General features: G+C 39.0%; 2 protein-coding genes across 2 annotated transcripts; one reads left to right on the top strand and one right to left on the bottom strand.

The window, feature by feature from the left end:
• Positions 1-17,045: 17,045 nt before the first annotated feature.
• LOC107829999 (uncharacterized) lies at positions 17,046-18,110 on the bottom strand. Its single transcript, XM_016657471.2, has one exon. It carries the CDS (start codon positions 18,004-18,006, stop codon positions 17,392-17,394), a length of 615 nt encoding a protein of 204 aa, XP_016512957.1. The 5' UTR covers positions 18,007-18,110; the 3' UTR covers positions 17,046-17,391.
• A 6,445-nt stretch (positions 18,111-24,555) lies between these two features.
• On the top strand, positions 24,556-30,823 carry LOC142174569 (uncharacterized). Its single transcript, XM_075240389.1, has 4 exons — positions 24,556-24,734; positions 30,113-30,243; positions 30,331-30,462; positions 30,553-30,823. Exons 1-4 carry the CDS (start codon positions 24,556-24,558, stop codon positions 30,798-30,800), a joined length of 690 nt encoding a protein of 229 aa, XP_075096490.1. The 3' UTR covers positions 30,801-30,823.
• Positions 30,824-72,089: the final 41,266 nt, after the last annotated feature.

The following is a 72,089-nucleotide window of genomic DNA, read 5'->3' as shown; positions in this document are numbered from 1 at the left end:
AGGGGAGATTACTCTACCAGTGAGCGTGGCTGGAACCATTCAAGATACCAAGTTCCATGTGATCGAGGGCAACATGAGATACAATGCCCTACTAGGAAGGCCTAGGATTCACAACATGAGGGTAGTTCCTTCGACTCTCCACCAAATGATGAAATTTCCAGCATATGACGGTGTGAAAGCAATGTACGGGAAGCAGCATACTGCAAAGGAAATGTTTGTAGTTGACGAGGTAATATCGGTATCAATGTTATCAGCCTCGGCGAGCATCAAAAGTAAACAGGAAACCAAATAGCAATCATAGCCACCAGCCTTGACCGAATCGGGAAAGCAAGAGATAGAAGAAGAAGAGGAGGAGGATTTTCAGACCCCTCGAACCTTTATTGTTACCGATGACTCCGACGTTACCAAATCAACTATCGAGGAGCTGCAACAGGTTATATTGATCAAGTATCTGCCCGAGCGAAAGGTATACTTGGGTTCTAACCCCCGAACTCAGGAAAATGCTTATTCAATCTTTTATTGATAACATGGATTGCTTTGCTTGGTCCCATTTAGACATGAAAGGGATCCCACAGGAGATAACAACGCATCGGCTAAGTCTTGACCCCAGGTTCAAACCGGTGAAACAAAAGAGAAGGCCCTAGTCCGAGGTAAAGAAACATTCATAAAGGATGAGGTAAATAAACTTCTCAAAATAGGGTCCATTCGGGAAGTAAAAACCCCGAATGGTTAGCCAATGTAGTCGTAGTCCCTAAAAAGGGAACAAACTTAGAATGTGTTTAGATAACAAGGATTTGAACAAGGCATGCCCTAAAGACTCTTTTCCACTGCCTAACATCGATCGCATGATCGATGCCACGGCTGGACACGAGATCCTTACCTTTCTCGATGCCTATTTCGAGTACAATCAAATTCACATGAACCTGGAAGGCTAGGAGAAGACCTCATTTGCCACCAAATATGGAACATATTGTTACAATGTAATGCCCTTCGGGCTAAAAACTGCAGGAGCTACTTATCAACGCCTAGTAAATAAGATGTTCGAAGAACAAATAGGTAAGTCAATGAAAGTTTATATTGATGACATGCTAGTTAAGTCCCTGCACGCAGAGGACCATTTGGCTCACTTGCAGGAAACATTTGAGATTTTGATGAAATATAACATGAAACTCAACCCCGAGAAATGTGCTTTCGGGGTCAGCTCGGGCAAGTTCCTAGGCTTCATGGCATCAAACCGGGGGATTAAGATCAACCCCGATAAAATCAAGGCCATCGAAGACATCACCGTCATAGACAACGTAAAAGCCGTGCAGAGGCTAGCAGGGTGAATAGCTTCTTTAGGACGATTTATCTTGAGGTAATCGAATCGAAGACACGGGTTTTTCTCTTTGCTCAAGAAGAAGAATGACTTCACCTGGACCCCGAAGTGTCAACAAGCATTAGAGAATTTAAAGCGATACCTATCGAGCCCACCATTGTTTCACACCCCGAAGGCAGATGAAAAACTTTACTTATACTTGGCGGTGTCAAAAATCGCGGTGAGTGGTGTCCTAGTTCGAGAAGACCAAGGTACGCAATTTTCCATTTACTATGCAAGTCAAACTTTAGGGGACGCAGAAACTGGATATCCAGAGTTAGAGAAATTAGCACTTGCACTAATAAGCGCTTCTAGAAAGTTAAAACCATACTTTCAATGTCACCCCATATGTGTGTTAACCATTTATCCACTCTCAATGTCACCTCATACTTTCAATCGAACTTTCCGGACGATTGGCCAAATGGGTCGTCAAACTCAGTGGGTACGATATTGAATATCAACTCCGAACGACCATCAAGTCTCAAATATTAGTGGACTTCATGGCCGATTTCACGCCAACCCTCATACCCGAGATTGAAAGGGAACTCTTGTTAAAATTGGGCACATCATCGGGGGTGTGGACCCTTTTCACGGACGGTGCTTCTAATGTGAAAGGGTCAGGGCTAGGCATCGTTTTGAAGCCACCCACAGGTAGCAATATTAGACAGTCTATCAAAACTTCTAGATTGACTAAAAATGAGACCGAGTACGAGGCCATGATTGTAGGTCTCGAGCTAGCTAAAAGCTTAGGAGAAGAAGTCATTAAAGCCAAGTGTGACTCTTCATTGGTGGTGAAACAAGTAAACAAAAGCTTCGAAGTTCGAGAGGATAAAATGCAGAGGTATTTGGACAAGCTACAGGTAACTTTGCACCGTTTCAAGGAGTGGACTCTAGATCATGTACCTCGAGAACAAAACAGTGAGACTAATGCACTTGCAAATTTATGACCATCAGTCGAGGAAGACGATATTGTCCCAGGGACTATCGTCAAATTATCGAAATCTGTGGTCGAGGAGGGGCATGCCGAGATAAACTCTACAAGCTTAACCTGGGATTGGAGGAATAAAAATTTTGAATATTTAAAGAACGCAAAGCTCCCATCGGACCCTAAAGAGTTGAGGGTCCTACGAACAAAGCTACCCGATTCACGTTGGATGAAGATGGAACATTATATAGAAGGACGTTCGATGGACCATTGGCGATATATTTAGGGTCGGGAGACACTGATTATGTTTTACGAGAGCTCCATGAAGGAGCTTGTGGGAGCCACTCCGGCGCCGAATCTTTGATTCACAAAGTCATTAGAGTAGGGTACTACTGGAATAGCATGGAAAAATACACTAAGGAGTTTGTTCGAAAATGTGATAAATGTCAAAGATTTGCACCGATGATCCATCAGCCCTGAGAACAACTTCATTCAGTCCTATTCCCATGGCCATTCATGAAATAGGGGATGGATATCGTCGACCCTCTGCCAACGGCCCCAAGTAAAGCTAAATTCATTTTGTTTATGACTGACTACTTTTGTAAATGGGTGGAAGCATATGCCTTCGAGAAGGTCAGAGAAAAAGAAGTTATAGACTTCATCTAGGACCACATCGTGTGTCGATTCGGTATACCTGCTGAAATCATATGCGACAATGGAAAGAAATTCATCGGCAACAAAGTAATAAAGTTCCTCGAGGAATACAAAATAAAAAGGATCTTATCGACGCCATATCACCCAAGTGGAAATGGACAGGCCAAATCGACGAATAAGACTATCATTTAAAACTTAAAGAAAAGGTTGGGCGACGCTAAGGGAAAATGGAGAGAAGTTCTGCCCAAAGTTCTTTGGGCGTATCGAATGACATTAAAGTCTAGCACGGGGGCAACACCATTCTCCTTAGTATATGGATCTGAGACCTTAATTCAAGTCGGGGAACCTAGCGCCGGATTTTGACATGTAACGGAGGAATCGAATCACGAGGCCATGAATACTAGCCTCGAACTATTGGATGAAAACGAGAATCTGCACTTGTTCGTATGGCTGCACAAGCAAAGAATTGAGAGATATTACAATAGAAGAGCCAACCTTCGCCATTTCAGAATCGAGGACTTAGTTCTAAGGAAAGTCACCCACCTTCAACACTTGAGATCCAAACGAAGGAAAATTAGGACTGAATTGGGAAGGATCATATCAAATCATCAGTGTCAAAGGAAAGGGATCTTACAAATTTGGCACGATGGAGGGCGAACAATTGCCAAACAATTGGAATGTATCACTACTCAAATGATACTATTGCTAAGGTATGACTTTCTCCCTTTTCCATTTGTATTTGATACTAACCTATTGCAGGTGTTCGATCGAGGCATCGAGAAAACTCTTCGAGAAAAATACTTCAGGTCAATGGGTCTCGATAGGGAAACCTTGTAATGGGCCAAATGCTCGAATGAACCGTGTTCATATAGATTAGTCGAGCCCCAATGGAAAAACATGTACGCATATATGAATTATTCAAAGAAGCATTCTTTCTATATCAAACACTTTGTGTCTCAAAGAAATTTGCTACTGTAAGAGCTCCATACTTAGATTTTGTGAGAAATGGCTCAAGGGCCAAGCGTAAATACACCTCGAACACTCGGGGACTATCATCGACATCCAACACATTCGAGTTACCTAAACTCGAATTCATAAGACCTCAAAGAGGCACCTATCGACATAAAGGCCAAGGCCATCATACTCGAGGACTGACATTTCGAACAGGTTCAAAATGTTATCGGAAATAAGTCCAAGAGGCATACCCGAAGGCTACGGCCATATTAAAGGCTACGACCAAAATAATATTGGTTCAGAGACGTCCAAATCCTGCAATAAACAATAGGCCTTCAAATATTTTTGAAAAAAACCGGTTAAAAGGCTATCGCCGGCAAAACAATTAAAAAGGGGCTTCGATAAAATTAGCCCTCAAAAAACCTTAAGAGGTATCAAATTATCTTAACACAAACATGCTAAGGCATAAAGCAAAGGGGTCTTAATCGGCATCGAACCCTAAAAAAACCCAATGGGTAAAAAATACATGCAAAGGCATAAAATTTTTTTTACTAAATCTTTTAAGCCGAAAAGGGGGAAATAGTAGCCATCTTTTAAAGGCCATATCAACCCAACCTAAAAGAACCTAAGGGCCAAAACATTTAGAGTTTGATACCTTGTTGTCACTCAACTCGGACCTAAGGGTCCCATTATTCCGAGCTCGAATAAAGTCGACTTAAATATAGCTCGAGGATTCATCGTAAAATCTTAAGAGGTATTCTATTATAAATTCAAAACTTGCCCATTATTTACCAAAAAACATAAGGGTTTGTTTTACTCTGAGTTCGAGCTAATGCTCACTCGATTATTGAAGTTGTAACAACAAAAAATTTCGCAAGGCAAAAACAAAGCAGACTTTACCATGAATCAGAGTTAGAGCGGAAAGAAAGGGTACTTTTTATACATAGAATGTATTTATAATGCCACAAGTGGCCTTGCACAAAAAAACAAAATCCTAACTATGCTCGGGGCTGGTTTCTCCCTCATGAGTAGCTTCCTCTTCGGGCCCCTCGTCATTGTCAGACCCGCCTTGGCTGCCTTCATCATCATCATAATCGTTGTCGGAGGAGACGAGAAATCTGGCATCAGCTTCGAGTGCCTTTGCTTGAGCAATCTCTTCAGTGAGGTCGTAACCTCGAGCGTGGAATTCCTCGAGGGTCTCCCTCTAGGATTGACACTTGGCCAAATCATTACTCTGTCTCTCTCGATCGGAGGCTTCCCTTAGCTGCGTTTGAGCAGCCTCAACATCTCTTAAGTATACAACAATGGTTTTGTCAGCCGTGACCTTCGTCTTCCCGACCTCTTGCCTTGCCTCAACAAGCTTGACCTCGAGCTCATCAATCCTTTTGGCCTAGGCTGAGCTTTTATCTTTAGCTCCCCAAAGTTGGGCCTCAACCGATACCAGTTTGGCCAAAGCAGCCTCTTTCTCCGCAGCAAGGCGGTCCATGCTCTCTTTCCACCGATCTCAATCGGCCTTGATCTGATCGACCTCGCCTCGAAACAACTCAATGCTCTCTTGTTTTTGCTGCAGCTGAGACACTGAAGTATTAGCCTCCACAGTTGGGTCGAGTAAACCATACTCTTTCAAAATGACAGTTACCTGCTTGTCTAGCTCAGCCTCATCTTTACGAGCCTTGGCCAAGTCTGCCCGAAGGTCCCTGAGCTCCTCCTCCTTTTGACTGCAAAGGAGCTTCAAAGCATTCCTTTCATCCGAGGTCTTCTGGAGCTCGGCCTCGTATTGGCTTGGGTCGGCCCTAAACTTGGTAAAAGCTTACACAGAAAGAAGGATACAAGTTAGGATAAAGGGAGATGAAGAAAAAGAAAATTGCAACAATAGGAATTAATGCTTACTCGAGAGAAAGGCGTTGAGCCTCTTTGAAGAAGGTAGACGCGTCATTGAGACCGATATCATCGACCCCGGTAAAGAAATCCTGGAAGGGATCCTCTTCGCTGGGGACTCCACCCAAGTCAGGCATCTGCAGAGCCTGAGCCTCCCTTATGGCTTCTTCAGAATAAGCCGGTAGGGAGGAAGAGTGACCTATTGTCATGGCCCCGAGCGAATCACTCGGCGCGTTCTGTTCAGTACTGGGGATCTCGAAACCCGCCCCCTCCGGTGTACTTATTGATGGCCGAGGAACAATCTCAACCTCGGGCGATTCAGGGGTTTGGCCCGCATCTTCCCTTAAAGCCTCTTCATCAAGAGACCGATTTTCAGCTCGGAGGGCTTGGCAACTTCAACCGGCTTCCTGGCTCGAACCACCAGTGCCGAGTCTTCGCCTTCGTCTTCTTCTTCTTCATCATTCAGCTGGTAGACTAAGTCTATATCCATAGGAATGAGATTCCTCCTGTGTCTTCGAGCTGGAGCCTTTTTATCTTGGGGGTCTTTGGGCTTTGAGACCCTTGTCCTCTTATTATCTTTTCCCAATTTCGGAATCGGGGACTCGGTTTCTTCCTCGGGCAGGGCTGGCCTCATTTTAGAGACATCTCTAATGCCTACATGAAGAAGAATTAGGTATGAGTAAAGAAACGTCTTCGAAAAAGAGGAAAGTATTGAAAGCTTACAAGATGAACTTACCATGATGTTTGGCTTCCCATCTGCCCCTCGCCAAGTCATGCCAACGACGCTCGTTATACGAGGAGGTCGCGGTTAGTTTTTGAACCCAATCTTCGAGGTCAGTGAACGCCTGGAGCATCCAAGCGACAGCTGCAAGAAAGATGAAGGCATCACGCAATGCAAAATGGAATACGAATGGCTACTGGGAAAAAACTTCACTTACGCTCGGGGTTCCACTTCTCTTGGAACGTCATTTTCTCCTCTGGGATGATGTTGCATATCCTCACTCGCACGAACCGGCTCTTCCAACTCCGATCTTTATCCTCGTCGTTGCTAGCAAAAAGGCCTTGGTCGCCCGGTGTTGGAGCTTGATCAACCCTCAGAAAAGCTGAGGCCGATACAATTAGATAAAATGGTTGAGGATGAACTCTAGCCCCTCGGCCTTGCTAGAGAATTAACGGATCATGATCACTATGTGCCAGAAAGAAGGGTAGATCTGGACGAGGGTGACCTGGTACTTCTTGCAGAAGTCGATGACGACTGGATCGATGGGACCCAGTGTGAAGGGATAAGTGTAGACGCTTAGGAACCCCTCCATATGAGTGGTGATACTCTCCTCGGGGGAGGGGATCTGTACCATGACCTCGTTCCCCAGACATAATCTCTCTTCATCGCCTCAAGGTATTTCTCCATTATCGAGCAAATATATCTCGATACGTGCTCGCATCAACCAGGGATCGCAGGGGAATTCTCGACCTTGAAGTCGTTCTTTGTGACACAGGGGCCGGGGACAATCTCATGAAGGGTCGGCGCTTTATCACCAGCTGACCGGGAAGAAGAGGAGGAGGCTTTCTCCTTTTGAGGAACGGTTTTGGAAGTTTTTGCCATTAATTCAGGTTAGAAGAAGCGGAAAGAGGTGGAGTTTGATATCTTTTGGCGCTAAAAGGGTGGGAACAACAGGTAGTGAAAGAGAGAGAGATGAAGAGAATGAGAGATCAGGGAGGTTTGAAGGTGGAAGCAAAACTTTTGATTCGAATAAGGAGCCCTGTATTTATAGGCATACGGTGACGGTTCGGCGACGCTAGTGGTCGACCGCCATTGGCAAACATTTAATGTTTTGGGAAAACGAACTAATGAGACGTTTTGGTCACCTTGAGCGCTTACGTCACGAGGATGATATCACCATCAGGGTATTCGAAAATCGAGGTTCAAATCGTTCCTTATCATTTCATTCTAAGAAACGCAAGGACTATCTGTATACGGTCGAAATCAGGTATGCCCGATTTCGTAGGCTCGGGGAGTTGCTTCGAGAATAAGCTCAAAACGGACCTGGCTTGAGCCCGATGGCGGAGTATAGAACTTGAGGATCGAAGTGCTCGATGAAGACCAAGGCCGAGTATGACCAATCTCGAGATAATACCGTTATGGTTTAGTAATAGAAAGAGCGAGATTCCCGCAACAACCCGAAGATCACGACGTAAATTCCGGAATAGAATTGTCCTTGGCGATTAGACAACTTTCCAATAAGATTTCTTACTATAATTAGAAGTGTACCTTATTTAGGACTCCCCTATTATATAAAGGGGAGCCCATTCATTTGTAACATATGATTCATTGACAAGAGAATATACATTAATCACTTTCTTGCTTACTATTCATCAGATTTGCCTTATAATTTACTGTTCTTATTAACCCACCTCGAGACTGTCATAGCTCGAGGTCGAGACTTGGCTTGCATATAGGTTTGACTTATTTTATTCTTCAATTTATATATTTAATTCTATATTTATCAATTGATATTGGACTAAATGACATATCTTTAAAACCACAATATAAGTTTAATTGTTACTTGGAATTTTGGGTAAACAATAAATCCAATGATCATTAATTAGTTGGCTTCACTAATTAAAGCCATAAACATAACGAGATGGCGCGTGAAACATGTTAAACGTTTGAAAAGTTAGTTCATAAGTTGACAAGTGTTACCAACTTTGATCGTTTTCATACTTTCACCAAATCTTTTACCTAAAGTTTTGGCTTTTTATAATTAATCACAGTGCATTACATGTATGATCAGAAGAAATTGATTTACTTTGCTTTACATTTAGCTATTATATATATTAATTATCCTTATTTCTATTTGATTATCATGTATGATCAAAAAGTTACTATTATATACCTTTACAAATAACATATCTTGCGCATGCCCGCAATAACTTAGTCAAGGCTAACTAAAGATCTTGTCTGCAAGAAGTCACAATCTATCTAAATCGCACTCTCTTTATCTTCGATTTAAGTTGCGTTAAGACAGAAGCTCACAATAATTCTCGAGTAGATTAACCGTGATAAACCAAAAGCAACACTAAACAAAAACAAAATGAATATATTTATTGTTAATTAATGTAGATTCTTGATATTATCCGTGTAATTTAACTTGTTATAACAAATTTGTCTACTTTATTTTTCAAGCAACTAGTATTCCTCTTACTTATTATATGCAGTTTCCTTTATTATCTAATACCCCAAGTGTATTAATGAAAAATAGACTCGCCGCGTGGGTCTATGAAATGGCAACACGTGTCAGCAAAGTTTGGAGAAAAGTGAAGAATGACATATAAAGATGATATGTAAAATACCCTGGGACCGAACATACTCGTACCGTGCCTGTTAGCCTTGGAACTGATCATCGTAAAATAGCCCGGATCAGGTGCGGGAGAATATCTCATAATTACAAATGAGGAAGGAATCAATTAATCCCGGATTATATGGGATTTACCATCATTACACTATCAGTTACAAATCAATTATTAATAAATGCAATAAATGATTGTAACGGTCAAAACAAGGCAATCAACATGCACGGAATTGACTCAACAGGCACGAGATTGACTCAACAGGTACAGGATTGACTCAACAGGCACGGGATTGACTCATCAGTTGCGGAATTAACTCATCAGTTATGGAATTAACTTATCAATTACGGAATTAACTCATCAGTTATGGAATTCCAACATTTACACAGCTGTTGCAAGTCTTCCAAAAGTAATGGATGGATTGAGTAAATGCTCATAATGGACCCATAATTCAAGGAGAATAGTTACTTAGATTTAGCCCTATAAATAGACATACTTTTACCACCATCAGGGAAATCTAATTTTCTTCTCTACAATTCTATACATTGTAATTTATAGCATATTGTTCTCAAGTTAGCCATAGTTCCGGCCTTTCAAGCTCTGTTCGGTTCATTATCCTATCAATGATCATTCAATAAGAATTCTTTCTTCTCTGCTTTATTTTTATTATATTATCTGTCATTGAATTTATTTCTCACTTCTCTATTACGTTGTATTAACAAAATTTTATATCTTTCGAATTGAATCGGTTACTTGTGGCCCTTCATATAAAATTATTGCTTTGACCTTGAAAACTATTTTTTGGGTTAAACACCAAGCACCCAGGTTATTTAGAAACATGAGAGTGCATATCATCAATAACAAGTACATAATTTTTATCATAAAGATAAATTCTTTAAGTGTATTTGTATGTTAAAAGTGATTTTAGTTTGTGAGGTTTCTACGAGATGTATACTATAATATTTAACAAACAGCAAAACTTTGTGGCTGTTAACTTCGGTGAGCTTAAAATTAAGACTTCATATCAAAAGATTACAAATATAATGGTCCTCCGATTAAATCAATTAATCTGTAATTTATTTGTTTAAATTTAATTTGTAATTAAACACCACAAAATATTTTGTAAAATTATTTTACTAACTAATTCTTCGGAAATGCTTATCAAAAATGTTAACGTCACCACTTTCTCTAATTTACCGAGTTACGTTACTTGTGCCACGATGTGGTTTTATTTCATAATTAGGTCATTTAACTCAGCCGAATTGACTACATAGTACCAAAGCACCTCAAATAATTTTCTCAAAATTTGAAGAAAGAAACAATTGCCACATTACTGAAATCCGTATTATTTTGTAGTATGTGTCTGCGAAAGGAGGTTTCCAAGTCGATTGCCAACCCAAAAAAGAGAGGGGATTGCTTTACGAAACACTATAACTAACTTTATTAAAAGGTAAAAAGAAAGACAATGATTAAATAAACATCGAAGAGAAGACAGATTTGCTTTTGAATTTAGTGGAATCACATCGGTCAATTTTGCACCATTAGTGCGTGATTATTTTGTCAATCAAGGCAATTCTAAATGAAAAATACATGATTCATGGAGCAAAGATTTTTACTAAGGCTCGAAATATTAAAAAAAAATAGACACAAAAAGAATATATATATATATATATTAATTATTTTTACCTGGCTATATAATATAATTTTTGAATGATTGTGTGCCAATTTGATACTCCTTCGTCCAAGATAGCTCGGCCACAATAATAGTAGGGTTTATAACCATAAACACATACTACGTGGGTATGGACATGTGATACTTTGTAAATAATACTATGAAATTATTCAGAAATTCACGAAAGTTATTAAAACTCCACGTAGATACTAGGTTTAATTATCAGCGGATGCTAATATTATATGGATACACTTGAGCTCAAAGGAAGAAGTCTATATAATTATATAGCTTGCTACAACCTACAGTATTTCTATTTTCTACCTTGCTAATTTAGTTCATTCCTTTAGTAATTTGTACTCAAGTGACTAACTGGGCAAAAAATATATGTACAAAAGAAAAACTTTAAAAATTTATGGTCTTCTGTGATAATTTTGTACCTATATATAGTCATATTAGTCAAAGGGAAAATGTGCAGGAAATTGATCACAGCATTGGTGTACAAGATATGGCAAGCTAGAAATGATGCAATATGGAATGGTAAAGTACCAAGTCCATTGATGGTGTGCAAACAAATTCAACAAGAAAGCAGAAATAGACTAAGCGTGCATTGTTTAACCCAAAAAATAGTTTTCAAGGTCAAAACAATAATTTTATATGACGGGCCATAAGTAACTGACTCAATCCGAAATGTCGCCATTTAATAGACCCGCATGACGAGTCTAATTTTACTAATACAGATAGTCCCCCACTTTTCGGTTACTCACTATGATGTGACCGGGAAGTGGAAGATTTTATCCTTTTCATCCTTGCCTCTGCCTCATTAAAAACCTTTCCAGAAAAACCCAATAGGGACAAAAATCGGACGAAGGAAAAAAGAGTACAGGACTTAGAGATTCAGATGATAACTCCATAGCTTATGTTCCTTTCGTCAATAATCGGTTGGTTTACCCCTGTCTTATTTCGGGGTTTGAAGACAAATCTTTGCCTTATATTTGCAAAGTTTGATATATATAAATTTCGGCTTTATTTTCTGCCTATTTTAATGTTTGGGTTTTTGTTTCACCCTTTAACTTTGCATTGAAAAATGTTTCAATGCTCCGTGACTTTTTTGAATAAGCACGAATTATAAAAGAGGGCCCTTTTATGAACGACACTTAATGAAGAAGACGTCTCAACTTCATAATGGTGTAAACATACGAAAGAAAAAATAGGAACACACATGTTTCTTTGAACAACTTTGAGGAAAGTTTTGTATCATTCTTTCTTTCGACTTATATAATAGTTTACGTGTATTTAAGTATCATCTATAACTCTTTCGTAACTGTTTTCTTTACAACAGATTCATAAAAAATTCAAGGGTATATCTTGCAATCCATGATTAAATATTGCCTTTAACCTAAACATTCGTAAGATTTTGAAATTTACATCCACGAGTGTATTCTTCATAGGTTTTTGAATCAGACTTGCGTTTTTGGCTCGTGACTTTGCTCTTTATTTTCGATTTGTTGGATAGACCTTAGGCTTGACTTCAATTCTGATTTTTCTAGTCTTCTTTGCCTTCCATATATATGGTCCCCCAAGTGTTAGAACTTTGAAGTATGAAATCTCGAGCATTTGATTATTCCTTCCATGTGGTCCATTTCCTGAAAAGGAAAAACATACGGGACTCGGAGGTATATTTTTTAGATGATGACTGCTTAACCCTTTTATTTCATCAGAAGGGTTGTAACCTAAACCGGAAATAATACAGTGTTCCTCGTGTCTTTCTGGTCTAATATCATCATTTGGTATTTTAGGAGAATTTATCCGAGTACTAATTTTTCTTGGCACTTTAGAAAATTATTTGAGTGCTCATACTTAGTCTTTTAGACTTAAAATATATATTTGGATGCATCGTTACATGTGCAATGTCTTAATGTTGCACCTTTGGGTGTCTAAATTTTATATAAAAGAGAGTTTTTAAATAAAAGAGGGCCTTTTTATATACTTTAAACGCTATGAATAGGACGTCTCCTTTTTATTCGTGCGTAAAATAGGGTAGATTGATCCAAGTAGACTTTTAGTCCGAGGGAGTATTAATCCCGGTAGGATTTACAAGAGTATTGACTTCATTAAAATTTACGGGAGTATTGATCCCGGTAAGATATTAAGTTTGAGGGAGTATTGATCCCAAATAAATATATATCTTAGTAGATTTGTCCTGGAGAGGCATTTAATCTAATTGGATTTTGAACCCAAATTGGAGTATACGAACATACTTCCAAGTAGAGAGTGACACATGTCCGAAATAATATTTAAGATTTTCATTTATATATACGGGATAATCGATCCGAGTCATAATATAATTAGCCATTACGAAAGACTTATATATTTAACTTGAATGGTCATTGTTGGACCGAATATAAGTCACGTGTTTGTTCAAAGTGAACTTTATTCTGGTGGCATATTTGCATACCTTTATCTTGACTTAAATGTAAAACTCTCATTTTTTATCGTGTGATTCTTGACTTTGACATGGAGTTCTCGATCCTTTTTATATAGTATATGTATTTTTGAAGAGCTCATTCAACACTGTTTGAAGTATTTATGTTTGATATGAGCAAGACAACTAATTGAGTTGAGATGGTAATTAATGTCGAAATACTCTTAGGAATTCTATCTCCCAAGGCAATCAATTGCTTGTATCACTTCTTATAATGTCAGGTCAAATTGACTAATCTTCAAGTATAAGTAATCTCCCTAGTGTTTGAGTTTTGAGGAATGAGAACTCAAACATTGGAATCATAATTTGGCAGTCTGCAGTTTAATAGTCCGAGTAGGATAGTTAGTTTCGATATTGATGGACTTTCAAATGGTCCAGTTCCAACATAGGGACGGTACCGGAGCTCTTTTTATCAAATATTAGTTACTCTGGAGGGGAACTACGGAGGTTCCAAAATGTTGCTGAAACCGGAGTAATTTTCACTGCTTTCTTTATAAATTTCTCGCATCATATATTTTGTTTGTTTGGCCCATGTGGTATTTTAGCTTTTGGAGCCTTGAATAGTCTCAAATATAATTCTCCTTCAACAAGGCAGTAGAGGATAAGACGTACTCAGAGTTATCGAGAGCATGCTTGTCTTTGAATAAAGTCTCATTCTACCGGTAATAAATAAATATTATGCTAATTCCAAATTAAATTAGTCACGCTTACCTCATTTTCATTCTAATTGATGATAGATCAGGGATTGCCTAAATAAGGTATGGCTCGATCCCGAGACTGTTTGATCCAGAAATGATATTTCTCAATAAGAGCCCGGGGTTGCTTTCGGAGTTAGTGATATCAGCAGTAGATCCGAGACTAGCAAATCCGACTCTATTTTCTTGGGCTGCATAGTTTTCTTGGATTTGATCAATCGTTAAATCAATATTTTTGCTCTGAGTCCCCCAACTAATTCAAGCCTTGTAGCATATGCTTCATACGACGACTTTGTTGTTAGTAATAAAATAACTTTTATGAATTATCTAACTACTTTCCCTGATAGGCATTAAGCATTGTCCCTAACTTGAGAAGTTTAGTACTTGTGGACCTAATTGTGTAGAAGGTCCAGATCCAAAGAATTATCCTAGAAATAATATGTTCGGGTAATATGTTCGAGCTAAGATTAATCATGAAATTTGCTAAATTTGTGATTTTATAGTCGTACGTGGCTAATAAATAATATCATATCTTAGTTTGACTACTCATTTAGCTAGCCTTCGTGACAGTTCATGTTTATGCAAAATATTGCGTAATAAAAATATAGATAGGAGAATGCGTACCTTTAACTTCTTGAATTAAAATTGTATTTACCGAGACATCCGAGATAATTTGGTGTACCGGCAATCATCTTTCTCCTCGGAATTTTGAAATTAATGATGTGTTGTCGTTAGTTAGCAAGTTCGAATGATTCGACTTTTCGGACTAAACCGATCTTTCGAAGTTCTGTAACTTTATCTTTTATTATTTGACTCTAGTTTCTTCTTTTGCTTGACCGGATTATATCGCGGGTCAATATTGAGCATATAAACCTTTACCTCCGGTGGTACACCTGCTATGTTAGCATGGAAGCAAGCAAAGCAATTTTTATTAGCATGTAAAAGTTTAATCAACTTACCTTTAAATTCGGTGTCGAGTCTCGACCAACGTAAACCTTCCTATTTGGGAAGTCAATGATAACTTCTAGTTCTTGAGCATTTGACCTCGTGGCTTCTGATGCCTTCGGTTCAATGATTGCTTCCAAAAATATTTGTATAATTGTCCAAGGTTATTAATGAACCTTTCTTCCTCGTGGTCTATTCCATCCCGCAGCTATCTCTTCTTTTTCAGTTGTTAGGTGTGGTATCTTTGTAAGCAATCTCGTGGCTTTTTTACCCATGTTCCTCCTAATCTTCATTCTTCTCCTGTGAAATTTTACAATTTAGCAAGGTAATTCCTTACCTGTTCGGGTAGATCCGGATCTTTTTCAGTCCGTGAAGAAAATCTCGTATCTCTTTGCTCGAACCTGTTTTTTTAGATTTTTGCGTTTAGATTCGGATCACCCAAGAATCACATCTGCTTGATCTCCGGACCTGTTTTTGACTTTCAATTGAATGAAAGTCCTCAGTTCGGAGCTTTGTACTATATCGAATGTAAATTTTACTACTCAGTTCCGGGAGGGTCCGGCGTTATTCTTATGACTCCTTCAATCGGATCCGGAATCACCTCGGTTTGGTTTTCGAACCTATTTTTGGACATCTTATTAGTGTCGATTCGACTTACCTTGTCTTCTTCTGTTTAAATTCCGGTGCTGTAACGATTATGCATATCATTCTCGCAGGATAGATAGGAATTTTCGGAGATGTTCTATCCACTCGTTCTGTTCCTTGATCTGTTTTTGTAAGGCTAGAACTAAATTTTGCAAATTAAAATTACCTGGTGTATCTAAACCTCCTGTTCCGGAACTGTTTCGTACAGATCTGTTATAATCAGTTTTTGTACTGATAGTTGCGGTACCAATATATCGATGTACATTCTCTATTTTTCTCTGATTGTTGCTTACATATCATTATCATGGCTATTCTTCCCTTTTTATTTTTCATGGTAAAGCCATCTCCAACTTGGCTGTCCTCAACTATGTTGATTGGCAAATTTCGGCCATGATGAAGGTTTAAACTGAAAACAAGCAAATATTAACAAAAATTGTTACTATCTTTGGATGAATAGCAAATTTGCTTGAGTTCCCGGTAATGGAACCAAACTGTTTATCCCAAAAAATAGTTTTCAAGGTCAAAGCAATAATTTTATATGACGGGCCACAAGCAGCCGATTCAATCCGAAAGATATAAAATTTCGTTAATACAACGTGATAGAGAAGTGGGAAATAAATTCAATGACAGATAATATAATAAAAATAAAGCAGAGAAGAAAGAATTCTTATTGAATGATCCTTGAATGAGCCGAACAAAGCTTGAAGGGCCGAACTATGGCTAACTTGAGAGTAATATGCTATAAATTACAATGTATAGAATTGTAGAGAAGAAAATTAGATTCCCCTGATAGTGGTAAAAGTATGTCTATTTATAGGGCTAAATCTAAGTAACTAGTCTCCTTGAATTTTGGGCCCATTATGAGCATTTACTCAATCCATCCATTACTTTTGGAAGATTTGTAACAGTTGTGTAAATGTTGGAATTCCGTAACTGGTGAGTTAATTCCGTAATTGATGAGTTAATTCCATAACTGATGAGTTAATTCTGTAACTGATGTGTCAATCCCGTGCCTGTTGAGTCAGTCTCGTGCCTGTTGAGTCAATCTTGTAATTGATTGTCTTGTTCTAACCGTTACAATCATTTATTGCATTTGTTAATAATTGATTTGTAATTGATGGTGTAATGATGGTAAATCCTCTGGGATTAATTGATTCCTTCCTTATTTGTAAATATGAGATATTCTCCCGCACCTGATTCGGGCTATTTCATGATGATCAGTTCCGAGGCTAACAGGCACGGTACGAGTATAGTCGGTCCCGGGGGTGTTTCACATATCATCTTTACATGTCATTCTTCACTTTTTTAAAACTTTTCTAACACGTGTCGCCATTTAATTGACCCACATGACGAGTCTAATTTTTACTAATACATACATAACATTAGGAAAGAAGGGAGAAGAAGTAGGGAATGGATAGATAACATATATAACAAAAAGATAGGAAAGGATAGATAACAATTACAAGTGAAGCAGGTAGTCAATAATCGAATCAAAAAGAGCAAAATGAAACATGTTGATTCAAATTGTATGACTTACAACCTTAGAAAATAACACATCAATAAGGCAAAAAAGAAAGGATTACATCTCATTTATATATAATTAATCTCTTATTATTTTCTTTTCTGTAGATTGCAGAATACTCAAAAATGAAAAAGACAAAGTCTTGAAGAGAGAACGGAAATCATATATATATGTACATGCAAACAAGCTAAGCACATACACTATTCACTGTTCCCAATCTTCACAACCTTTCTATATTTCGAATTTACTGCAATTTAAAAAAAAAACTGCAACAGTTGCATGCATGAAACTCGAAAAGCTTCAAATATTATATATCAAGCACAAGGCGAAGCTATAGCTTGTCGCCTCAAATTTCTGTAGAACTTAGAAATAAAGGCCTCAGCTTCTTCATCGACATGGCTATTTTCCTCAACATCTCTAAGAGGAAAAGGTGAATCAGTGATCCTAAGTTGTCTCACCATAGGAGTCCTTCCAAATCCAGGCAAAGCAGGCGACGCTGTTTCGCTCTGAATCATCTCCAATGCTTTCATCACAGCAGCATTCACTACAGCAACATCATCATCTTCAGTGGAAATGTAATTTCCATTGTCGCTACACTTGTTCTTGTTTCGTTTGTTGAAAGGTAAGTGAAAATTAGGGTAATGAACTGGGCTGTTACTGCAACTGAACTCGTACTCATTTTTGTTGTTGTGTGGAGGAGAGAAGGCTAAATTTTTTTCGTGTGACCGGCGTTGAGCGTTGGACCATTGGTGTGTGTGATGAAACATGAGATTTTGTATAGCAGCTTTACTAGCAATTTTGCCACGCTTCATTATTAAGTTGAGATCAAGCATTAGTTTCCTCTTTGATATGCTTTTTCTCAACATGAAATATGCCACTCTTACTATGTTCCAGAATTTCTTTGCTATCACTGGCAAATTTTGTTCCATCTTTATATATCTTTCTATTTTTTTTTTGGTTTTCTGAGTCTTTTGATAAGGCTAGATTCTATGATAGATTTGAGAGAGAAATGTGTAAACCAAATTGTGGGAATGATGAATGTAAAACTAATGTGTGGTATATATAGGGGGGCTTTTGTACGTAGAGGAATTAACTTTGATGTTAAGCTAAAGTGACCAGTTGAGGGATGGTCCATAGATATTTTTATTTAAATTCAATATTTTATTGGCTCAATTATTAATGATGAAGGGTCCAATGGCGCAGCTTTAAAAGAGTACTTTATTTATTAGGTCATTGTCATTCATATTTTTGTAAATTTGCCTTACCTTTGATGGGGAAATTAGTTTTTGGACCAATTCCAAGTTAAAAGATTTACCTCTCCTAATTCAAGTAAGAATTTAATTAAGTGTCCTATTCTATTTTTAAGTCATGTTGTGTCTATTAAAAGTTAGCAGTAACATAATTTCAAAATAATTGTTAGTATAAATTTGCAGTCAGATCGAATTAAACTTTTGCACTGTATAATTTCAAATTCAAGAATGTTCCATGAAATTTACACGTATAAATATGCTTTTCAAGTCTGGCTTGTAGATACGGCCCCTTAATACATTCCTATAGAGGATATTTTCCAGTTTTGATGTTATAATCCTTAAATAAATCAACAACAAAGGTACCAAAGAAAAAGTAGTACTGTAATATATGGAATACATTATACAGTTGCATTTTTTTTTTTTTTTTGTCAAATATCAGAACTTTTATTTAACCAAAAAAAGGATATTTACAGCACCTCTAACTCTTTTGGACCAAGGAGTTAGACTCAAAAAACATCAAACTATCCAGAAAAAAACTATCATTTACAGATTAATAGTTCCTCTACTAATAATAACAGCAATTGTTTCATAGAGGAAAACTATTCACTCCTTCTAAAATCTTCTTCCATTTTATCTTCTGTTGTCCTTTGATATGCAATTGAAGAACAATATCACGTATCTTCCTCTTCGTATCTGTCTGTCTCCCCTGAAATCTGCGCATGTTTCTATATTGGTCAAAATTTGACCGTCACGGCCGAACTGACCAACGTTCCCCCTAAGCGACCAGACAGTGAAAGGTAACATAGCCCACTCTACATCCCTTTCCCGACACCCGTCGAGTCGAAAAGAGCAATGCCTAAATAGACGACCAAAACACACTGGAGGCGAGAGAGCGTCGGACCAAGTAAATGGCAAGGGTGCCTTGACTATATATAGTAGGAGAAAACCTTCGATTAAAAGAGGCTCCTCCCCCTTTCTCTCTCCCAAGCTCTCTTCTTGTAATCTTGATAGGAAAGAAGTAATCTACAGAAGAACATGTAAAGTTATCCCCCCATCGATCGATGGGAGTCACAATGTTGAATTTTAATAAGATCGTTTATATCTTTTTCGTCCTATATACAATCCGTACTATTAGCTCTTTGATCTGGAATTTATTATGTCTGACTAAGATTTACCCCTTCATTTTCTTTGATTGATTTGTTCAAAAAGGTTCCGATATCTTTTGAGTCAAACTATTTGGCGCCGTCTGTGGGGATTTCTTAGTGAAATTTCCTAGTCTCTCCCAGATCAAAGACAAGAAACACGATCATCCACCGAAAAGAGCGCGAAGGAAAAACCCAACCCACGCAAGATAAAAGCACAACAGATAAGGGGAGGAGAGCCCAATAGAATCACCAAATTTAGAAATCTTCGCCCCATCAACCATCGAAATGCCAAACAACACGAACAACATTACCAACATTTTCTTCCCCATTGGACCACTGGATAGGGGCAAGGAAAGTATCATTTTAACTCACTTTCTGCTCTTTGCTCAAGAAGGAACACGAAGGCCGCGCGGACGAGCGAGTAAAGAAATATCACAATTAAAGAATGAAAAACTACTGCAAAACAACCGAAACACCGCCCGCCAGTGAAACCTCCAAGCCGAAAGGCAGAAGTCAGACAAGGAAACTACAATGTGTGCGCAGAACGAACCTAAGCGAAATAGCAACGTTTCGTATTCTCCAACGTTGCACCCCATGTTGCAAGCAATGTCAAACAAACTGGGACTCTCCCAGAAAATGTCTGGATCTCCAAAAAACTGGGACTGACGACAGGTTACTATTTCGATAAGTTCGAAATAACACCCTTTAAGGCCAAGGGCCTTCACCAAAAAAGAAGAGTTCGACCTCGATCGAACGACGACGGGTTACTATTTCGATAAGTTCGAAATAACACCCTTTAAGGCCAAGGGCCTTCGCCAAAAAAGAAGAGTTCGACCTCGATCGAACGACGACGGGTTACTATTTCGATAAGTTCGAAATAATACATTTTAAGGCCAAGGGCCTTCACCAAAAAAGAAGAGTTCGACCTCGATCGAACGACGACGGGTTACTATTTCGATAAGTTCGAAATAACACCCTTTAAGGCCAAGGGCCTTTTCTAAAAAAGAAGAGTTCGACCTCGATCGAACGACAACGGGTTATTATTTCGATAAGTTCGAAATAACACCTTTTAAGGCAAAGGGCCTTCGCCAAAAAGAAGAGTTCGACCTCGATCGAACGACGATGGGTTACTATTTCGATAAGTTCGAAATAACACCCTTTAAGGCCAAGGGCCTTCGCCAAAAAGAAGAGTTCGACCTCGATCGAACGACGACGGGTTACTATTTTGATAAGTTCGAAATAACACCCTTTAAGGCCAAGGGCCTTCGCCAAAAAAGAAGAGTTCAACCTCGATCGAACGACGACGAGTTACTAGTTCAATAAGTTCGAAATAACACCCTTTAAGGCCAAGGGCCTTCGCCAAAAAAGAAGAGTTTGACCTCGATCAAACAACGACGGGTTACTATTTTGATAAGTTCGAAATAACACCCTTTAAGGCCAAGGGCCTTCGCCAAAAAAGAAGAGTTCGACCTCGATCGAACGACGACAGGTTATTATTTCGATAAGTTTGAAATACATCCTTTAAGGCCAAGGGTCTTCGCCAAAAAATAAGAGTTCGACCTCGATCGGACGACGATGGGTTACTGTTTCGATAAGTTCGAAATAACACCCTTTAAGGCCAAGGGCCTTCGCTAAAAAAGAAGAGTTCGACCTCGATCGAACGACGACGGGTTACTATTTCGATAAGTTCGAAATAACGTCCTTTAAGGCCAATGGCCTTCGCCAAAAAGAAGAAGTTCAACCTCGATCGAACGACGATGGGTTACTATTTTGATAAAGTTCGAAATAACACCCTTAAAGGCCAACGACCTTCACCCAAGAGGAGGGTTCGACCTGGATCGAACGAAGATGGGTTACTATTTCGGCAAACATCCTTTAAGGCCATAAGCCATCGCCAATGAGAAAGTGCAAAATATTCCTAAGGCCAAGGATCATCGAAAATGCAAAAGACCGGGACTCGCCGTGCGGGAATCTATCTCGCACTAAAATCACGCAAAACAAAAACAAGAGTAGAATACAAGACAAATAATAGCGAAAAATTCTCCTTTATACAAAGTCTCCGCACAAATGGTCACGGATTACATAAGACCCAAGTCAATAGTCTAAAAAAACAGCAAAGGGAAAAAAGAAGAAAGGAACAACGACAATTGACTACGAACGAAAAATTGGGAAGGAAACAACAAACGAAAAACATATCAATATCACTATCCCTCTACTCTGCATCATCATCGCCACCCTCTCCACTTCCATCTCCGAAAAGTTCTCATTCGGTGTCCGCGCCCCCATTGGCTTCTGGCGTTGCCGCATCATACCTGCAATTGATGCGAGCCTCCCACGCTTTCACTCGCGTCTCTTCATATGCAGCCTCAGTCACAGTACCCGCCTCCCACAAACTCTTGTATATATCCCGCTGGGCTTCGACGTAAACCCAAAGCTCGTGCATGTGGCGGGGAACGACGGTGGAGGAAGATTCAATCTAAGCCAACAATCGCCATTTTCTGCCTCTAGTGCTGCGACCCGATCTCCCAGAACCGATGCCTCTTGGTCAATCTCACTAATGCGCTCCTCAAGCCTTGCCTCCATAAGGGTAATTGTCTCTCTCTCCAACTCCTGCTCAGATTGGAGGATGCAGATGGTGTTCTCCAGGGCCGCCGCCCTTACTGAAGCCACGAGCCAAGCACTCTCGATGCTCTCCAACCCAGCAACCTTGGTCTCCAGCTCAGTCAATTTCCCCATCCATTCCGCGCTCGGCGCCTCTACCTTGATCAAGTTCTGATCCATCTCCGACTGTATTGACCTCAATTTCTCCTGTAGATGCTCGCACTCTGCGGCAACTCCCTTGCCCAACTCGAGATCCTCGTCCTTTATTCGAAGTTGCTCCTCAAGCACACTCTTGCTACGGATAGCCTGCATTAATTCCTAGTCCCGTTTCTCCAACTCCTCACTAAGAGCCCGACTACCGGGGTTTGCCTTCAGCCCCTCATGCATCTCGCGACACTTGTGGCAGTAACGACGATATTTCTCCAACATGTTCAAGAAATTTTTGGACCGAATGTTAGCCCTGTGAATGCTCTCCACTTCCACCATATACGTCTGAAAAATGAAAAGACAGGTTAGAATCCTATCATCAAGAAAGACGTGGGAAAAGCGAAAGTAAGCGTAATATACCCTTAAGCCCATAACGACCACCTCATCCATCAAGTCAGCATCGGGAACGGTCCGAAGGGTAGTATTCTCGGTTGCGGAGCATAACATACTGAACTACGACACCAGGTCCTCCGTGTCCCCCAAGAGATTGACATCCGAAAGGATCTCAAGAATATAGGCCGAGCCTCCTGCACGAACCACCGAGTGAGTAAGACCCTCCTCAAACATCCTGACATCATCAGGGTCGAGGTCCTATTCGGATGTGTTGTCGTCCACCACCATGACTTTTCCTCTTTCAGAGCCGAAGAGGAAGCACGACTAACTACGGAGGACGAGGGTACGTTCGAAAATGCAACGACAGCCCCAAAAATCTGACCTTCCGCCACGATAGGTTGTTGACCACCGACAACAGTGGGAATCTCCAATTAAGCTGAGGCGATGGACGGTTCTGTCCCTACGGGGGGAGCCACAACAACCCCCTTTCCAGATCCTGTCGAAAGAGATTCGTCTAGATGAATCACTGTTGAAGGTGTTATCTTGAACTCCACCCGCCATCTTTTTGATAGCCCATCTTCTTACCCAGTAGGCGGAGATTCACCCGTCGGGCGAACGACACAGGTCGGAACATCGTCCTGAGAAGCGGCCCTTGCAGGAGTAACCACGGCCGCAGACTCAACTGAAGCAGCCCTCGACGAAGGTCGGGCAGTGGGTACCGCGATTGGGCGAGCAGATGAGGCTGGCTGCCAGAATGCTAACGGAGGAGCCCTCACTCTCCGCTCCCTCCTTGACATCGACGAACATCACGTGAGGAATTAAATACAAAAAGGGAAAAGAGAAAAATGGCGAATAGAAATAACTTCTTACCAGAAAGAGGCATGTGCCCGTACTTGTCATAGAAAGCCGCCCATGTGCGGACCCCTGCTGTATGAGGGAGAATAGCGCTCACCCACTCACGAATATTTTTGACAGGTGGAGGGGACAATTTCTCAGCTGTAAAAGCATAACAGGGTTTAGTGCTGGAACGGAAAATGGTCGGATATATCCCCGACTAAAAACATGAGACTTACATGCAAAGTTCCATTTCTCAAGGAACCCCGTCGGATCCGCTACAATGTGTTCACTCAGCACATAGAAGTAATTCTTATAAAAACGATGGTTAGTCCTGTCGTTCATTTTCACCACCAGACTCTTCGACCCCCGAGGATGCATATGAAGCATCGTGTCGTGGATAAGCTGAGGGGCGAAGATACTAAGCAGGTGATCCAAGATGATCTCATGACCGGTGAGTTCCACAAACTTGAGCAACATAAGGATAAACTTGTACAGGTACGACAAAAGTTGGGGGGGGGGGGGGAACACCTCATAAAAATGGCAGGAGAGGGAGAGGAAGAGTGTATCCAATAAGGAAGGGGTAGGCGTAAAATACACAATACCCAAGACGGTCAAAATGAACTATGTCGTTTCCTTCCACCGGCCGCATGTCGACGTAACCGGGGATCACCCACCTGGTTTTTAGCTTTGTAATATCTTGTTCTCTCATAACAGAAGGGACATGCTCTGGCTCCGCCCCGGCGCGACTATTGAAGTCGGTCAATTCTCTCCCAGGGCGAGGCAAAATCTCAATTATCGACGGGACCTCCTCGTCTTCCACTGCATTTGCCCCTCTAGTGATCTGAGCAGCACTTTCCGGTGCCGGAATTGTTACAGGGAGAACGGTGTGAGAGGAATCACCAACCATTTTATCCAGAAGATACAACGGAAAGATAACGGAAAGAAAGGATGAAAATGTTCAGTTAACAAAAGGGCAAACAAAAACCTTAGAGTGTCAGGAAGAAAGTATATCTGTAGAATTCTTTCGAGTAAAAGACAAAGAAGTGTGTCAATCGAATGATAAGTTCCTTCTATTTATAAGAGACAGAGATCCCCCAAACACAAAATGCAAGAGTCACCAATCGAGCCTGATAGGGCACGAAATGTTTCAGTTCCCCAGGAACGTGTGTCACAATGGCAGAAACCACGAAATAATGCTTTGATGTTAAACGACATTTCGGTTCCGATATCGCCGCAACGGTTCACGGGTATCGAAAGAACGCCGCCACCTCGCCTAAAACCCAAGTAATGTAACTAAGGAATAAGAAGTCAGAAGTCAGATTTCGCTCGAATTCGTAGCAATCATGATCCGTCTGCCGAGCCCGACAGAGGACAACCCCGACAGACGGAGGACTAACTGTATTGGTCAAAATCTGACCGTCATGGCCAAACTGACCAACGTCCCGCCTAAGCAACCGGGCAGCGAAAGGTAACATAGCCCACTCTACATCCTTTTCTCGACACCCGTCGAGCCGGAAAGAGCAATGCCTAAAATGACCACCAAGACACAATGGAGGTGAGAGAGCGTCGGACCAAGTAAATGGAAATGGTGCCTTGACTATATATAGTAGGGAAAAACCTTCGATTAAAAGAGGCTCCTCCCCCTTTTCTCTCTCCTAAGCTCTCTTCTTGTAATCTTGATAGGAAAGAAGTAATCTACAGAAGAGCATGTAAAGCTATATCCCCCATCGATCGATGGGAGTCACAAAGTTGAATTTCAATAAGATCGTTTATATCTTTTTCGTCCTATATACAATCCGTACTATTAGCTCTTTGATCTGGAATTTATTATGTCTGACTAAGATTTACCCCTTCATTTTCTTTGATTGATTTGTTCAAAAAGGTTCCAATATCTTTTTAGTCAAACAGTTTCTTCTATCCATGTATGGTGTTAGAAAGCTGTATTTGTAAACTAATTCTAGAAAAAATAAAATAACATATAAACAGAAAATGTAAAGAGATAAAAATCAATTCGAGCCCACTGAATTCACAGTGTTTCCTTAAAGAATTTAATCCCCTCCTAGTACTCAAGGTTATGGATTATTTCCTCCCAGAATAGAACGAATTACACACTGGTGTAGTGGTACTTCAAACCCCAGTGTTTTAGCGAACACAAAGTTTGGTAGCAAATCACACTTACTGTTGCTTTGTTTGATGTTAAAAGTATGCAGAAGAAGGAGGAGAAACTCAGAAAATCGTATGAAAATTATGAGAGAATAGACTTGTATTTATAGCCAAAGTTGAGTTGAAATCTGCAGAGGTGCAACTCTTCAGAATGGTTGTTTATGCAAAACGGCCATAGCATAAATGCCATAACATAAATGGCTATTCTCTCAACAATAAAGAGGGAAATTGAATATGGTAGTTTAATTTTCAGTTACACAACTGAAAAATGGAAAACTTATTGGATTTAATATTAATATTCTGTAATTAAAACGAATATTTAATAACATTTCTGTAAATATTTTACTATTAACAAATAAATTTGGTCCAAAAAATTAATCAATCAATCGATCATTTGACCAACTGAAAAATGAAAAACTGATTGGATTTAATATTAATATTTATTTTAATATTAATATTTTGTTATTAACGAATATTTAATAATATTTATGTTAATATTTTACAATTAACAAATAAATTTGGTCCAAAAAATTAATTAGTCAATCATTTGACCAAATCCAAAGCCGAAGCCAAAGCCGAAGCCGAGCGACGACGACGACGACGCGAGGCTTGCCTTCTTCTCAACTCTTTAAGAGCTAGAAGAAGAGCAATTATTTATATACCCATAAAAAACCTATTCCTATTCCAATATGGGACAATGTTCCTTCATCAAGGGGGAACTTAAAATTTCACTTAAAAATTTTATTTCCCTCAATTTTCCATTCACTATCTTTTAAGCATTTAATATACTTAAAACCCCAACATATGATAAATCACTGCTGCAAAAAATTTTACTTAGGAAGGGAGGTTTTCCTGAATAAAAACTGTCCATTCCCATCAAAGTAATGCATGAAACCGTCGTGCGTTCAAAGGACGTCCTCATTTTGGTACAAAGTTAACTATATGGGCGTACTAATAAAAGGACACAATCATGAGAACGTACTTTTTTTCTTCTTTTTTTTAAAGTATAAATTTTATGAGTTAATAATCGTAAAAATATTGATATAATTAAATTACTTCTAAGATAATTATTAAGTAAAGATTGATGATAAATACTACTCCATTCTTTCCAAAAAGAATAATGCTATTTTATACTTTTTCGAAAATAATAACTTTTTATAATTAGAAGTAACTAAACTTGAACTTTCTGTTTTTCTTTAATAACAAACTTTTATATTCAAATAAAAATTAAGATAAAAAATTTCAAAAGTATTACTATATAGTAGAGTAACAAAATTGTCATATCTAAAATCACAATATTTAAAAGAACAATCTTTTATGCAATTATTTCGGAAACCGAGAGGAAATAACAATATATATATATATATATATATATATATATATATATATATATATATATATATATATATATATATATTTATGATAATTTACTATAATGAATTTGAGTATGTACCTCAAAACCTTAAGATAATAAATGAAATTGTTTCCGGCCACTATAAATATTCTTACACAGCCAATAAGAAACAGTGTACACTCTCATAAATCTCAACACAAAATTTAACCTAAGTCGGTTTTGGTTGCTTGGCGGAATAGAACAAAACACCTAATCGGGCTTTGTTGCTTAGCCAGGTCAAAACCACTGCCTACTATGGCGGTGTAACCCTCTCTTCTTATAGGATGTATACAAAATACAGGAATTAGCTTCGAACGGATTTTGTAGAAAAATAACATATTACTGTATACAAATCAAGATTCTAGGGTTTCATTCCTTTCCATTTGAACCAATTTCTATGTTGGGAATTTGGGGGAGTGTGGAAGTACGTATAGGGTTTTAATTTTTGTTCTCCGCTAAATTGAACTTTGACTAGTATATAATAACTTAGGTTTTGTAGTGCATTCGCAAAACTGAAATGGCAATGAACTCGAGAATCTTTTGACCAATATTTGTTATTTTACGTTGCCATAACTTTTTTCCAATTTCCGCGGGGTTTCCTCTCCAAATCTACCAAAAGCAGTTGGTAACAACTAATAAATGAACAAAAATGTATAACATTGCAAAAGTAGTCATGGCATGTTTTCAATATTTGGTTTATTGTAACTTGAAGATTTCTCCTTTCTCTTGCTTTTTGTTTGCACTTTTTGAAACTGAGAATTAAAAACGCTTTTGAAGCTTTTCAAAGTTATAAGCCAATTAGGGTAACTATGGCTGTATTGGTTGAAAGAAAGATTTGAAGTCTTCACATTATTGGCTTGATTAATTAAATTACTTAATTCAACGTACATTGCATTTGTACTCGGGGTTTGAATGGCTATCTTAAAGGAAGGCCACTAGTACTATGAAGATATTTCTTCATCTAAATTTCACGTGTTTTATATATATAGAAACAATATTTTGAACAAACCAGCTATTTGTGTAAAGCAATCGCTTTAGGTGCCAAATTTGTAAGGGTCCCATTTTTTGTTATACCTAATAGAATGTGTATAAGTTTAAAAAGAGTTCTGTAAAGTGAAAATATTTGATTTCTTTCTTTAACAAATATAAAGAAAAAGGATTTGCAACTGCTATGATTTCTACCAAGGAAATTGTACTTGAAATGAATATCGAATCCGAATTTCATAAGAAACGTGTGATATATAGGAAGTAACAATTTGATGCAATATTGATAATGAAATCTCAATATTTTCGAAGAGTCCTTTAGAGTTGATTACTTTTATACATAATAAACAAAGCTATTTTTTCACTTCAAAATAGATTTGAACAATTCAAAACATATGGAAATATTTTTGATTTTATATTTGGCAGTATAAACTAAGATCACTAGATGTTGGAAATTTGAAACAATATTGCCTTAATCTTGAATGTTCCTTAAAGCATAATAATCAATTTGATACTAATGGTCTAGATTTATTTTCTGAATTAAAAATATTAAGGAAAATAGTTGTTTCACCAAAAATCTGAGTCCTTGGTCAAAGCTAAAAGAGAAATTCGGGTTACTGATAATCAGGAGACAAAAAATAAAATACTTTTGAGAACAATGGTAGAAGGTAAATAGTTAAGTATTTCAATGAATTCTCAATAGTATTCCGTGTCCTTACAAATGATGATATTTCTTCCTTTTATAGATCATTCTAGGTAAAGGAATAAAGTCTCAGCTTTAATGATATAATCATGAGCAATAAATGACATTAAATAAGCCGTTATACAATCATTCCTATTAAATACCAACTTTATAACGTATCAGACATTTAATAATGAATTTGGACTCCTTTCTGTCATCTGATCCTTGCTTTCAATGCCTTCTAATCCGTTGGCTGTAAATAATTTAAATTGGTACGAGACTCGTATTTATATGTCGTCTCGTGCTTATTTAAATTCTTCTTCCCGTGGCTGTTTTCACCGTGTCTCTTAGTCAATTGCTGTTCTTTGACCATTCAACTAATCCACGTGTCATGCCACATCATTTTTAATATAAATTCAGTTTTTTCCCAATACACCGAATCCGACACTCGAATCAGTACCCGTATCAGATGCCCTAATTGGGAAGTGGATCTTCATGTAAAAAGAACTTTTGCCACAATTAATGCTCATGACAGTACTAACGTCTCAGCAGTCTTTTCCATTTAATGTTCTGTCCATGTGTCATTTTATAATTGATTCCGCTATTCATACCCTTCTTCGAGACTTCTTCATTCTCACTATTTACGAAGTGATAGCTGCCTTTATTATAGGCTTTTCATCATTATACTTAAAAAGTTGACGGTTCCCATTTTACACATAACTTTGCCTTCCTTTGTCTTCTTCACAAATCTTCAGCACATACTTTCTTCTTAACAATGTCTTCTTCAAACCCTAACCATAAAAAAGTTCCAATTCTAGATCAGTTCCCCAACGCCCCTGTTAGACACAGAAGAGGCGGAGGAAGTAGGCTTCGAACAGGGTTAGAATCTACGCAAGGCGGTTCCTCTGGTTCTTCTTCAAGGAGTTTTATCCCAAAAGCCCCTTCTTCTAAAAGTAGGGAAATTCTTGATACTTCTCAAGAACCCTCAGTTGATGATATAGTTCCCGGCGATTTGTCTTTTGAAAGTGACAAAACGTCTCTTCAAAAACAAATTAAAAATTTAGAAAGAGCCGATACTTACCCAACATTAGTAACCGAGCTTACAATCCCCACCATAAGAAGAGATTGTAACTGGAAGGATAGTCTCCGAATGTCAATTCCTTCCCCAAATTAAAGAATTTCCTCTTTTAGAAATGGGTATTCTTCTGTTTACACTTACCCCTTCACTTTAGGTTTTAATCCTCCGATTGACCCAGTTATTCTCGATTTTTGTCGTTTCTTTACCATTTGTTTGGCCCAAATTGGTCCATTGGTGTGTAGAACAATGGCTTGTTTGAGATATTTATCATCCAAGGCCAATGTCAATTTCACCTTTTCTCATCTCATTCATCTATACCATCCCAACTTAATACGCCATGGGGTTTTCACCTTAACTGCAAGGAGCAAAAAAGTTTTGGTAAACCCTGAGGATGACAAAGATCGTAGATGGTATATCCGTTACGTTGCTGTCCCTACAGTGGATTTGATTGGCGAAACAAATATTCCCTTTCCTGAGAAGTGGAATTTTGAACGTAAGTTTCCTATTATTTACCGTACCTACTTTTGAGAATTTTAAAAGAATGTTGTTTTTAACCTCGTCCCTTCTTGGTTTTTTGTAGCAACCATGGGAGATGTGGAACCTATTCCCAACTTTCGTGGTTGGGTAGACTCACTTTTGAAGATTGTTACTAGGGAGCAGAGAACTTGGAAATCAATTTCTTCTTTACATGGCTGGAAAGTCAAAACACATGGTATCCCCCCCCTTTTTTAATTTTTTTTTTGTTTTACATGTTAAGCATTTTTTCCTCAACTTTAATCATGAATATCCATTCTTTAATCAGGATTTGGCATTAGAGGAATGACAGCTGAAGTAGCTATGGCCATTCGCATGTCTGCGAATGCTGCTCTGGATTTAGATAAGGCTCGAGCCTTGCTGCCTAAAAGAAAAGCTACAAAGGAAAGTTCTGAAGAAGAAGAAGAGGGTACCTCCCTAATTACCAGGCCAAGGGCCAGGAGACGAATAATCATTGATAATGAAATTGAAAACACTCCTGCTCGTACCTCCGCCACCGAGCCTGTTTTGATTTAATCTGATGAGGATGTCGAACCAAGAAATAATAATGAGTCAATTCAGCACCTTTTTGACAGTGGTTTCGGGAGTGGCGAGCTCGGACCTGTTTTTGATGAAGCTCCTCTTTCCTCATTTGTTCCTATTTCCTCCATTCCTCTGCCAGTCGTAAGTGTTTCTTTACCAGCTTTAACAACTTCCGTTTGTTTGCCAATTTCTACTGCTCCTATCTCTGTTCCCTTGGCTGCTTCAACCGCACCTGCTTCTACTCCGGTGTTGGTTTCTACATATTTTCCCTCCATTCCTTCCGCTGCTCCTCTTCCCTCTGTTCATCATACAAAGACAGGTTCTAGCAGCGGAAATATGACAATGAGAAGTGTTACTTTGGAGGTTCCTGCCAATCATAGCCTCCTGAGGAAGACCGGCAGAGCCGATGTTTGGCTCGAACCTCTAATTGGAGATATCGAGAAGAAGAAGATGGAGAGCCATAGCTGCTTAACTTTGATGAACGACGTAGTTCATTCTACTTTGAAGGTATTTCTACCAACAAGTTTTTTTTCTTTTTTTTTTTAAATTATCTTCAATTTCTCATTTCCATGACTTACCTCTGTAGGCTAACCTTATTAGCACGGAATTAATGAGAAGAATTTCCTTACTGGAAAGAAAAGCTCGTGAGTCTGAAAAGTCTGTCCACGAGGCTGAGGAAATAGCTAGGGGAGCCCAACTTGAAGCAACCAACTGGAAGGAGCAGTTTGAAAATGCTCAAGGGACTATAGAAGAGTTGCAAGAAGATAAAAACCTCCTAGAGCAGCAAAACCGTGGTTTAACTTCTGAACTGGTAACAGTCAAAGCCTCTTCAAGCCAATTGAAAAGAGACAAAGAGCTTTTGGAATGCTCTTTGTCAGAACAATTATCCAGAGCTAGTGAAGAAGTTAGAGAGCTGAAGGCACTTTTGGCTAAAAAGGAAGAATATACAGGAGAGTTAGTGCAAAGCTTAACTCAAGCTCAGGCTGACTTACAGACTTCTTCTGACGAGATTCAAGCCTTGAAGAGTTCTCATGCTTCTCTTGAAGCTTCCCTTGATTCCCATTTAGCTGAAAATCAAATTTTAAAAAACGATCTTGCTATGTGGGAAATGGAATATGGACTTCTAGAGGAAAATTTTAACATAGAAGTGAGTTGGGCTTTTTTGAATTCTCGTCGTGATGCTTTGACGAAAGCTGCTCAAGAGGGTTTCGACTTGTAGTCTGAACTGGCCAAAGTCATAGATACCATCGAGAAAAGCCAACAGTCTACTGATACTCCTTCTCCTGCCCTTGAAGTTCCTGAAAATGTTGTTATTCCATCTTCAGAGGGTGAAACTTCTACAACCCAGTCTGTGGAAGTTGAAGCTTCCGTGACAACCCCCTCAATTGAATGATGGTTTTATCCCTTAGTTTTTTTTTATAGGATTTTTTGGTGAAAGTCCCCAGTTATCATAATGGGGCACTTGTATAAACTTTTATTGACTAAGTTTCTACTTAGTCTTTTTAATTATATCAAGAAGTTTTATTAGTACTTCAATGTGTTCTACTCTTGCCTTTTCTTTACTTATTTAGGACTTATAGAATAGTTTAGCATTTTTATCCTTTGAAAATGCTTTATGATTCTTCCCATGACTTATTGACATGAGGCTTATAAAAGAGGGCCCTTTTATTTTATCGACACTGAATGAAGAAGACGTCTCAACTTCATAATGGTGTTGAAATACGATGAAAGTAATAGGAAAATACACGTTTTGTATGAAACAACTTTGGCAAGTTTTCATTCATAAACTTTTAACAAGTGTTTGACTGTTACATGTATTACAATACATCTACAACTTTTCTCGTAACTGTTTTTCTTGTAACAGATTTGTAAATAACAGAGTTTAAACAAGGTTTTTTTTATAACCTGTTTCAGTACATAGTCATGACCCTATCTTTACATGTTAAGAAGGGTTTGAGAGGTGACTTTGTTTATGAGTTTGAGAGATGACTCTGTTGTTCTCATGAATGCTGAAGACTTCGTAACTTCTTCTCAACACTTGCTTCTTTGTGGCCGATTTTTATTCGATACTCGTATTTGTTTCTTTGCACCTATATGTGTATAATATGTAGTCCCCCAAGTGTTCGAGCGGTGAAGTATGAAGCCTCGAGCGCTTGTTTATTTCTTTTACTTTGGCCCTTTTCCTGAAACAGAAAGATATATGGGACTCGACGGTGTGATTATAGATGAAGACTGCCTAACTCGTGTGTATTTCCATCAGATTAATTGTAACCCTGGGCTAGGAATTTAAGCATACTCCATTTTGCCTTGCAGGTTGCGACTCATCATTTGGCACGAGTTAGGATATTTAGCCTAGCATCTAAAATCGTTAGTAAAATATTAATAAACCAAGAGAAGAATTTTTACATGATGATACCTGACCGTAGGTACTTTCTTAAAAGTAATATCTTTTTAAGTGGACAACATTCCAATGTGAGGGTAAAACTTTACCATCCATTGTTTACAACTAGTATGCTCCTTTTCCCGCAATGCCACGGACTTTGTATGGTCCTTCCCATGTTGGACTTAGCTTTCCTGAGTTAACAGCTTTTGTAGATTGGAACACCTTTTTAAGCACGAAGTCCCCAATTTTGAAAAATCCGAGGCGTGCTTTCCTGTTGTAATATCGTTCATAATCTTTCCTTTTAAGCTATATCTTATCTATTATCATCACCATGTCAAACAATAACGCCGACAACAACAGTAACAACACATTGGGAAACCATGAGAATCAAATACATCAAAATCAAGATATCGTGGTTCAATCTCCTTTAAATTCACTACGTCAATCTCGTGAAGGCACTCCTGTTACTGAATCCCGTGCTGATCAACAAGAGCAATCTGAACATTTTGAAGGAGCTACAACTGAAGCTTTGCAAAAGCTAATCGATGCACAAGTCGGCAAAGCTCTTCAGGCACTTGTTAGTCGATTGCCTGCTGCGCCACCTACACCAACTCCTAATAATAATACATTGGAGAACCCCCGTTCTGGTCTTGATAATTCTGGAAACGGAGCAACCCCCAGTGAACCACAAGAAGGGGGACCAGGTAATTTAAATAATTCATATTTGCAAAATTTAGTACTAACCTTGCAGAAACAGCTGAAGGAACAAAATGAGCGAATAGAACAAATCCCTGGAGTTCCACCTGTAATAAAAGGAGTAGACATGGACAAATACTCACAACAACCATGGAAGCCTAGTGCTGCTCCCCTTCCAATTCCGAAAAAATTCAAAATGCCTGACATCCCGAAATATGATGGTACTACAGACCCACGTGACCACGTGACTGCATTTATAACCGGCGTGAAAGGCAACGACTTGACCAAACAAGAAATTGAATCAGTATTGGTCAAGAAATTTGGAGAAACACTCACCAAGGGTGCATTAACCTGGTATTCTCTTTTATCTGAAAATTCTATTAATTCTTTTGCTGAGCTTGCAGATTCTTTTATTAAAGCACATTCGGGAGCACAAAAAGTTGAGAAAAGGATGGAAGATATTTTCAAAATCAAACAAGGGGATTCAGAGTTGCTTAGAAACTTCGTTGATAGATTCCAACATGAAAGAATGACTCTACCTCGTGTGCCAGACAATTGGGCTGCTATAGCTTTTGCAAGTAATTTAAATGACAAAAGTTCTGAAGCCACGAGACGACTCAAAGAAAGTCTTCGAGAATTTCCTGCAACCACATGGAATGATGTTTACAACAGGTATAGCACGAAGCTGCGAATCGAAGAAGATACCATACCTAAGCTCCATCATGAAGAAAGGAGCGGTACCCGAAGGTCAGATTCCGAAAAAAGATCAGGTAAAAACAGGTACGATCCATATATGGGACCCGCAAGAAAGGACCCACGGTCGAAGCAAGATAACCAGCAATACGATCAAAAGTCAAGGAACCGGGATTCTGGCTCTTCTTCAAAGTTCAGGAATGATCGGAATAGACAAGAATCACGTGATGATGACAGGAGTTTAAAGGCACGATTCGGTGGATATAATTTTAACGTCTCACCAGAAAATTAGCAACGTCCGCAAACCATGGCATACCATTCACCGACATAGAAAGGAGTTGCTCATCGGGAAATGAATCATTGATCTCTAGGCCATCACGAGGCCTCCCCTCCTCCTCCAAGCGGGACAAGTGGTCCGCCACTCGGTTTTCACTACCCTTCTGGTCCACAATCTCCAAATCAATCTCTTGAAGTAACAAGACCCATCGCATCAGTCTAGCTTTGGAATCCTTCTTCGTCATCAAGTACCGGAGTGCGGCATGATCGGTATGAACTATGACCTTGGCACCTATGACATACGGCCGAAATTTCTCCATTGCAAACACAATAGCCAAAAGCTCTTTCTCAGTCACCATGTAATTCACTTGAGCATCATTCATTGTCTTGCTCGCATAGTACACCGGATGAAACATTTTGTTCACTCTTTGACCCAAGACCGCCCCAACTGCAATATCACTCGTGTCACACATGATCTCCAAAGGCAAGCTACAATTGGGTGCGGTAATAATAGGAGTGGTGCTCAACTTGTGCTTGAGAAGTTCAAAGGCTTGCATACATCTCTCATCGAACACGAACTTGGCATCTTTTTCAATAACTTGCATAAGGGATTCACTACCTTCGAAAAGTCTTTGATAAATCTCCGGTAGAACCCCGCATGCCCAAGAAAACTTCTAACTCCCTTGACAGAAGTAGGGGGAGGGAGCCTTGAAATCACATCAATTTTTGCTTTGTCCACCTCTATACATGCTTTGAAATTTTATGCCCAAGAACTATGCCCTCTTCAACCATGAAGTGGCATTTCTCCCAATTAAGCACAAGATTAGTTTCTTCACAACGGGCCAACACTCTATCAAGATTTTTCAAACATTCATCAAACGAGTCACCCACAACACTAAAGTCGTCCATGAACACCTCTAAAATCTCTTCCACCATATCAGTGAAAATGGCCATCATACACTGCTGGAATGTAGCCGGTGCATTACACAACCCAAAAAGCATCCTAGAAAAGGCAAAGGTGCCATATGGACAAGTGAAAATAGTCTTCTCCTGATCTTTCGGAGTAATCAAAATTTGGTTGTACCCAAAATACCCATCCACGAAACAGTAGAAGGCACGCCCAGCAAGTCTGTCTAACATCTGATCAAGAAAAGGCAATGGAAAGTGATCCTTGCGGGTCACTTTATTCAACTTGCGATAGTCCATGCACATCCTCCACCTGGTGACAGTCCCTGTTGGAATCAACTCATTCTGCGATTTGGTAACCATGGTCATACCACCCTTCTTCGGCACACATTACACCGGCGAAGTCCAAGAGCTATCAGAGAAGGGGTACACAACTCCAACATCCAACCACTTGATTACCTCCTTTTTCACAACTTCTTGTATTGCCTCGTTCAACCTCCTTTGATGTTCCAAGGAGGGCTTTACATCATCTTCCAGAATAATCTTGTACATACAGAATGTAGGGCTTATCCCTCGAATATCAGCTAAGGTCTGTCCAATTGCCTTCTTTCGCTTTTGGAGCACCACCAATGTGGCATCAACCTGCATGTTAGTAAGACAAAAGGAAAGAATAACTAGTAAAGTTGAACTAGGGCCTAAGAACTCATACCTAAGGTGTGGAGGCAACGACTTCAACTCCAACACCGGAGGTTCCTCGATTGAAGATTTTGTTGGTGGAGTCTTCCTATTTTCAAGATCCAAAGAGATTTTCCTGGGCTCATAAGAGTAAGATCTCATTCCATGCAAAGCATTCACACACTCCACTCGGCCTTTATCCTCATTTACATCAAGATTCAACAATACTGCCTCTAGAGGGTCCTCCACATTGATCATTGCACTAGTATCATCAACTATCACTGCAGTGACAAAGTCCACAAAAGAGCACACTTCAGAACTGTTGGGTTGCTTCATTGACTTGCACACATAAAAGATCACTTTCTCATCACCCACCCAAAAGGTGAGTTCTCCTGCTTCCACATCAACTAAGGCCTTCCCAGTAGCAAGGAAAGGTCTTCCCATTATGATCGGAACCTCATAATCTACCTCACAGTCCAAGATCACAAAATCAACCGGCAAGATAATTTTGTCCACCCGGACAAGAACATCATCAATAATACCCAATGGTCTCTTCATAGTTCTATCCACCATTTGCAATCTCATAAAAGTCGACCTCGGTTGCCCAATACCCAAAGTCTTGAAAACTGAGTAGGGCATCAAGTTGATACTTGCCCCCAAATCACATAGAGCTTTTGCAAAGTCTGCACTCCTTATGGTGCAAGGAATGGTGAAAGCACCAGGATCTTCTAGCTTCGGGGCCACTGAGTTCACTATTGCACTAACTTGGTGGGTCATCTTGATAGTTTCACAATCCATGGATCTTTTCTTTGTCACCAAGTCCTTCATGAATTTAGCATAACCCAGCATTTGCAATAGAGCCTCCACCAAAGTCACATTAATGGATAAGCTCTTCATTATGTCAATAAACTTCTTAAATTGATTCTCATTTTTCTGCTTAGCGAGCCTTTGAGGATAAGGTGGAGGTGGCCTTGGCAAAGGAGCCTTGGCTTTAGGCACAACCATTTCTGGCATGTCTATTACGTGTTCCCTAGACGGGTTCACCTCATTCTAAGTTTCCACCTCGGCATCTTGGATATCAATCCTCACTTCCTCATTCACGTTCTCATCAACCACATTTTCAACCACCAAAGGGATCTCATCCTCTTGCAACTCAATTTCATCACTCAAAATTTCTTTTTGTTAGGACGCATTCACATCACCGCCTCGTCCACTTCTTGTAGTTACCTCCATTACATGCCCATAATTGTTCCCACCATTCGGGTTTACTACCGTATCAATTGGTAGAGTCCTCTTAGGGCGAGTATTCAAGGATTGTGAGATTTGTCCTAATTGAACCTCCAAGTTTCTAACTGAAGTATTGTGGGAAGCCAACTGAGCATCAGAGTCCACATTCTTTTTCATCATCTGTTCAAACATCTCTTCAATTCTCCCTATTTCATTTTTGGAAAAACTAGGACCTTGGAATGGAAATGAGGGTGGATTTTTCGGTTATTGATATATTGGGTGCCTTTGAAAGCCTTGCCCCCGATTTCCTTGATTGCCATTGTTCCAACCACCCTGATTGTTGTTACCACCCCAGTTGTTGTTGTTGTCATTCCAATTAATGATTGTTCTGAATCCCCAATTGGAATTTTGGTTGTTGTTCCCCCAATTACTATTCCCTTGTTGTTGTTGATTTCCCCAATTGCCTTGGGGTCTCCATTGTTGTTGGTTGGCAGAATTGCCCATTTGGCCCTGATAATTGTTCACATATTACACTTCTTCATTCTGGGCATCATAACCATCATTGTGGAATACACCACTATCATTGTCATATTGATCCGAACTCCCTTGGTTCTGTTGACCTTTGTCTTCTTTTGTTCACTAGCATGTTGACACCCTCCATAGCATTTACTTGGCGTGGATTTTGAACCTGCTGTAACTATGCCTTTGCTAGTTGGTTCATTGTTGTTGTCAGTTATGCTATTGCCTGCCCATGATCATGTAGCTCTTTGTGCAAGTGAGTGACCATGAGGTCACCCCGTGGCACATTGGCTTTACATTGCCAAGAGGAGGACGTATCAGCCATCTCATCAAGAATGTCACAAGCCTCATCATAGGATAGCTTCATGAAATTACCCTAGGCAAGTTGGTTCACTATGCACTGATTTGTTGTGTTAATGCCCCGGTAGAATGTCTGTTGTATCATTGCCTCAGTCATATCATTGTTGGAACATTCCTTTACCATGATTTTGTATCTCTCACATATCTCATGTAATGGTTTGGTGGGCTCCTGCTTGAAAGCTAAGATCTCATCCCTCAATGCTGCCATGTGCTCCGTCGGGAAAAACTTTGCAATGAATTTATCCGCCAACTCATCCCAAGTAGTGATGGAATGGTTGAGAAGTCGTTTAAGCCAATCCAATGCCTTCCCTCTAAGTGAGAGGGAATAATTTCAACCGAAGCACATCTTCTGGCACATTAGTTTGCTTGCTCCCCTAACAGGTATCCATGAAACCCTTGAGATGTTTGTAAGCATTCTGATTGGGAGCACCCGTGAAATACCCTCGCTGCTCCAACAATGTCAACATCACATTTGTAATTTGAAAATTGCCCGTCCGGATTTGGGGTGAGACAATTGCACTAGCATATCTTTGGTTGGGAAGCACTCGAGGAGCCACTCTTTGAGGTGGCGGGGCCACTCGTCTGGAACATTATCATTGGCCTAACGGCCTCTCTTTTGTGCTTGAGGTACTATAGGAACCTCCTCATCAATATTGTCATCTACCTCCTCCCCCAGCGGAAGATCTCCAAGAGGTGCGTTGTTTGCAGCCATTTTGTACCTGAGTTTGCGACACACACAAATTTGTAATGCAGAAGGAAAGAAGAACAATACATAAAACTATTTAGATAGATAGCCAAAACCGTTAGCTTCCCGGTAACGGCGCCAAAAAGTGATCGGAGCCAACCCTACACCACTACAAAGTGGCGAGAGCGGTCCAAGCAGCTTTTACCCGAGATGGTCGGGATCGAATCCATAGGAAGATAGAAGTGGGAATTGAATTCCTATCTAATCTAGAAATGTGTAGTGCTCTTAATTACTCTTCCAATCATCTTTGGTTGGTTATTACTTCTAATATTTATGCTAATGATAAGCTATATTAAACTAAGAATGATTGCTTGTAAGGTTTTCTAAATAGTTAAAGAGGCACTAGGGAAGTGACTTTCTCCTAGGTGAATACTTGATGGGATCTAAAACCTACGGCAAAGTCGTTATGTTAGGGATTGTGATATAGCCAATGCACGGAATTACTCACTCTATAACTCTCAGTAGCTTGAGTGACTTTGCCTAATTGACTTGCTCAAGACCAATTGGGTGTCAAAATTGTGCAAGCAATATAGGCTCAAGTTGGGTATTACTATCTCTAGATTTAACCCTTTAATTGGGGCTATCAATCTCTTGATTACACCCCAATTCCTAGTTAGACTGATTTTCCTAGACTCAAGCTCTCTTTCTCAAGAAGAGCCCAAGTCAAATAGGCATAAATTAGTGTTTGCAACCACTAATTTAACATGAAAAACTCAAATCAGTCCAAATATCAACTACCCATAAACATCTAAGTCTTAAATCAAAAGACTCATCAAATACCCACACTAGAGTTGAGCCACTACCCTAGCTAATGAGTCTAGCTACTCATAATAATGGAAAAAAATAAAGAAATAGATGAAGAATAACCCATATGATTTAATTACAAACTAAGATAAAGAAGATTCAGTGTTAATATAGCTACAAATTACTCAAAATGGACATAAAACTCCGTTCACGTGCTCAAAATGTAATCTGTAATCTTTTGTAACTCAAAATAACTCAAAATGGACATTTTTAGGGTATCTTTTGTAATCTGTAGATTACAAAAGATACCCTAAAAATGTGAAAAGAAAGTATTTATACTAGGCCAAATTTTCTGGACAAAAATACCCATGACGAGGTACTGCGATCCGCATAAAATGCACCGCGGACCGTGATGAGGCTTCTTGGTTTGATTATACATTCTCTGAATCTGGCCACTGCGGGCCGCATAAAATGCACCGCGGCCGTGGTGGCTTCAACTGTGGTCCGCATAAAAAGGACGGCGAATCGCATTGCCATCCAACAGTTGAAATCCCAACTCTCTGAATCTCTACTCAGTGGACCGCATAAACTCGATTGCAGCCGCAGTGAGGCTACTACGGTCCGCACAAAATGGTTTGCGGTCGTAGTGCTTGAGCTTCCAAAATTGCACTTCTCTGAATCTCCTCACCGCGGACCGCACTAAATGAATTGCGGTCGCGGTGGGTCTGTTGCAACTGTGCTTTGACTTGTTCTTGGTATTTGTGCATGTTTCACTTCTTTTTGAGCTGGTTTTGACTAATTGTCACCTTTTTGACCAAATCCTGCAAACAAGTACAACATGTAAGCCTTTGGGACTATTTTGTATACATTTTTAATCAAAACTCAAGTGAAAATGAGTGTAAAATGATCTATAATCCCTAGTTATCAATATTAAACTAGTCAAAACTAATATTTTAAGGACAATCACTCTGGTCAATAAAAACATTATCGTTGGTCCCTAAAGTTTGTATCAATAAATCTCAATATTAATCAAATTCTATAAAAACCATTGGCATAAAAAATAATATAAAAGATAAATCTTTCTATTACAAAAATATCTTCTTCTGAAAGCTTTGGCCGAAGGGAAAAGTGTACCTACTCCTAGTCAGGCTTATCCTAGTACCGGTTCAAATCAATTTCAACCGAAAATTAACACTCTGATCCAGAAAAACATCGGGAAGAATTGGCAAAAATGGTAACTGTTATGTGCTTACCCTATAGTTTTCCTTCTGACCCTTCGTTTGTGCATTATATTAGAAATTCTTTTTAATCCTACTTATAAAGGTTTTCCTCGCACAACCGTAAAGAGCGATATTTATATTTATAAGCATGAATATGAACAATATTTGCGCTATTTATTTACTCATATAAATTGTTGTATTGCTATTACAACTGATATTGGTAGAAGTGGCAACGACTGTTGGGTTGATGAGGATTGGATAATGCTCGCATAAGTGCTATATAGAATAATTAATTCACGTCACACATGATAGTTTATTGCTAACACATTTACAGATATTTGCAGATATTTTTTCATTAGTGATAAAATAATGCCGATTTTAATGGATAATGATACTAAAAACACAAAAGTTATAGACTTGCTTACCACTACGCTAAATCCTGCATTTAGTAACATTTTTCATGTTAAATATTTTTGTCGTGTTTACCATTTAATTATGGGTGATGGTATGAGAATTTTAAATATTGAAATTGAAAAGGTTACTCTTAACTGGCTTTTTTATTCAAACCGTAGAAGTGGACTTAGAGAATACTTTAAAAAATGCGATGAATGTGTCCTAAGAGAAAGAAAGGTTCCTAAACCTTGTCCAACTAGATGGAATTACATGTATGAAAGTTTGGTTGTTGCATATGAATATAAAAATACCATAAACTCAACGTTTAATGTACATGTAAGTGATGATGAGGAGCACCTTACGAATGCGGATTGGACTAATGTTAAAATACTTGTTGATTTTTTAGAAAATTTTTATGTTGCTACAAAAGAATTTTCTAGGCAATATTATCCAATAATTTCTAACTATTAGTTTATATTGCAGAACTTACTAATTTATATGCTCATTTTTCAAAGGGCAGGAAAATTTATAAACTTGATATTGATTCTATGTGAAAAAAGTTTAAAAAATATTTTTTTCCTTATTCCCCTTATTTATGGTGTTACGAATTTGTTAAATCCTTGTATGAAATTAGGAGGTCCTCAATTTTGGTATGAAATTGTTTATAATGGTTTAGCACTTGAAGATGATGAGTTGTCTTAACTTCCGGAAGCAATAGTCTCACTTAGAATAAATGTTCAAACTATTTATAATGATTATCAAGTTGCATTAAATTATGCTAGACCAAATGTTCCAACTCCTTCTTCTTCTGATTCCCAATCATATAAAAGAATTGCAAGAATAAGAGCACTTAGTGCTTGGGTGGGGTTTAGGGGTTCTCAAGATTCTAGTAGTAATGACTTTTCACAACCAATATTCTGAGTAAGTAGTTACTAACTTGGTATATTAATGTCGGAGGCTAGACATTGGACTGTTGAGCCAATACTAGAATAACAAAAGTACTAAGATGCACACAAACTTTTATTAAACTTGCAAACTCTTTTAGTGATCAATACTTCCTAAGATATCACAAGATGAGATAAACTATAAATTGATAGTCAAAACAAATAATATACAATTGCACGCAGAATAAATACATAATGTACCTACATAAATTATTCCTACTCAACTAATGCATGTTCCATCATAAATATTATGACTAACCATGGCACAGGTACATTTACTATTGTGATATTTTCACGGTGTTTACAAAAAAAAAACAGAAACAAAGACAATGGAGGGAGATTAATTTTTCCAGCTTTTTCGCTATTATCAACCTCATGGTAGGAGCACATAACTCTTTCGCGCTATGTTATATTCCTAACAACAGTAGTTTAAAGACTAACAATACAAAATTCAAATACCTGCACAACATAAATGAGTTTAAAAAGAACCTTAATATTTAATTTGAATAACTCAAATTTTACTCTTAACTTTTGTTTATAATAGATTACTAGCCTGTTTGGCCAAGCTTCTTTTTGGCCAAAAGTACTTTTTTTTTGCCAAAAGCACTTTTGGCCAAAAATTGAGGTGTTTGGCCAAGCTTTTGCAAGGAAAAAAGTGTTTTTGAGGAGAAGCAAAAGCAGTTTTGGAGAAGCAGAAAAAAGTAGCTTCTCCCCAAAAGCACTTTTGAGAAAAATACACTTAGAAGTAGTTTTTTAAAGCTTGCCAAACACTAATTGCTGCTCAGAAGTGTTTTTCAAACTAATTAGTCAAACACAAACTGCTTCTCACCAAAAGTACTTTTGAAAAAAACATTTTTGAAAAAAAAATACTTCTCAAAATAAGCTGATTTTTGCAGCTTGGCCAAACAGGCTATACATTAAAGATGGTTTATGCAATTTGCATGTATAAACATATTGATTATATTCTTAACTTGAATTTCTACCGAAGTATCAATCAAACTAAAACTGGGCGACATAAAGAATCATAGAGCTCTTAATTCTTTTTACCTATTTTAGTACCCGCATAAACTATTCTCATCGGGAAAGAAAAATGAATTTGTAAGTGATGTGTTTTCAATATCTTTGCCTTATGTTTTGATGATCTAACAAACTTTCTGTCAAGAACCAGATAGGGAACCTGACACACTTGGTACACATTGCAAATGAACGAATTCCAGCCTGAACTCCAGATAATGTGAACTGATGCAAGTGAAAAGAACAGAGGAACAAGACAGGGACCTGATCCCTTGGTGTTCTCTGACAGAAGTACAAGTCAACTATACAACTGGAAAGCAACTGCAGAAAGTAAGTTGCAATACGTGACAGTGCAGCAGACAGTGCAGCAGTCACTTCCCATTGGGAAGAGGCGTGTACCAACCAAGAATTGACATCATCCTTGGGATGTCTTTGGTAGTATAACAAAATGGTGCAAGGCACAAGATATTCACTTGAGCATCTAGTGATATTCTCTCAAGCATTAAAGATCTGATCCAACATTGAAGTCACTAGTGTGTCAAGAACAAGAAGACAACTCCACTAAGGATTAGTTCCACAATGAGTCTATGTGTGTTCGTAGTTGAGTTGTAATCTTGTTGTTTGTTCTTCATTGTATCTCCTATCTTGCTTTCTTAGAAACTTTATTTTAGGAAACTCAAAATCATAAACCTTCTGAGTTTGTGTTGTGACTAGAATTAGTCATAAGTTAAAGTCTTTGTAACTAGTGAGTGATAAAGTGGCTTGTGGTAAGTGTATCACAAGTTAGTTGAGTTGAAGTCTTTGTAATAGAGTCATTACAAAGTGGCTTGTAATAGTGTGTTTACAAGTTAGTGAAGTTGAAAGCCTACAAGTGTAGGTCGTGATTTTTGTCCCCTTGAGTTGGGATTTTTCCACGTAAAAATCTCGTCTTATTTACTTACTGTTTTAATTAGTATTCTCACTGGAAACTCATAGAGGACCAGGTACTCTATAGTTTGGTGAATTCATATAAACTAACAATTGGTATCAGAGCAAGTTCTTTCTATAAGGTTAACACCTAGAAAGGATCTCAACGGCTGCTCCACCTAACTTTAAGGAAGGACAATCAACCTACAGACCCCCTAGATTCAATGCTCAGTATTACGGCTGGTGGAAGACTCATATGCATGATTTTATAATGGCAGAAAACTCAGAACTGTGGGACGTCATTTGTGATGATCCACATGTTCCTATGAAGAAGCTTGGAGAAACTGGAAAAATGGTGCCGAAAAATAGAAAAGAGTACAGTGATATTGACAGAAAAGCTATAGAAAAGAACTTTCGTACCAAGAAAATCTTGGTATGTGGTATAGGACCTGATAAGTACAATAGAATCTCAGCATGTGATTCTGCCAAGGAAATATGGGAAGCATTGCAAACGGGACATGAAGGAACTACTCAAGTTAAGCAGTCCAAGATTGACATGCTCACCACCGAGTATGAACTCTTTAGGATGATGGATGATGAGTCTATACAAGATATGCACACTAGATTCACATCTATTATAAATGAGCTTCATTCACTTGGAGAAGTTATTCCCAAAAACAAGCTTGTAAGGAAAGTTCTCAGTGTTCTACCTGGCTTTTGGGAGAGTAAGGTTAGTGCTATCACTAAAGCTAAAGATTTACAAACTCTAACCATGGATCAGCTGATTGGAAATCTGAAGACATACGAGATGAAAAGAAATAAAGACAGTGAAAGAAGAGAGCCAAAGAAAGAGAAAAACCTGGTGCTCAAGGCTGAAAACAATTACTCAAGTGAAGAAGATAGTGATATGGCCTATCTCACTAAAAGATTTTAAAAGATGGTTCGAAGAAATGGTAGTATACCTAAGAGAGGTAATACAAGCAAACCAAGAAACTATAATCTCTGTCACAAATGCGGAAAGCCAGGGCATTTCATCAAAGACTGCTCACTTCTGAAACAGGAGCATTACAAACAACACTCTGACAAAGCAGCAAAAAGGAACCCGATTCCTGACAAACGATTCAGCCGAAAAAGTGCAGCTATCAATGTTGTAAAGCAAGCTCTTACTGCTTGGGGAAACTCCTCCAGCGAATCAGAATGGGAACCAGATGCAGAAAACAGCTCCATGATGGCAATGGAAATTGAAGCAAAGGAATATGACTTATTGTTTGCATTGATGGCTCAATCTGATGACGATAAAGAGGATGAAAATGATGAGGTAAATTTCAGGGATGTTTAGAGAAATCTGACTTCCTATTCTTCTAAGAAATTGATGTCTCTAGAAAATGTTTTAATTGATGCATATTATAGTTTTGATAATGATAAGGAGGCCCTGACCATAGAGCTAGGAGATGCTGAGCAATCTAGAGATGATCTGGTGGTCTGTGTGGTATATTTAAATGAGATCATAGCTAATCTTGAAAAAGAAAAGGAAGCTCTAACTGAAAAAATAAATAGTGTAAAAAATGAAAGAGATGACTTGATGATAGTGGTTGTTGACTTGAAGGAAACCATAGAAAACCTAAGCAAAGAAAAGAATGCCCTAGAAGAGAAAATTGCTGATACTGAGCAAGAAAGGGATGACTTTTTGGTGGTTATCACAGATCTAGAAGAAACCATTGAGGGACTCAAATCTAAACATAGGCATGTAAGTATTGAAAAAGGGAAGGGAGTAGCTAGTGAGACACACATTAAACTTGAAAAAGAATTAAATGATGTGAGAACTAGTCTATGTGGTGAACTCGAGAAAAATAGGCAGCTTCAAGCTAAATTAAAGAAAGTAAAACTTGATCTTGAGAAATCTCTCAAGTGGACCTGGTCCTCAGATGTTGTCACTGCCATGCACTTCAATAATAGTGGAAACAGGCAGGGAATCAGGTTCCAAAAGGAGAAAACTCCTTACAACCCTCACCGCAAGTATGCCACAGTTCCTGATAACTCGCTTTGTACCCACTGTTGATACACAATTTTTTCCTATATTTTTTTTATGTCAAATACTTTTCAAAATAGCATGTATAAGCATATATGAGTATTTTCCAAGGCTGCATTGTTTTTCTTAAATTTTCAAAAAAATTTAAATCAATTTACTGCCCTATTTTAATAAGAAAATCCAATAATTATCCCGAAAGTTATTATTTTTGTGACTCATTTATTGGAATCTCATGTTTATATTAAAATATATCTAAGTTATTTTTTACACATTTTTTACAAATTTATTTGATATTTTTAAGGATAGAATTGCATAATTGCAATATTAGCCATTTTAGGTTTAAATTAGTCATATATTCATAAAATGAGATTTTATATTTTTAAATCGATAATCATGTGTTATAAACCATTTTATTGTTTTCAATTTATTTTCGTAAATTAATTTAATGTTTTTTATAATTTTAAAGGAAAAAATTGGCTATTTAAATAATAGCCAATCCGTTTCAATTTTAGCCTAAAATCTGGCCCCTAATTGGACCCCAATTTCAGCCCAATTTCAATTAAAACCCGACCCAAGCCCCAATTACCCCTACCCGACCCAAAACCTTATTAAATCCTGGCCGTTGATCAAAAAGATCAACGACCCTCATCTGTCCTTACCTTTTTTAACCAAACGACCCCCCAATGCCCCTCTAATTCCTCACTCATCTCTATCTCTCTACTTCTGGTTCTCTCTAGAACTTTCCCTCTCCTCTCCTCTCCGATGAGTTCTGTTCATCTTCTCCGGCCACCTTCTAACCTAAATCTATGGTGGTCTCACCACCCACCAAGCCACCTATGGCTCCTCAAGTTTGGTTAACTGAAGCTTCATGACTCGACCACGAAGATTTGGGTCCAGACCTCTGTTGATTCAATCTTTACGGCCATCTCCGGCCCTGCTCCGGCAAGCTATGTCTGTTTCGAGTCTGGCTACGACTCCTTCAATTTAGATCCAAGCCTTTCTCACCGTTTGGGTTCCTCTATAAACCCTAGCTTTGAGGTTTTTCTGATCTCTTTATATTTGTTCCAGATCTATGCTTTCCCCAAGTTTTTAAATGATTTTCTGGATTTTCTTTCAAAAAAAAAACTATACTTTCGAAACCATCTCTTTTTCCGATCTAGGGTTTTTCTGAAATATTTAGATGTTTCTCTGATTTTCTCTTTCTTTTGTGTGTTTCTTCTACTATATTTTCCTCTACTATGTTCTCTCGTGTTTCTTCTACTATATTTTCCTCTACTCTGATTCTTGTGTGTTTCTTCTACTGTATTTTCCCCTACTGTGTTCTTGAGTGTGTCTTATTAAGTTTCCTACACTATGTTCTAGTTAAGTTTCTTCTAATATGTCTTAATGTGTTTCTCCTACTGTTCTTATCAGTTTCTCCAGTATGTTTCGTATTAGTTTCTTCTACCATGTTTTCTTTGAACTCTTTTGCTATGTTTCGTATGCTACTCTTCTATCATGTTTCTCATGAGTTTTGTTGATGAGAGTAACATGTCAAAGGTTTCAGTTCTTTTCTGAGACCTCTGAACCTGTTTCGACTCAATTACTTGTCATCTCATCTCTGCACTCAATTGATAGTGGAAACCCTAGAATTTTGGGATTCGTCCTAGTTTGGAAACCATTGGCTATGTGATTTGCCTGAACTGGTTTTATTTCAAAAACCCTAAACTCTTTCAGACCAATTTTGAGTCTTTGAACTGAGTTTTGAAATCCTTGTTTTTCATATGATTCTGACTTTTGCTTTACACTGGATCTTTTTGCTACTTCTCTTCTACATTGGTAACCTGTGTGACAACCATGCTCTTGTAGCCTATTATCTACTGGTTTTGCAATGACGCGACATCTTCTTTCAGCTTAACATGTCTGTATGCTCTTTATATGTGATGAACTTCCCTCTAAAATGGCTTTCAAATCTTGATTTGTTTCAGACTTCCTTCTTAATAGGTCTGATTTATTTATTTCCATTGCTTGCTGATTTCCCTGTGATTCGACTTAAGTTAAAACCTTTCTCAACTTTTCTGACTTGGTTCATTCATAGACCAATAATTACAAAATCTCTGACTCTTGATTTACTGGCTACTAATTGATTTTCTTACCTTATTTGTACAACCGTGTATTTCAAAATTTTGTTCCTTAAATAACTTTTTATGTATTTGCCCCTAATTGCATTGCTTTGCACAAAAGGTATATTAGACTTCTTCCCTTAAGTAGTTTTCCCGTTTGAATATGAATTCCTTAATTAAAGGAAGTCTCGTGTGATTGATTCTTAATTGACAATCAGTTCCTTAACTATTTTCTTACCTTATTTCCGCCTGATTTTCACACTATAAAGGCACGCCTCTTTCACAAACTCGGGGTATGCACAATCTTTCTGAACTCACATTCATACACAATAGTATTCTCTCTTGTCTGCATTGTGGCCTGTTTACAAGACCTACTGCTTTTCTCTATTTGTTTCTTTGAAACTGGTATGTCTTGATTTAAGCTTTAGCACCACAACAATGTGTTTATTACTGCTTTTATATCCAGTCTACTTACTGTTTCTGTACTTGAATTAGCATGCTAATTTCTTTCCACATGCTCCTATTATGAATCCCAAAACCCCTGCCCCTATGTGTTTGAGCTATGGTTTAAGGCATGACAATATTCAAATTATTGTCCATGAACTAAACTTGATCCCTCGGGATCCTAGCCTTTAATAATGTGTTCTAGTAGGCTTCGGGGTATATTAGCACTCTCCATTGCTGGGTATACCCACAGCCTGCCTAGTCTTTTCAAATTTCCCTTGTACCCCTATGTGTACTTACTTGTAGTTGTTTCCCTTTCCCTTTCCCCCTTTCAGAATTCTGTTTCTGCACTTGCACACTCTCTTAGTCCTTAAGTTCTGCCCCTCTCTTGTGAGCTTTGCCTTGAGACCTTGAGCTCCCTCTGAACTTGGACGCTTGAGGGTTGGCCCTTCTACGCTGCACTTGTCTTAATCTGATAATGTATTTGGATGTGAGCATTGCCCGGAGTCCCCTTTGAGGCTCTTAGAAAATTTGGACACGTCCAAATGAGAGAAAGGCTTTGGATCATGATCTCTTAGAGTTGGTTTACCTCATATTTCAGAAATGAAGCCTGAATCAGGCTCTCCTTGGTTGTACTTTTCAATTTCTAATGTATTCTTTTACTTTTTTCTGGGCTGTAATAATTTGTAATAAATTCTTGGGGATGGCTAGTGAAAAAAAGGAAGGGTAACTATGTATGCAAAGGGTAGATATCCTGCCTATAGGTATTTCTGAAATTCTGCATTCTCACATAGATATCCTGCCTATATGTATTCTAATTTTCTCACATAGATGCCATGTCTACAACTATTTCTGAATTTTGTATGCTCTCATATAGAAATCATGTCCATAAGTACCTGGAAATCTGAATTCTGCATATGCATATAGAGAAATATGCCTATAGGTCCTTCTAAATCCCGTATATCCATTCTTCATCTAGCAATCATGTTCATAGGTCTTAAACAAAAAAATTAAGCATCAAGATATCATGTCTATAAGGCTTCTGCATTCTTTACCATGTCTATAAAATGTTTTAAAATCGACAACGTATAGAAAGCATGTCTATAGGAATTATTAATCGAATCTGAATCGCTTCATTCACTTATAAGGCTAAAACCAGTAACGACGACGTGTCATCATCTGCAGAACTTATAACCCTTTTGCTAAAAACTTGCCTTTTTTTAATAATTAGGCAACCTTTCTTAACCAGTACGCATTCAGTTTATTTCAATGCTTTCTGAATTCATTAGACACTATGTCTATAGGATCCTTGTCCAACACTTAGGCAAGCTTTAGGGTGAAAATTATAAATAGAATCTGTTTTTATTAATTACAACCAGCGGGCAGGCCTGATTCGGGTTTCTTATCTGAATTATGTAATAAATCAGTTTGCCTCAGCTTTTAAGTTCTTAATCAGACCCTAAACAGTATGTGTAAGTCATGCTACCTACGTGCTTCTTTGATTGAAGGAGGTATATCTGAGCCTTTTTTACTTGTTATGTGCTCCTCCCCAACTTGCTATACATGTTTTTGTATGCCGCCTTAGAATTCTGCCTTTGAAACTACAAATAAGCCTAATATCCATCCCTTTTAGGATTAGTAGTCTTAAATACATCTGGGACTGATAGGATTGGGATGGGTAATAGCATGCAATAAGTAAACGAGACCATTCCGTGCCTTAATACCTTAACGGGGTGGGAAAGGGTAGATATGGATATGATGACCATGCGATAACATCACGTGTAGCCCCTCACTGAGGAGTGATTACCGGATGTTGTGTGGGGTGATCCATATTATTAATAAACCTAGGACTCCCCTTTCCCTTTGTTTCTTTGTTTCTTCTAAAGATTTCAAACTTTCTTTTTTTTTAAGAAAAATCAGCTTTCTTTTAGTTCTTTCCAACTTTATTTATTTTTAAACCCTTATGTGAAAATCCCCTCTTATTTGAAGCTTTATTTGTTTACGTGTTATTTGCACCTAAGTTCATAACAATAGTCTGGTCGGGAACCACACTAGTGGATCATGAGGGGTGCCTAACACCTTCCCCTTGGGATAATTTCAAGCTCTTACCCTATCTCTGGTTACTCAAATCAAACCCTTTTGGTGTTCTAATGCACCTTAATCATTAGGTGGCGACTCTTCAAATTCAAACCCAATTCCCAAAAGGGAATGAGTTGTCCTCCCAAATGTCATAAACCCGATTTCGCTCTAGAAAAGGGGGCGCAACAGCGTGGCAACTCCACTGGGGATTCTTAGGCTTTTACCATTTCAGACTATTATTGTGAATTTATGTTTCTTTATGCGCAATTATCTGTTTATTTCTTTCAAGCATTCAATATTTCTTTTCGATTGCAAAACTGACTTGTCTTTTTGTTTCTTTCCCTTATTACTTTCCTTTACTGATTTCCTTTACTACCGCTTTAAATTATGAAAAACTGTTGTATTTACTGCTTTCCTAACGTGCAAATACGTGACAACCTACTTTAATTGTTGCATAATCATGCTCAACATCATATTCCACTCGTGTCAAACAAATATCATAGCAACGCTTATAATGAGTGGTTGCGCTCTTCCTATATTATCACCCCCTAAATCCGGAAAAGGCATATTTGCGGTAATACTAGTCGATCAACGGTGTAGTCGACGGTTCCATGCCTTTCCCCCTTGAGTTTTCCGCTCAAGGGTACCAGTCTAAAACTCATTGCTGATACCTTACTCTGTTTAAACTGTGGATGCATCATGGTCAAACCTAGACGAGTCAGTTATGTTGTCCGCATAATGACTCTTTAAGATAGCCTTGTCCAAAGTCCACTGGGTTTTCCTAAAACCCAAACGGACACTACCACGTTCTGTGCATTAATTTGGAGAATTAAATGCTTTTATGCCAATTGTTGATATTAAATAGTCGAGTCTGGTGGGGGTAAGGGTCTAACCCTTTTGTTTTGCAGAAAATGAAGAACGAGGCTCCCAGTTTCGGTATGGTTAGCACGCCCCCACTCTTGCTAGACTGATGGGGGAGTCTTCCGTTAGATGACCAAATCAATGAGTGGAAAGAGAAGGCCGCCAGAGCTAGCGAAAAGTTGGAATATCTGGAATACAGTCTACTGGAATTAGAAGGAAAAGTGAGGAAGAGAGTCGCCGACTGCTAGAACGCTGAGGAAAACGAAGGAAAACACCTGGCCAAGGCATTTTTACTGGTGAACCTACGCGAACAGGAGGATTTGATCAACGAGAGCATTCAACCTGAGGAAGGTCCTTCTGGGACCAAATAGATAGGAGTTTATCTTTTTCGTTTTATGAATGTAATAAGGCTGATGGCCACTAGTGATATTTTATTTCCTGTTATTTAGTGTCGATTTGGGATTCGTCTACTTTTTATCAATAAAATGAGGCATTTAGCATTCTAAGTTCTCTAAATCAACTTGTCGCTAGGCCTACCTCGGGCACAAAGAGGTTCCAAAATTAGGACACAATTTACATTCTTGCACTATATGTTTAAATATCGCGACATTTTCTTATAATCGTCACTGACTTGTTACCTTTTATTTTTACTTTTTATTTATTTATTCCCCTTCCCCAAAGGTTAGTTCGTGCACTCTGGCATCATCATCCTATTCCACGAGATCCAGGGGACCTCCACCCACTCCTCCTCTTAGTCCTATCAGAAACAAGAACAAAGGGAAGATGGAAGATTCGAACAATATTTGGCAAGAACAAAGGGAAGATGACAAGAACCGGTAGGGTTTATACCCCGGAACATTTGGCTGAGTCAAGCAAGCAGGCCTCTGGTCGGCCAACCATCACTGAAACCGGGGCCGATGATCTCTAGAGAAAGATACAAGCCAAGGAATACTCGGTCATTGGTTAGTTGAACAAAACACCGGCACAAATTTCTATCCTAGCTTTGCCACAAAATTCTGATGCACACAAGAATGCTCTATTAAAGGTACTAAGTGAGGCATATGTACCGAGCGACATCACCGGAGGAGAGATGGCAAACATGGTAGGGCAGGTATTGGAAAGTCACAAGATCACTTTTCATGAAGATGAGCTGCCACCAGAAGGGTTGAGTCACGACAAGGCGTTGCACATCACCGTGCAATGCGAATATTATTTTATCACCAGAGTCCTGATTGATGGAGGGTCCAGCCCTAATATTTGTCCATTGGCAACTCTTAGGACATTGGGAAAGGGGCTGCATGAGATCAAGGACGGGGCCATCAACGTCAAAGCTTTTGACGGTTCCCAAAGGTCCACCATTAGCGAAATCAGCCTGTGTTTGCAAATGGGGCCTACTTGTTTCAATGTTGATTTTCAAGTAATAGACGTGTCGGCATCTTACAATTTACTGTTGGGACGACCGTGGATTCATGCTGCTGGGGCCGTAGCGTCAACACTACATCAGGCGGTGAAATTTGAGTGGAACCACCAAGAGGCAATCATTCACGACGACTGTAGCAATCCCATATACAGTCGCCAGACCATCCCAGCAATCGGAGGTAGAAGAAAGATAGGCGGGGAGACTTATCACCACATCGAGCGAGTCAACGCCTCAACAAAGACAAATAATAGGACAATAAAATTGAAAGCATATTGAACTGGAGCAGATACGAACCTGGCAAGGGACTTGGCAAGAACCTCCAAAGAATTGCTAAGCCTATCAAACTAAAGAACCATGGCACCACCTTCGGTCTTGGGATATGAGTATACTTGGGAGGAATTCAACAACTGGTCGCCACCATGGCGCGGCCCTTACTATCCGCTGGAGCAGCCAATACCACATTCAAAGCAGACTTTCCAACCGGCCGATGTTATCTATGGGTCGGAAGAAGAGGAAGCACTGGCAGTAGTAAGGAATTTGTTCCTGGAAGACAATGATATGGATTGTTGTGTTGTTTTCGCGGAGGAGGGGGAGGAAGGCACTTCCATACAGGCAGTGAGCAGAGGAGCATGCCTCAATAACTGGACCATCAGAACCACCAGAGCCCGGAAACCCCGGGGTAGCAAGGCCGAATAAGCATCATGCACTATCTTTCATTTTTACTAGTTGACTTTCCTGTCGTAATTTAAAATTTTGCAATAAGACCTTCAATGTTCAAAACAGTTATGGAATTTTTCAAAGCATTTCGATTTTCCATATAAATCTTACTCTTATTATTTTCTCGCATTACTTTACTTATACAACATTACTATTACTTATCTTGATGAACCAATGACTGTGACATGCAACGAGACAACGCAACAAACGGACATAGATTCGGAGGAAGATGATATACCGGAAGAGATTGTTAAGGAAGTTGAGAATTTTGAGAACACACCTAAGTCCAACCTGGACGAGACCGAGATTGTTAACCTGGGAGATGCAGAGAACGTCAAAGAAATGAGAATGAGTGTCCACTTATCGCCATCAGAAAAGAAGGAATACACAGAATTTCTAAGGGAATATGAAGACATATTCGCTTGGTTGTATGATGACATGACTACTGTGAGTACATCTATTGTGGCACACAAACTGCCAACTGATCCGACATGTCCGTCGGTAAAGCAAAAACTCAGAAAGTTCAAGCCTGATATGAGCTTGAAAATCAAAGAAGAAGTCACTAAGCAGGTCAAAGCCAAGGTTCTCAGGGTAGTAGAATATCCGACGTGGTTAGCCAACATCGTGCCGGTGCCAAAGAAGGACGGGAAGGTCAGAGTATGTGTCAACTACCGGGATCTCAACCGGGCTAGTCCAAAAGACGACTTCCCTTTGCCAAACATACACATCCTGATCGACAATTGCGCCAGGCATGAGTTGCAGTCATTTGTAGATTGTTTTGCGAGGTATCATCAGATCTGGATGGATGAAGAAGATGCTGAGAAAACGGCTTTCATTATGCCATGGGGGATGTACTGTTACAAGATGATGCTGTTTGGATTAAAATATGTTGGGCCACCTACATGAGGGCCATGACTACCATTTTCCATGATATGATGCACAAGGAGATCAAAGTATATGTAGACGATGTTATCATCAAGTCCAAAAAAGCCACTGATCACATGGAAGATTTGAGGAAGTTCTTCAATAGACTGAGAAGATACAACCTAAAACTGAATCCCGCAAAATGTGCATTTGGGGTTCCCGCCGGAAAACTACTTGGATTCATTGTAAGTCGCCGAGGAATAGAACTGGATCTAACAAAGGTCAAAGCTATTCAAGAGTTGCCACCGCCAAAGAACAAGAAGGACGTGATGAGTTTCATGGGGAGACTTAACTATATCAGCTGGTTCATAGCACAATCTACAATTATCTGTGAGCCAATCTTTAAGATGTTGAAGAAGGAGGTCGCTACCAAATGGACTGATGACTGCCAAAAGGCCTTTGACAAAATCAAGGAGTACCCGTCAACACCACCAGTCTTGGTCCCGCCCGAGCCAGGTAGACCTCTATTACTCTACCTCGTAGTATTGGATGGAGCGTTCGGTTGTGTTCTAGGGCAACATGATGAAACTAGAAGGAAGGAACATGCCATCTATTACCTCAGTAAGAAGTTCACCCCATACGAGGTCCGGTATTCTCTGTTAGAGCGCACATGTTGTGCTTTAACTTGGGTAGCTCAGAAGCTGAGGCACTACTTCTGTGCCTATACTACATATCTCATATCAAGGATGGATCCTTTGAAGTACATCTTCCAGAAGCCCATGCCCACTGGAAATCTAGCCAAGTGGCAAATCTTGTTGAGTGAATTTGACATTGTCTACGTAACTCAGAAGGCAATCAAGGGACAGGCATTGGCAGATCACCTTGCTGAAAACCCCGTGGATGGGGAATATGAACCCCTGAAAACGTATTTTCCTGACGAAGAGGTATCATTCATAGGAGAAGATATTGCAGAATCCTATGTTAGTTGGAGAATGTTTTTCAATGGAGCAGCAAACTTCAAGGGAGTTGGCATAGGAGCAGTCCTCGTATCGGAAACCGGTCAGCATTATACGGTGTCCGCCAAACTCAGATTCCCATGCACCAATAATATGGCTGAGTATGAAGCCTGCATCTTAGGTCTCAAAATAGCCATCGACATGAACATTCAAGAGTTGCTAGTGATCGGAGATTCAGACTTGCTTATACATCAGGTCCGAGAAAAATGGGCGACCAAGAACTCCAAGATACTCTCTTATCTGCATCATGTACAGGAATTGAGAAAGAGGTTCACAAAGACGGAATTCCAACATGTTCCCAGAATCCAGAATGAGTTCGTCGATGTATTGGCCACCCTATCATCCATGATACAACATCCAGACAAGAACTTCATTGATCCCATTCCCGTAAAAATCTATGATCAGTCAGCTTACTATGCTCATGTCGAAGAAGAAGCAGATGGAAAGCCTTGGTTTCATGATATCAAGGAATATTTGGCGAAAGGAGAATACCCAGAACTTGCAAACACTACTCAGAAGCACACACTCCGAAGGTTGTCTAACAATTTCTTTCACAGCGGAGGAATCTTGTATAGGAGGACTCTGGACTTGGGATTACTAAGGTGTGCCAACGCAAAGGAAGCATCCAAACTGCTAGAAGAAATCCATGCCAGGACCTGCGGTCCACATATAAACGGTTTTGTCTTAGCCAAGAAGATACTTCGGGCGGGTTATTTTTGGATGACTATGGAAACGGACTGCATCCAGTATGTCTGAAAGTGCCACCGCTGTCAGATACATGCAGATACGATAAAGGTGCCTTCAAACGAGCTTAATGCAACAAGCTCGTCGTGGTCGTTCGCTGCTTGGGGAATGGATGTTATTGGACCAATCGAGCCTGCTGCCTCCAACGGGCACAGGTTTATCCTAGTAGCAATCGACTATTTCACCAAATGGGTCGAAGCAGCATCTTACAGAGTAGTGACTAAGAAAGTCATGGCAGACTTCGTCCGCGACCGTATCATTTGTCGATTCGGGATTCCAGAATCAATCATCACTGATAATGGTTCCAATCTCAACAGTGACCTAATGAAAGCCATGTGTGAAACCTTCAAGATCAAACACAAGAATTCTACAGCCTACAGACCTCAGATGAACGGAGCAGTAGAAGCCGCCAATAAGAATATCAAGAAGATACTAAGGAAAATGATAGAGAAGCATAAGCAGTAGCATGAGAAGCTATCATTTGCTTACTGGGATACCGCACCACAGTCCGCACATCAACCGAGGCAACCCCTTATATGCTGATTTATGGTACAGAAGCCGTTATTCCCGTCGAGGTGGAAATTCCCTCATTAAGAATCATACATGAAGCAAAGCTAGACGATGCAAAATGGGTAAAGAATCATTATGAGCAGCTAGCTCTTATAGATGGAAAGAGAATGAATGCAGTTTACCACGGTCAGCTTTATCAGAACAGGATGTCCAGAGCCTTCAATAAAAGAGTCAAGCCAAGACAGTTCACACCGGAGCAGCTGGTGTTAAAGAAAATTTTCCCGCATCAAGATGAAGCCAAAGGAAAATTCTCTCCCAACTGGCAAGGTCCGTACATGGTTCACCAGGTTCTAACAGGAGGAGCCCTCATACTTGCAGAAATGAACGGAAAAGTCTGGCCACAGCCGATCAATTCAGATGCAGTCAAGCACTGCTATGTGTAATCTTTATGCTTTCCCGTATGATGTAATTTGAACTACGCCTGACCTGATTCCCATTTAAGAGGGGATACGTAGGCAGCCCTATAGGTTCGATCACAATTCAACAAAACTTCCATTTCCCCCGCAATTGGAAACTGGGGCAGAATTTTGAGGAAGACCCTCAAAATTCTAAAGTTAATTTCAGCCAATCATCGCTAGCAACAGTCAGAAGCATCAACCCATTAAATTGGGGCAGAATTTTGAGGAGGACCCTCAAAATTCCGAAGTTAATTTCAACCAATCATCGCTAGCAGCAGTCAGAAGCATCAACCCATTAAACTGGGGCAGAATTCTGAGGACCCTCAAAATTCCGTAACAAAAAAGGTTGCAATGTACCACACCACAGTCGCCGGTTCCTCTAAAAGTTGTTCTTGATTATACACTTTTTTTTACAAAATCATGCATGTTTATTTCGGAAATCGCTTTGTTTAGCAATGCTACCCCCAATGATACGTACAGTATCACCAGATCTAAGCCAAGCAGGTCAAGCAGAGCCAGCGCGAATATGAACTAACCTCCCCCTTTACAAAACTCACGATTTTTCCTTGGATGCAGGCACTTGAGTTGCAAAATCATCAAATATACTATACGCTCACTCACAAAGTTCAGGAATACAACTCTCTGAACCGTTGCACTTGCTCGCAACTGTTATCCGCACACAACAGTGTCCCCAGCAGGCACAATATCCCCAGCAATCACGATACCGCAATCCGCTATCAGCTAAGAAAACTCTATTGTCGTTTGCCCTTTTTACTTCCTGCATAAGGCTACCATTCTGCCTTCCGAGGTTAAGCTCTACCTCCATCTGCATTGCATAAGGCTACCATTCTGCCTTCCGAGGTTAAGCTCTACTTCTATCTGCATTTTTCTTGCATTGCATAAGGCTACCATTCTGCCTTCCGAGGTTAAGCTCTACCTCCATCTGCATTTTCTTGCATTGCATAAGGCTACCATTCTAACCTTCCGAGGTTAAGCTCTACCTCCATCTGCATTTTCTTGCATTGCATAAGGCTACCATTCTAACCTTCCGAGGTTAAGCTCTACCTCCATTTGCATGGCTGAAAGATCGCCACCTTATTTACATGGCTGAAAGATCGCCACCCCTACATTTGCATGGCTGAAAGATCGCCACCTCTACATTTGCATGGCTGAAAGATCGTCACCTTACTTGCATTTGCATGGCTGAAAAATCGCCACCCATTGCATCTCATCGGCTGAAAGATTGCCACCTACTGCATCTCATCGGCTGAAAGATCGCCAAATCATCCGAAGGCGTCATTGTTCGGAGGCACCATTTTCATAGCCCGAGAACACCATATCATGGCCTAAGGACCCCTTTTTAATCTTTTGCATATCATTATTCAAATGCATCATGGTTCGGAGGCATCATTCTCATGGCCCGAGAGCATCATTTCATGGCCTGTGAATCCTTTATTATACGCTTTATGGCCCAGGACATCATGGTCTGAGGACGTCATCCTAACCGTCCAAAGACAACATTCATGGTCTGACGGGAACTTGCATCATGTTTAAATTTACGCACAATATATGCTTGTATTACTTATTTGCAGGTAAACCGGCGAGCAATGGCTATCTCAGCAAGAGCAATCTCGCTCCAGTTCCCGCACCCCTGCTAGACATTAACCATTCATCCCAACCTGAATATTGCATCCGTTCTTGAAAAACCTCCATCAGCATACTCCGCAGATGGATCCTGAACTACATATGGCCTGATTCCGGTAAGACCAGAGATATGTAGGCAGCTCAGAAGCCAGGGCGCGGCCAAACCTTTTCAAACCCCTTCGTTCGGTCAAAATTGGCCATCGTATCTTTACCCGACAACTTTTTCATCCTTCCCGGGTAAAGAGGGACAGCTGTTGATACGCAATTTTCCCTTTATTTTTTTTATGTAAAATACCTTTCAAAATAGCATGTATAAGCATATATGAGTATTTTCCAAGGCTGCATTGTTTTTCTTAAGTTTTCAAAGATTTTTAAATCAATTTACTGCCCTATTTTATCAAGAAAACCCAATAATTATCCCCAAAGTTATTATTTTTGTGATTCTTTTGTTGGAGTCTCATGTTTATATTAAAATATAGCTAAGGTATTTTTTACACATTTTTTACAAATTTATTTGGTATTTTTAAGGATAGAATTGCATAATTGCAATATTAGACATTTTAGGTTTAAATTCGTCTCATATTCATAAAATGAGATTTTATATTTTTAAATCGATAATCATGTGTTATAAATCATTTTGATGCTTTCAATTTATTTTTGGAAATTAATTTACTATTTTATATAATTTTAAAGGGAAAACTGGCTATTTAAATAATAGCCCAATCCGTTTCAATTTTAGCCTAAAATCTCACCCCTAATTGGACCCCAATTTCAGCCCAATTTCAATTAAAACCCGACCCAGACCCCAATTACCCCTACCCGACCCAAAACCTTATTAAATCCTGACTGTTGATCAAAAAGATCAACGGCCCTCATCCGTCCTTACCTTTTTTAACCAAACGACCCCCCAATGCCCCTCTCATTCCTCACTCGTCTCTATCTCTCTACTTCTGGTTCTCTCTAAAACCTTCCCTCTCCTCTCCTCTCCGATGAGTCCTGTTCATCTTCTCCGACCACCTTTTAACCTAAATCTATGGTGGTCTCACCACCCACCAAGCCACCTATGGCTCCTCAAGTTTGGTTAACTGAAGCTTCATGTCTCGATCACGAAGATTTGGGTCCAGACCTCTGTTGATTCAAGCTTTACGGCCATCTCCGGCCCTGCTCCAGCAAGCTATGTCTATTTCGAGCCTGGCTACGACTCCTTCTATTTAGATCCAAGACTTTCTCACCGTTTGGATTCCTCTAAAAACCATAGCTTTGAGGTTTTTCTGATCTCTTTAGATCTGTTCCGAACAGATCTGTGCTTTCCCTAAGTTTTTAAACGATTTTCTGGATTTTCTTTCAAAAAAAACTATACTTTCGAAACCATCTCTTTTTCCGATCTAGGGTTTTTCTGAAATATTTAGATGTTTCTCTGATTTTCTCTTTCTTTTGTGTGTTTCTTCTACTATATTTTCCTCTACTATGTTCTTGCGTGTTTCCTCTACTGTATTTTCCTCTACTGTGATTCTTGTGTGTTTCTTCTACTGTATTTTCCCTTACTGTATTCTTGAGTGTGTCTTATTAAGTTTCCTACACTATGTTCTAGTTAAGTTTCTTCTAATATATCTTAATGTGTTTCTCCTACTGTTCTTATCAGTTTCTCCAGTATGTTTCGTATTAGTTTCTTCTACCATGTTTTCTTTGAACTATTCTGCTATGTTTCGTATGCTACTCTTCTATCATGTTTCTCATGTGTTTTGTTGCTGAGAGTAACATGTCAAAAGGTTTCAGTTCTTTTCTGAGACCTCTGAACCAGTTTCGACTCAATTACCTGTCCTCTCATCTCTGCACTTGATTGATGGTGGAAACCCTAGAATTTGGGGATTCGTCCTAGTTTGGAAACCATTGGCTATGTGATTTGCCTGAACTGGTTTTATTTCAAAAACCCTAAACTCTTTCAGACCAGTTTCGAGTCTCTGAACTGAGTTTTGAAATTCTTGTTTTTCATATGATTCTGACTTTTGCTTTACACTGGATCTTTTTGCTACTTCTCTTTTACATTGCTAACCTATGTGACAACCATGCTCTTGTAGCCTATTATCTACTGATTTTGCAATGACGCGACATCTTCTTTCAGCTTAACATGTCTGCATGTTCTTTATATGTGATGAACTTCCCTCTAAAATGGCTTTCAAATCTTGATTAGTTTCAGACTTCCTTCTTAATAGGTCTGATTGATTTCTTTCCATTGTTTGTTGATTTCCCTATGATTCGACTTAAGTTAAAACCTTAATCAACTTTTCTGACTTGGTTCATTCATAGACCAATAATTACAAAAAATCTTTGACTCTTGATTTACTGGCTACTAATTGATTTTATTACCTTATTTGTACAACTGTGTATTTCAAAATTTTGTTCCTCAAATAATGTTTTATATATTTGCCACTAATTGCATTGCTTTGCACAAAAGGTTTATTGGATTTCTTCCCTTAAGTAGTTTTCCCGTTTGAATCTGAATTCCTTAATTAAAGGAAGTCTCGTGTGATTGATTCTTAATTGATAATCAGTTCCTTAACTGTTTTCTTACCTTATTTCCGCCTGATTTTTACATTATAAAGGCACGCTCTTTCACAAACTCGGGGCATTCACAATCTTTGTGAACTCACATTCATGCACAATAGTATTCTCTCTTGTCTGCACTGTGGCCTGTTTACAAGACCTACTCCTTTTCTCTATTTGTTTCTTTGAAACTGGTATGTCCTGATTTAAGCTTTAGCACCATAACAATGTGTTTATTTACTGCTTTTTGTATCCATGTCTACTTACTATTTATGTACTTGAATTAGCATGCTGATTTCTTTCCACCTGTTCCTATTATGAATCACAAAACCCCTGCCCCCTCTGTGTTTGAGCTATGGTTTAAGGCATGACAATATTCAAATTATTGTCCATGAACTAAACTTGATCCCTCGGGATCCTAGCCTCTAATAATGTGTTCTAGTAGGCTTCGGGGTGTATTAGCACTCTCCATTGCTGGGTATACCCACAGCCTGCCTAGTCTTTTCAAATTCCCCATGTACCCCTATGTGTACTTATTTGTAGTTGTTTCCCTTTCCCTTTCCCCCTTTTAGAATTTTGTTTCTGCACTTGCACACTCTCTTAGTCCTTAAGTTCTGCCCCCCTCTTGTGAGTCTTGCCTTGGGACCTTGAGCTCCCTCTTAACTTGGACTCTTGAGGGCTGGCCCTTCCACACTGAACTTGTCTTAATCTGATAATGTATTTGGATGTGAGCATTGCCCGGAGTCCCCTTTGAGGTTCTTAAGAAACTTTGACACATCTAAATGAGAGAAAAGCTTTGGATCATGATCTCTTGGAGTTGGTTTACCTCATATTTCAGAAATGAAGCCTGAATCAGGCTCTCCTTGGTTGTACTTTTCAATTTCTGATGTATTCATTTACTTTTTTCTGGGCTGTAATAATTTGTAATAAATTCTTGGGGATGGCTAGTGAAAAAAGGGAAGGATAACTATGTATACAAAGGGTAGATATCCTACCTATAGGTATTTCTGAAATTCTGCATTCTCACATAGATATCCTGCCTATAGGTATTCTGATTTTCTCACATATATGCCATGTCTACAAGTATTTCTGAATTATGCATGCTCTCATATAGAAATCATGTCCATAAGTACCTTGAAATCTGAATTCTGCATATGCATATAGAGAAATATGCCTATAGGCCCTTCTAAATCATGTATATCCGTTCTTCATGTAGCAATCATGTTCATAGGTCTTAAACAAAAAAATTCAGCATCTAGATATCATATCTATAAGGCTTCTGCATTCTTTACCATGTCTATAAAAGGTTTTAAAATCGACAACACATAGAAAGCATGTCTATAGGAATTATTAATCGAATCTGAATCGCTTCATTCACTTATAAGGCTAAAACCAGTAATAACGACGTGTCATCATCTGCAGAACTTATAACCCTTTTGCTAAAAACTTGTCTTTCTTTAATAATCTGGCAACCTTTCTTAACCAGTACACATTCAGTTTATTTCAATGCTTTCTGAATTCATTAGACACTATGTCTATAGGATCCTTGTCCAACACTTAGGCTAGCTTTAGGGTGAAAATTATAAATAGAATCTGTTTTTATTAATTACAACCAGCAGGCAGGCCTGATTCGGGTTTCTTATCTGAATTATGTAATAAATCAGTCTGCCTCAGCTTTTAAGTTCTTAATCAGACCCTAAACAGTATGTGTAAGTCATGCTACCTACGTGCTTCTTTGATTGAAGGAGGTATATCTGAGTCTTTTTTACTTGTTATGTGCTCCTCCCCAACTTGCTATACATGTTTTTGTATGTCGCCTTAAAATTCTGCCTTTGAAACTACAAATAAGCTTAATATCCATCCCTTTTAGGATTAGTAGTCTTAAATACCTCTGGGACTGATAGGATTAGGATGGGTATTGCATGCAATAAGTAAACGAGACCATTCCGCGCTTTAATACCTTAACGGGGTAGGAAAGGGTAGATATGGATATGATGACCACGCGATAACATCACGTGTAGCCCCTCATTGAGGAGTGATTACAGGATGTTGTGTGGGGTGATCCATATTATTAATAAACTTAGGACTCCCTTTTCCCTTTGTTTCTTTGTTTCTTCTAAAGATTTCAAACTCTCTTTTTTTAAGAAAAATCAACTTTCTCTTAGTTCTTTCCAACTTTATTTGTTTATAAAACCTTATGTGAAAATCCCCTCTTATTTGAAGCTTTATTTGTTTACGTGTTATTTGCACCTAAGTTCATAACAATAGTCTGGCCAGGAACCACACTAGTGGATCCTGAGGGGTGCCTAACACCTTCCCTTTGGGATAATTTCAAGCCTTTACCATATCTCTGGTTACTCAAATCAAACCCTCTTGGTGTCTTAATGCACCTTAATCATTAGGTGACGACTCTTCAAATTCAAACCCAATTCCCAAAAGGGAATGAGTTGTCCTCCCAAATGTCATGAACCCAATTTCGCTCGAGAAAAAGGGGGCGCGACACCCACTGTGGGAACAATAGGCACTTCAAAGAAAATTGTCAGGCCGGGGTTCAATCTGTTCAGAAAAATAAAGTGTTTGCTGAAAAAGTGACTACTAAAGAGGGACCAGGTACCAACTCGCAAAAAACGAATATTGCCTGCATGGACTAGAAAAACTCTTATTCATCCATTTTCTCATTACAAGGGACCCAAACTAGTTTGGGTTCCTAAATCTAACCCATAATTTATATGTGCAAGAAACAGTGAGAAGAAGCGGACTGCAATGGATCATGGACAGTGGATGCTCAAAGCACATGACTGGAAACACGATGGATTTTCTCTCACTGAAAGCCCTGCAGGGAGGGGAATTTATCCTTGAAAAAAAGGGTACATTCTCGGTGTTGAAAAAGTTGGAAAGTCTCTTTCACACTCAATTAAGAACGTGTACTATGTGGATGGCATAAAGTACAGTCTCTTGAGTGTTTCTCAAATCTGTGATAAAGGGAACAAAGTAGAGTTCTTATCAAAAGTGTGCGTAGTTACCAATCTGGTAACTGGCGAAGTGGTCTTAGTAGCCAAAAGATACAAGAACATCTATGTTGCTGACTTTGAATCTCTACAAGTTGGTGATATGAGCTACTTGAAGGCAGTTGATAATGATGCAGATCTTTGGCATAGAAGATTGGGGCATGCAAGCTTCTCACTTCTGAATAAATTGATTCAAAAGGACCTGGTTCGTGGTTTGCCAAATTCAAGATTCACTTGGACACTGTTTCTTAGAACAAAGGATAAGACTTTAGAGGTATTTGTGGCCTTTGTCAAGAAGATCCAAGTGAAGATGGAATTGAAGGTAGCATGCATTAGATCTAACCACGGGACAGAATTTGACAACGCCAAACTTGATGAGTTTTATAATAAAAATGGGATCACTCACAACTTCTCAGCATCAAAAACTCCACAGCAAAATGGTGTTGTTGAAAGAAAGAACAGAACTCTGGAAGACTGGCATGAACAATGCTCATTGATAGTGGAATCGCCAAAAATCTTTGGGCAGAAGCAATAAAAATTCCTTTATCTTTGGTAAACAGGTGTATGATCAGGTCCCTCCTAAACAAAACCCCGGCCCTATGAGCTGCTCAATGGAAGAAAACCAAAGATAAATCATCTGATAACCTTTGGATGCAAGTGTTATGTTCTCAACAACGGGAAGGACCAACTTGGAAAGTTTGATGCAAAAAGCGATGAAGGAATCTTTTTGGGATATTCCTCTCAAAGCAAAGCCTACAAAGTCCACAACAAAAGGACACAATGTGTGGAAGAAAGTGTTCATGAGCTATTCAATGAGACACCCTCCTCTAACAAGGGAGGAAACATTGATGATCAAGATAATGAACCACTTTTGGTTTCTGGGGAAATATCTGATGTTTCAAATGGCAAGGCTGATATGATGAGTTAGATGAAGGAGACAAGTGAAGACAATGCAACATCCTCTTCCACTTCTCAAGAGGAACCTGGTACTTCAATTACTACCACTAAATCTGAAGAAAGAGTTGGAGATGCAGTGCAAGGTACTCCACAAGTAGTAGAACAAGGAGTGCAGGGAAATCCACTTAATTTGCCTAGTTCCTCTACCAATCCAACTTCAGTCCCTAATTGAAAACACAAAAGCTCTCATCCACTTGATAATAAAATCACCCCCATTGATTATGGGATTCAGACAAGATCAAAAGCCAGAAATTCCCTAGTCCCTCTGTATTTCTATCCCAGATAGAACCCAAAATTATCAAGGAAGCCTTGAAGGATGCTGACTGGACTACAGCAATGCAAGAGGAACTGTATCAATTTGAAAGAAACAAGGTTATCCGATGGTCAAGAAGAGCACATCTGGAATTGCTCATTTTATTGATCATGCTTAATCTCATGGGGCACAAGGAAACACAACCCAGTGGCTCTCTCAACAACTGAAGCAGACGCTCTTAACATGGCAAAGGACCCGGGCCAGCACAGGAGAACCAAACACATTGATGTCAGATACCATTGTCTCAGAGATAATATGGAAAAAAAGGGACCTATTTGTATGAGATTTTACTGCACAGAAGATCAAATTGCAGACACATTCACAAAAGCTGTGAGCATGGAACACTTTGAGAGAAATAGGATGGCACTTGGGTTAATTAAACCTACGTGAGAACCTGGTCTGCTTACATGACCATGAAAGTCTCATTCAGGTAAAATTGGCTAAAGTATTTTCTGACTAGGCCTAACTCACATCTATACCGCTGTAGGTAAACACGCATGACGATCATAGAAGCTAAAGGTACAATGTTGAACTGCGAAAGAGAGCTGCAAAAATCTTTTACAAAAACCGGTCAGGAACCAGGTTCCTGTACCACAGGTTAGTAGTAATGTGTTTTTTGCATGCTTTTTCAAAAAGGTTAACAAAATTAATTCATTTGCCACATCTTCTGACTTTTTAGAGTCTGCATATCACGTCTTATATTTCAAATCATTTCACCTTATCTGCACGTTATGTATTCCCACAAACCTACCGATGTTTCAAAATCCTTCAGAACTCGTTCCTCTCCCCTTTCATTATTAAGCCTTCTTCCCATTAAACCCTCTCTCACTCACAGCAGTCCTGAACCTTCATCTCCTCTGTATCTCTGTGATCCCCTCTTCCCTTCTATCTCACTCAAATTTCGCTACCAAATCCTCCCACAATGGCAAACGAATAGTTCTTCCTTCTCCTGCCATCAACACCACTCCCACTTCTCCATTTTTCTTAACGTCACCCCCAAAAATCCACTCTTCCAATATCCCCAATACTACTGCACCCACACATGTTTCCTCCACATCTCCTATCGCCTTTCCTTCTCCGTCAAACTCTGTCTCCCTTCCATGTGTTGAAAACCCCATGTCTCCCCCTTCTTCTGATCTCACCAAAGAACGCTTAGAAAGTGTTACCCCTCATGTGTCAGAGGTCTCTGAGGATGATCCTGATCAGTATTTGAACTCCTCTATTTTGGACTCAGTATCTCTCACGGAGTCACCAGAAAAGGAAGCAACACACAATATCATGGCTATCGCTGCTGAGAGTTTTTTGAATGAAGGAGCCTCCCTTTTGTCTGAGTCTTAGGGGGAAGAAACTCCATTCCTAGGGGATGAAAGAACTTTGGTACTCTTCGAGTCTCCAGTCCATGAAATAGTCACAGAAAATCCTGTTGGAGAACCTGATTCTCTTCCAGTTGAAACAACCCAGGGACCTCTTGTTTATCCTAAGCCCTTGGAATCCATTCCACCTAGTGAGGTCCCTGTTGATGAATATGATATGGTTCTCAGTGTGCGGTTTATGATACGTAAACCAGCAGTGACTCCTGAATCCTCTTCCAAGCGACCCACTGCCAGGTTGCAGCAGAAAAAGGCTTTCGAGTCTGCCTTGCAGAAAAGTAAGAGGAGTATCAAGAAAAAGAAGAAAAGGTTGATGAAGCAGGGGAATTCGTGACTGACAAAATCATTCCAGTGGTTGAGGTTGGTGAATATTCTCTAGAGGAACTTAGTTCCTTAGTAAAACAATCTACAAAAATCCAGAAGTCTGTGGATGGAGCTTCCAATGAAGCTATTGAAAAACAAAGTGGAACATATGTGAAAGGTAGCAGTAAGTCTAAGAAGGTTGTAGTTAAGCAAGCAATGTCTGAAGGAGATACTGTGGGGTTTGCAAGCTAGAAAGGGAAGTCTGTTGAAGGGTCTAGAAAATAAAAACGAGAAACTGTGGGGGGCCTGGTTCTACGAAGACCATAGCTAGTGACAGTGGTCTTTGGCAGGAGATTGAGAACTCAAAAAGTGTTGTGGGGTCGTATGTTTGACCCGACAATCTCAGAGATGGTAGGTATGAGGCAAGTTATGGAGATGGTGGAATTTCAGCAATGGGAACATTTGTTCCAAAAGGATGTGCCTAAGGTGTACGAAGATGCGATACAAAACTTCTACGCATCTCTCTTCACTGTTGAAAGGGACCACATTTGTGTGCTAGTAAATGGAATAGACATTGTGCTTGACGCGTCAACTTTGGGGAAAGTTCTCCAAGTTCCATGTGAAGGGATGTCCTCAGTCAAAGGTGCTTGTGGAGCTAACTTTAGGAGAGCTATTATGAAAGAGAAAGCTATTCAGCAGGGGTAACAGATGCATAAGAAGGCACTACTTCCTGAATATCAGCTTCTCTTTGAGCTGGTCAATAAGGTGCTCTTACCTCGTGTTGAGAGGCGGTCTATTGCTTTAAAGTCTAATCTGGTCTTAATGGAGGCTCTTGATGAGTTTTCCCCGATCAATCTGCCAGCAATCATAATACAACACATGCAAAAGGTGGCAATCACGGGCTTCCATATGGCTTTCTCTTCACTCGAGTGTTTCAGTTCTACAAGGTTCCTTTGACCAATCCCAAAGTGGGCACCCGCAAGCAAACTTTCTCCAAAACCACTCTGGAAGAGTGTGAGTGTGTAGAAAAGGTTGGTGGAAGCACCTCGACCATTTCTCAGCTGATCAATGCTCAAAATGCTGAGACCAAAGAGATCAACAAGTTGAGGGCTCAGAATGTCATACTGGAAACTCAGCTTAGTCAAGCTGTTGGGGAACCTGGTTCTGTTAATTCTTCCCATGAAGAAGTTGCCCGCTTAATTAAGGAAAATGATGAGCTTCACACAAAACTGCTTGAAGAGCAGCTGTCTGCAAGTGCCCGTATGGACCTGGTTCTCAAAACCTTTGTTGCCTCAGTCTCCAAGTCTTCCTCTTCTAGTGCCCCTTAGAAACCTCTCAGTGACCAGTTGTCTTTTGTTATAATGTTTTGTGGTTGTTGTTTTCTTTTTGTTTGTTTTTTGTGATGGCATGTTGGATTTCACCGTTATTGCTCCTGTTTAATCAGTCCATTTTCATATCAATGAAACAACTCTTCCTTTTGCTTGTACAATGTTGTTTTTCTTTTGCTTCTCTTTTCTGTCATGTTGTGTGCACATATGTGGTATGAGTTGGCTATGTTAGACTTCTTTATGTTGTTTGTCTGCTTGTATATTTTTAATGATGCCAAAAGAGGAAAGTATAATTAAAATTGAAGAAACGGGGGATCTGATTAAGGGGGAAGCATAACGTCAGGGGGAACTTATGAAGTTCCTATTACCTCATCTGGTTATTTCTGCTCTAAATATATGTTATCAATGTCTAAATTTTTCATCATCAAAAAGGGGGAAATTTATGGGTTTTTAATGTCTTTGCCTTATGTTTTGATGATCTAACAAACTTACTGTCAAGAACTAGATAGGGAACCTGACACACTTGGTACACATTGCAAATGAACGAATTCCAGCCTGAACTCCAGCTAATGTGAACTGCTACAAGTGAAGATAATAGAGGAACAAGACAGAGACGTGATCTCTTGGTGTTCTCTGACAGAAGTACAAGTCAACTATACAATTGGAAAGCAATTGCAGAAAGTAACTGCCTGCAATTGTACACGCAACAGTGCAGCAGACAGTGCAGCAGTCACTTCCCATTGGGAAGAGGCGTGTACCAACCAAAAATTGACATTATCCTTGGGATGTCTTTGGTAGTATAACAATATAGTGCAAGGCACAAGATATTCACTTGAGCATTTAGTGATATTCTCTCAAGCATTAAAGATCTGATCCAATTGAAGTCACTAGTGTGTCAAGAACAAGAAAACAATTCCACTAAGGATCAGTTCCACAATAAGTCTATGTGTATTCGTAGTTGAGTTGTAATCTTGTTGTTTGTTCTTCATTGTATCTCCTATATTGTTTTCTTAGAAGCTTTGTTTTAGGAAACTCAAAATCATAAACCTTCTGAGTTTGTGTTGTGACTAGAGTTAGTCATAAGTTAAAGTTTTTGTAACTAGTGAGTGACAAAGTGGCTTGTGGTAAGTGTATCACAAGTTAGTTGAGCTGAAGTCTTGGTAATAGAGTCATTACAAAGTGACTAGTAATACTGTGTTTACAAGTTAGTTAAGTTGAAAGCCTACAAGTGTAGGTCGTGGTTTTTGTCCCCTTAAGTTGAGATTTTTCCACATAAAAATTCCGTATCTCATTTACTTACTATTTTAATTAGTATTCTCAGTGGAAACTCATAAAGGACCAGGTACTCTATAGTTTGGTGGATTCATATAAACTAACAGTAAGAAACTATATATAATAACCACATTCTCCATCTAATATATATACAGAGATTACGACTTTTTCAAAAGCAGATTATATAAGACATTATGTAACTTTTTAAACTAAATCAAATCCTATGGATGATGCCATATCAAATCCTATAGAATAAGAATAAAAACATAATATTATTGACAGTTTATGCAGATTTTCTTTTACAAGGGTGATATTGGATAAGCAAAGTGACAATCAAAAGAATTCTTTGAAATTCTTCCAACGGTAATTTCATTGAGATGTTTTGACTTATTAGAGTACCAAAACAACATTGAATTCACATGATCTTGTATTCCTTATCTAAAGTATAATTGAGAAATATATTAACAAAGATAATTCATATCACCATTTCTTCCTCATATAAAGTTATTTTGAAAATATCAAATTAGATTTACCAAAATCAATAGGTTGGTTATACAATTAGAAAAATCCATAAAATTCTAGTGTAGGAACTAAATTAGAACACATAGATATAAAAATTTCAACCAATTCATCACTACATAAGAAAACCCACAACAAACAAAATCCCACAATGTACTCACGGCATTTTTCTTAGCCTTTCCAGTTCCCAAACTTCTTGTTTAATGGCATCCTAATATATAAAACCCCACAATAAATTCACAAATACTTCACTTTTAGCACACAAAAGCAATTATTATTGCAAAAAAAAACAATAAGAGAACCTCGGTTCTTGCCTTTCAAACCAACATCAATCCAATATCCTCCCTTTTAGCTCCCACACAACAAAATTAGTGTTCTAAATAAGAAAAAACTCAATCAAAGAACCTTTGGTCAAAAAAAGAGAAAGAAATAAAGGAAACAGACGGAAAACAATTCTGAATTTTATCCGGAAAAGAAAATGAAACAATGAAACAGAACATAAAAAGTAAAGAAGCTTACTCTTGATGTAGCCGAATAATGCCCAGTGATTGACAAGAATATTATTTAGCCGGACAATACTTGATATTGAACGATGAGTGTTTTAGGAGTTAGGAATTTCAAGGGTTTTGAGAGAGAGGGAGAGGGGGAGGGAGGAAGCATTTGGGAAGCTAGGATAAGTAAAAAGTTTTTACTTATGAGAGGGGGGAGTCTAGGAAGCTCGAAGTGAAAATAAAAGTTTTTGCTTATTTTTTAGAAAGAATTACAAGAAAATACATATGACTTCTCACCATAATAAAATATTTTTCATATTTTTAAGTTTTACCCGACCTAGCCCACATTGTACATACTTTGAAAATAGTAGCTCTTGCAAATTCAAAATCTGTGTTTTTACAACCATTGCTTCTAAAATCTATGGACTTAAATTTGTGTTCTCACAACCATTGCATTTCCTCTCTCTTCTTCTCACATCTTTTACATGTGCTTCAAGGAGCCGTCCGCTATTACTGCTTCTTCCCCTATGTCACCTGGTTGCAATGTAAAAAAATTGAAGTGTAGAAGTCCACCACTGAAGATCATTCA

This window comes from Nicotiana tabacum, chromosome 20 (assembly GCF_000715075.1).
Source record: "Nicotiana tabacum cultivar K326 chromosome 20, ASM71507v2, whole genome shotgun sequence".
In the NCBI taxonomy this organism is placed as follows: Eukaryota; Viridiplantae; Streptophyta; class Magnoliopsida; order Solanales; family Solanaceae; genus Nicotiana; species Nicotiana tabacum.
Note: the sequence above shows the minus strand (reverse complement) of the source record. Positions and strands in the feature narration are given on the sequence as shown.

Excerpts from the sequence above, each read along its gene's own strand:
- LOC107829999 (XM_016657471.2), bottom strand. The coding sequence starts at position 18,006 with ATGGAACAAAATTTGCCAGTGATAGCAAAGAAATTCTGGAACATAGTA.
- LOC142174569 (XM_075240389.1), top strand. The coding sequence starts at position 24,556 with ATGCAAGAGTCACCAATCGAGCCTGATAGGGCACGAAATGTTTCAGTT. Across the intron at positions 24,735-30,112 it reads CCACCTCGCCTAAAACCCAA|GAGCAAAAAAGTTTTGGTAA; the intron begins GTAATGTAACTA and ends CTTAACTGCAAG. Across the intron at positions 30,244-30,330 it reads TGAGAAGTGGAATTTTGAAC|CAACCATGGGAGATGTGGAA; the intron begins GTAAGTTTCCTA and ends GGTTTTTTGTAG.